At 34.6% G+C, this 72089-nt stretch overlaps 4 protein-coding genes across 6 annotated transcripts in view; 2 read left to right on the top strand and 2 right to left on the bottom strand.

Annotated features, from left to right (window-relative positions):
• MS3_00009143 (uncharacterized protein) overlaps window positions 1–3011 on the top strand; it is a 4191-nt gene extending 1180 nt beyond the window's left edge. The window contains exon 1 of the mRNA XM_051217474.1: window positions 1–3011. This exon is cut by the window's left edge and continues 1180 nt beyond it. Within this exon, the coding sequence (XP_051064886.1) occupies window positions 1–1282 (1282 nt within the window). The 3' untranslated portion in view covers window positions 1283–3011.
• A 533-nt stretch (window positions 3012–3544) lies between these two features.
• Window positions 3545–24953, bottom strand: MS3_00009142 (uncharacterized protein). The gene is made up of 9 exons (XM_051217473.1): window positions 24931–24953; window positions 22181–22364; window positions 21664–22147; window positions 18878–19361; window positions 17610–17754; window positions 14856–14962; window positions 10129–10502; window positions 9031–9438; window positions 3545–4448 (listed from the first exon to the last, which is right to left on the bottom strand). Exons 3-9 carry the CDS (start codon window positions 22046–22048, stop codon window positions 4384–4386), a joined length of 1968 nt encoding a protein of 655 aa, XP_051064885.1. The 5' UTR covers window positions 22049–22147; window positions 22181–22364; window positions 24931–24953; the 3' UTR covers window positions 3545–4383.
• Window positions 24954–31282: 6329 nt separating this feature from the next.
• XKR4 (XK- protein 4) lies at window positions 31283–52914 on the top strand (the record flags this gene model as incomplete). Its single annotated transcript, XM_012943760.3, has 6 exons — window positions 31283–31523; window positions 32846–32993; window positions 36903–37084; window positions 38546–38746; window positions 47970–48295; window positions 51820–52914. The coding sequence occupies 6 exons, from the start codon at window positions 31283–31285 to the stop codon at window positions 52912–52914; spliced, it is 2193 nt and encodes a 730-aa protein (XP_012799214.2).
• A 1164-nt stretch (window positions 52915–54078) lies between these two features.
• Window positions 54079–68544, bottom strand: MRPS35_1 (28S ribosomal protein S35, mitochondrial; the record flags this gene model as incomplete). Of its 3 annotated transcripts, XM_035730146.2 has the most annotated exons (7): window positions 54079–54658; window positions 61547–61708; window positions 65043–65246; window positions 67734–67873; window positions 67905–68025; window positions 68062–68181; window positions 68222–68386. In XM_035730146.2, the coding sequence occupies 7 exons, from the start codon at window positions 68384–68386 to the stop codon at window positions 54401–54403; spliced, it is 1170 nt and encodes a 389-aa protein (XP_035587966.1). In that variant the 3' UTR covers window positions 54079–54400. The 3 variants fall into 3 exon arrangements, with proteins under 3 accessions (XP_035587966.1, XP_051064884.1, XP_051064883.1); XM_051217472.1 differs by having other exon boundaries at window positions 67734–68025; window positions 68222–68399; XM_051217471.1 differs by lacking the exon at window positions 54079–54658 and having other exon boundaries at window positions 60113–61708; window positions 65043–68181; window positions 68222–68544.
• Window positions 68545–72089: the final 3545 nt, after the last annotated feature.

The raw sequence follows: 72089 nt of genomic DNA, 5'->3' as shown, positions 1-72089 counted from the left end.
TTGTTCTCCAGCCATATTTCAGGAAGTTATGAATAAAGTAGTTTGTGATCTTGAAGGTGTTGAAGTTTATCAAGATGATCTCATTGTTCATGGCTCTAATAAGGTAGTTCATGACCAGAGACTTATTGCTTTATTGCGTCGTTTAGCTGAGAAGAATATTACAGTGAATCCGAATAAGTGTTCATTTTGTGTATCTAGTTTTGAATGCCTTGGATACCTAGTTGATGGTAATGGTTTTAGACCAGATATGAAACGACTAGCTCCACTGACTAATGCACCGTCTCCGAAAAATCTTACAGAATTACGTTCACTAGTGGGTGCTCTTCAATACTATTTTTCTTGTCGTGCAAATTGTTTATTTAATATTTTAACATCCAATTCATTCAAATGGAGTGAGGAACAAGAGTCATGCTTACGAAGTCTACTGAAGTTTCTTCAAAGTGATGCTGTTCTTCGAACGTACTCCCCTAATGTACATTCTGTGCTTATTACTGATGCATCACCTGTGGGAATTGGTGCAGTTTTGGAACAGGAAGATAGACCAGTTATTTGTGTTTCACGCAAACTTACTGTTACTGAACAAGGTTATTCACAGACTCAGCGGGAAGCATTAGCTGTGTTTTGGGCTGTTAAAAGACTTCATAAATATTTATTCGGAAAGAAATTCACTATTGTTACTGATCATGAAGCTTTAAAGTTTATTTATCATCCCGAAAAATCCTTAGCACGTTCCTCAGCAGCTATGGTTCAGCGATGGAGTATTGCTTTGAGTGCATATGACCATACGGTTCAGCACAGAAGTGCCAAACAGATTCAACATGTTGATTACATTTCTCGACAGTCATTACAAGATAAACCTATTAATACTTCGGATTGTTTGTTAGTGCAACCTTTACCAGTGAGACGTTCAGATCTCATTAAAGAAACTCGTAGATATTTTGGATGTATACTCAGTGCTATAAGGAAAGGTTGGAATGCTAATTTGAAACGTAGATTTCCTATCTATTTTTCAAAGCGGGATGAGCTATCTACTACTCCTGATGGTATTCTGTGTTTAAGTGATCGTGTTGTCATTCCCCCTTCCTTGCGTATATCTGTTCTTGAAGATCTTCATAGTGGTCATTTAGGTGTTGAGAAAATGAAGTTCTTGGCAAGGCTCACATGCTGGTGGCCAGAGATAAATGCAGATATATGTCGTACGGCAAACAATTGTGAGAAATGTCATCTGTTGAAAAATCATCCTTTGAAGTGGGTGCCATGGCCAGTATCGTCTGAGGCCTGACAGAGGATTCATATTGACTATTGTGGACCATTTCTAGGTAAATACTACGCACTAGTAGTCATTGATTCTTTTTCAAAGTGGCCTGAGGCTTTTTTCACAACTTCACCAAACTCTGATTTCACAATACAAGCATTAAGAAAGGTGTTTAGTGGAGAAGGGGTTCGCATGGTGTTGGTGACTGATAATGGCTCATATTTTGCTGCAGATGCAGTCACTACCTGGTTGAACGGTATAGGGTGCAAACATCTATTTACTGCTCCCAGACATCCGTGTTCTAATGGTCAGGCAGAGAATTTTGTTAGGACATTAAAGACTGCTATTGATTCTATAGCCCCCTCAACATTTAATGAGCTGGAGAGGGGAGTAGATACCTTTCTATTGCAATATAGAAATGCCAAACATTCGGTGACGAAGGAGACTCCAGCGAAGCTGTTGAAAGGAAGAATTCTTCGGTGGAATATGAGATGTGTGGAGTCTGCAGAAGTTACATACTATCGAGGAAATGATATTCGACCATCTACGTGTATTGTTCTGAAGAATGTCGGAAAATCGACGGTGCGAATTCTAGACATCGATGACTTAAGTACACACAGTCGACATATAGATCAAATACAATTCCAGGAACGAGGTGAGTCAGTTCCAATTTCGATTGTTAATTCTAATGCTAATGAACATATTCTAGATAATACAGAATCCTTATCCATTACAATGTCAGACAGACTCAGGATGAATTTGAGAAGAAGACGTACGATTGATTACAAACACCTAGACTCCAATTTAAGCTGTGGCGGATGTGATGTTTGAATGAACCAATGATACCTTTGTACTTGTTGAATACTTGATTTAGAATTACAAATACAATACATTCGTTTGTGCTTGTGTCTCACTTCTTAATTCAATTGCGTTATTTCTGGGACTCTTAGTTCATACTACAATTCAAATAACTGAAATATTATAACAGTTCACTGATATTCGTCGAGATTAAGGTCAACCAACGTGCATCGATGAATGGGGTGCCATGGACTGGATCATGCAGAAGTGGTTGCACTCTGTTTCTTGCACTTACTCTTACAAATATATCACCGTAATAACGTCGTTTGTGTTGTATGATCACCAAATCAGCCATGATGCCTGAATACGACGGAAGAGTAATCCACGTTGGGTATTAACTGAGAGGTGTGACCCTGACGTTAACTCGTTGGTCACACAATTCCCGTCTGACTCGAGTACACTCTCAGTCATTCGACACCGATCATTCACGTTAGTGATATACACACCCATGTCAAAAAGGTGTAATATTCGTCTCTTTGTTAGTTGTCAAAGACTGCTCTTTTCTCCAGTAACTAACTCTTCGATTCTTGGATATTAAATAACACCAGAGTCTTAAATCTGACGTGATTTTTTCCATGGTTTGGTACAGATGAAGCTGTGTTGAGAGATACTATCACATTACAATGAATTTAATTCAACAAATTGTTTAATGATTGGGATCACACAGACATGGTGGAATGCATGAAATTGGATATTTAAATTTGTATTGGCAGACTGATAAGGATGAAATCACATCAGAAATCATTGTACGAATTTCAGTATCATGTATGAAAGAATCTTAAAAGTGACTTGTTTATAGATTTAATATTTTGTGATTCACAATCCTCATGAGAATGTATTCTCAGATGAGGTCTTGGATAAACACTGGAGACGTATTTGAATGATTCAAGTCAGGTTACCTCAAGCTTTGGAGAGAAACCTCTGAACACAAAATAATTTATTGTTTGTAAAGTGAGAATTGGGGATATGTAAAGACATCTGAGTTTGAAATTATTTTGATCTGGAATAAACGAAATCTTGCCATGCAAACTTTCTGGTTAGATGTAAAGAAAATAGGTATACCTATGCTATGACCTTTTATGTGAAACTGCAGAAACTTATTTTCAAGTCTAGGTTGTTTCTTCACATAATCTAACCAGCAATACAAACTAGGCTTTTCGTAACATCAGCAGACTTTGTAGACAAATGGGTCACATTTATTGAGGTACAAATAGTCGGGTTTTCAACCTTGAGTTTGTAATTTCTCAAATATCGGTTAAACCGAGACGCTAGGAGCCCAATCAAAAAGGAATGTTAATGAGAAATGAGATACATGGATATAAATTCTAGTTGTCTCTAGACCTTTTTCAATCCTAAGATCATGACACGTAGACCGGACCAAGTGGAGGTGGTATTCTTGTCAATATTTATTAAATACAAAGACAATGAATGAATAGAAAGCATAAACGTACGGAACTCTCCAACCATGATGAACCAACTGTGCAGTGAAATTGAAATGAGAACAACTTGCAATCTACCACCAAGTTAGATTAGTAACCAATTCGTCGTTCACTCGTACTTTGAGACATTGTTTCCAACATAGGACTTGGCAAAAGGTTGATTAAACGCTTCAAAAGGATCTAATGATCTTATATCAAGATTCTATTTAAGCTAATCTGATAGCAGTTAGAAATCATAACAATCAACATGGAATTAATGCCGATAATATTGTGTTTCTGTAGGGATTTATACGAATAAGCTTTTACATTCCGTGATTTCCCATGAAATTTCGGAGAACTTTAGGATCTGTGCAATAATTTGAAGCTATTTATGTACAACAGAAGCTAACAATCCTATTGAATTTATCTCCTATTAAACTACATTTCATCAGCTAATTTTACGGATAAGTGATCACCAAATAATTGCCCATTTAACACGTGTGGAAATACTAAACGACGCTCATTTACTCATGAGAGTAGCGTCCAATCTTAAAGTTAAGGTTACTTAGACAATAAATATCAGCGAGCATGAAGTCTATGTATAAAAGAAACCTTATCATCAAGTTAAAAGGTATCTGCAAGTTACGAATAGTTTAATAAAATATGAATTTGTTTAATTTATCACGTATTCATTTTAGATGATGCTTGCAAAGAAGGCCTGATGAGATATGATATTGACGAGACAGCCGATCTATTTCAGACGACGAAGTCTCCAAATTTTATTTGCTTATAATTGAGCGAATCAAATAATCTCAACGTATTTCATCACAGCCCATGTATTTGTGAGGCACTTTATATTTCAGGAATACCATTATCGTTCATCTGGATATTAGGAAATTCACTGGAGCTATTTATACCTGAAATGTAAACAAAATAGGTAAAATTAAAACTTAAGTTAGTTTGATATTTGCTTTATATTGATAGAAGAGTGGCCCACCAAAAAAGAGTCTATTTCAGTGACAATATATTTTGGATTAAAAACAAACATATCAGTCTATATACTAAAATAAATAAAAACCTGTCTTGAAGTTCAGTCTATTAACTAAATGGTAACTAATGACCATTTCATTCGGTTATGAAATCAGTGGTTATGCTCATTTACAACTGCACCATATTAGAACTGAGTCTGTACGTGTTGAAATTCATTCTTAATTCTATTCAGCTATATTTCCAGGTATTTTAGGACAATTTTAAGTAGACATGATAAAAGTAGTGTAGAAAGTGGCAGCATTCCTAAACACACCATTTTTCAATCGTTTAAAATCCTTTAGAATGTACTTTTTTGCTCATTTAGTGAATGTTTGTGGTTTATTTCAGATTGAATGTTTTGTTATCAATTTTCTACCATAGTAGAATATTATTAGTTTCTCATAACCTTTGATGATGGACTCAGTAAAAAGCGTTCACCTTTAATGTGTAAATAGTAAAATTTTGGCTAAAAGCTTAATATGATAAACGGATTTCTTACCTACAAATGTCAAATGGAGTAGCCAAATATGTCTGTTTGACGGTTGGAGGTAATTAGCAGGAATTTTTGGACCTAAGTTTTAGTTAAGTGACACTTGTAATTGGCGATAACCTGTTATCCAAGGGAAACTGAGGTCTTTCGTAACATTTGAATCAGATCCATTCAGTATTACTGTAGTGTCGGTTATTATGTTAAGCCCAAATACCTTATTCTAGCTTTCGGACAGGCCAATCTATTCATTCCAATTGAGTCACATTTTGACCTTGTTAATTATTCGCTTACCAATCTTGACTGTTTTTATATGAGCGCATATGTGTGTGCCCTTCTTATCCCATTCATCACATGTCTGTAGCTTAATTTTGTGTGACTATAAATATTGATTAACGCTTGGTTGAAGGAGATTTGGCTTCCCCGCCATCTCCACCGTGCGTCGTTTTGCTCCTCTCTATTCCATTCGCTTCATATACAAAATCTATGTATTCAAAAGTCCATTCTCGTAATTTGACTTATTTAATTCCGTTATTGACTAACGCGATTTAAGTTGATGATTATATACGAGGATAGGTGACATATATATTTCAATAACAATCATTCATTCGATCAAATTGGAGTCAGATCTCGGGCCACTAAAGTGATGAGCCCTTTCAACATCATCGTCTGATCTAAATGACGACAAAATAAAGGAGCCCACTAAATTAACACCAAGCTATTTTGTCAGCAATCAACATCACGTGAAATCAACTACTCAATAATCACTTAGTGCAAGCATCTCACTGCTGATTAAGAAGTTCAGCCATCATCAAGGTAGGAGATTCAGTTTGATAAAGAGTATCAGCTATCATAAAATTCAGGATCTGTTCGACAACCTAATTTTTAAAAATGCGTACCATTATGCACGATAATTGAAACAAGTAGATAAATTGCAACCTGATGAATGAAATTCTCTCAACACTAAGGAATAAACAATGCGACATCGAGGGTTATTTTAGTGGTCGATTAATATGAATGAAATCTATTGATTTCGCTTTCCTCCATGAGTAACTTAGGTGCATATTTACTGATGACTAAAGATTTCTCAGATTTGTTTGGGAAGAGCTAGACAAATATAATACGCAGCTCTATCTTTGCACATCTGGTTGACAGTGATCGTATAGTTATTGAAACCAAATCATTTCGAATGTTCTATCATATACATTATTCACTGTCCGATTGCGTCCAATTTCTTCCTCTACATATAGCAGCAGCCATAGGGATTCGAACCTATAATCCTAGTTCATATTTTCAGAAGAAATCCGTGACAATCCCGTCCCTTTATTGGCCGAATATGACGTAATAAACGATCTAATTGTTTTACATTCTATATCTACTTGTCGTTTCTCATCTTCTTCCGTTTATATACTTCACTATTTAATTGTTTGCATACTCCTTATTAAGTAATTTTAACAACGTTTTTTGGATTATTTTAAGTTCATTTTCAAAGCTGTACAGTTGCAAATATACACTTACTTTTCAAAATGATAATACTTACAGTAATAGTGATAATAAAATTATATTAAACATGGTAACAGTGAGTTAGAGTAAACAAAGGCATTTAGACGTTATTTTTTTTAGGAAAACTAATAACAGCTTCGAATAGTACGAAACGCGCGTCCTGGATTTCACTGCTAGCCACTATTCATCTTTGTTTATAATGCTTGTGAATTAAGGCAATATCGAGGCGATAAGCACAATATGCACATGTGCCAATAAGAGACTGATTAATTGTAGTCATAGACATCCATAGGAAGATTCAAGTAAACAATACCAAGTGAATTTAATAAGAGCATTTTTGTTAAGGCCTTGAATATTAATCATGAAGAGAGATAGGGAAATTATAATTGGGAAAAGGTGGTTTAGAACTATAAGATAAAATGTTGAAATTGAGACGAATGGTAATCAGAAGAATCACAGAAATAGAAGCAAATCAGTTGGGGGTAAAAGGTTTATAGAGAAGATAGAAGGGAAGCGGATAGCTATGAAAGGAGAAGTATGAAGAAAAAGAGCTATGAGAGATTAAGACTATGGTAGAAGAAGAGATTGTACCAGTTTATTATGGACACATAATTCTGGTTTTTATAGATACATAACTGTTGCTTCGGCAGTGTCAAGAAGATGGAATACAACTGCATTTGGCGCCCTTCTACTTACATTGTAGATGACTTTGAATTCAGAATCCACCCTGATTGAGTGACATAAGTTCACAAAGTGTTTGATTATCAAACTTCTTATTGAGTCATTCTTACCACTCTTCGGTTAAAACAGGTAATGTCCTTGAATTTCTTTGGGCAAACTACGCATTGAATGACCCATACATCTGGTTCCAAATAAATAGGTGGATTGACAAATGCACATAAAATTGGTCGAGTGAGATAATTTATCCTTCAGATTATTGTTGAATATTGATCGGCTGGAGGACACTTCGCAAAGTTGCAGTCAAAATTTCTCCTCTTCCGGACGTCTGTAACTATATCACGTTGTAGCCAACCTTTTTATGGCATACATAGAATCAAATATCTTCACCCACAACATCATACCACGATACATTTGTTGTTATAAAAAAGACTCATCTAAGATCTTTTTCTAAACGAATAAATACACTTTCATCACACATCAAATTCACCAATGAAAATGAAAATGTACATGGTGAGCTACCATTCTTGGATTGCTTAGTAAAAAGAAATCCAAATGGAAGTCTAAACTCATCCATTTACCGAAAACGTCGCACTCAAATCGTTATATTGACTTCCATTCAGCACATCCTTTCAGTGCTAAGATCTCGCTAGCCTTAAATCCTTTTAGAAGAACTAACAAGATCACATCAGAGGAAGACAAACAAAAAGAACAAATGAATGTAATTAGCATCTTACAATTTAATAATTTTCCTATGAAGATTATTAGAAGCATATTAAAACAAAACAGTTTATTACGTTATAATAATGATTCGAATGAAATGCCATGGATTGGTACTGCAGTTCTACCATACCGTCATGGCGCAACAGAAGAAATCCAAAGAATCTTAAAACATCACAGAATTAAAGTATATTACAAAACAACGAACACACTACGTAATACTTTAGTTCGCCTGAAAGAAAAAATCCCTCTCATGTCCACACAGAACTGCGTCTACAAATTAGGTTGTATCGATTGTGATGCCTATTATATTGGAGAGTCATCCCGCGAAATCTTGACTAGAGCCAAAGAACATATTAGGTACACAAAGAAACCTCCTAACAATCCTGTAGAATTGAACCAACTTCAAATTAAATCGGCAATAGCAGTTCATGCCATTTTCTACAACCACCAAATCGATTTTTAAAAAAATATCAAAATATTGCAAAAAGGCTTTTCCAACTACAAAGAAAGGAGGGTAGCTGAGGCGTTCCATATAATGCTTAATCCTACTTCTCTCAATAGAAAAGAAGGCCATAGCCATACATCCTACTTGGACCATCTATCCTAACCATTCAGTCTGATCGTATTTACAATTTCACACTATCATATTACAAATTTAAACTCTATCCTTTCTTACCATAAAGGTCACACAAGTTTTTATTCTTAAACAATGCACACATACATACATACACACAAATTTACATACATATCACCTATGAATCGCCTTGACAGAAATGAAATGACATCAACTTGTTCAGACCTGTTTTTTGATTGATCAAATATTATTCTTGCATTGTTCCGTTGTACTATTTAAACTTGGATTAATTTTAATTTGGTTATTTATTCTCTGAAGAAGTGACTTACACTAAGTCACGAAACGTCAGAAAATCTAATGTTTCTACTCATTGGGATATTACAAATATATTATTTATTCATTTATAACAATCAACCCAATGCTCAATTTATTCGAAATTATCAAATCAAACCATGGTAATGATACCTACAGTAATATATGTAATTCATTTATTCTTTTAACTTACCTAAATAGTCAAAAATTAATAAAAGTAATTGTTGAAATAATTCTTGTGTATCATCAATAGATAATGCTGCATCAAATAATCCAGGATTATCACGATGTATTTGTGGATATAATTGAGAAGTTCTATGAATATACCAATTTATCCATTTCTCTGAATTTTCTAATAATGTTTCTAATATATTATCATTATTACATAATAATCCAGATTGAGTATAATGAATTTGTGATAAATTAGCACGTAATCCTTTTTCATAATAATATAAATTACTTGGTAAACATAAAATAGATCGAGGTTTTAGTCCAGCTAAACGTAATCCATATAATAGTTCTAATTCACCAACAACAATACCGGCTAAACCACGACGTGCAATACTTTCTAGTATTTCCCATGATAATCCATATTGATATCCTAAATAAAATGTGCAGAAGAAATTACGATTTCGTTTTTAGTATCAGAACGGATTTTGTGGAGGTTGTAGTAATTTCAATAGTTGAAATCATGAGTCAATTGAAGTTAAACTATTATGGAAAACCTGGAAGTACTGGACGGCCGTTCCGTCCTAGTACAGGACTCCTTAGCGTGCTCATCTGCGATCTCATGATCTCAACTATTGAAATTACTACAATCTCCACAAAACTCCCTTCTGATAATAATCAACATATGCTCACTAGTGACTGGAGTTCTAGTGAGAAGCAGTGACCAGTGGAGTTCAACCGGGTCAGTTGTGAAATAATAAGTCACTGAATACAATGGTGGATGTGTCGCTCAATTTCGTGGATTAGTTGAAGTTAGACATTAACACCGTTGGATACCGGCCGGCTCAGTTGTCTAGAGGTTAAGCGCTCACGCGAGAGACCGATAAGTCGTGGGTTGGAATCTCGTGAGTCGGTGTCGTGAATGCGCACTTATGAGGAGTTCCACAAAAGGACGAAACGGCCGTCCAGTGCTTCCAGGTTTTCCATGGTGGTCCAGCTTCAATTGACTCATGATCTCAACTATTGAAATTACCACAAAACCCCTATTGATATATGAGTTTATTTAGTGCCTATTTATCAATTTTTAATTATGTCCAATTATTTTAAATTACACAATACTTACCCATTATTTTAGCAGTTTGAATAAATTCACCATCAATTCGTTTTTTATTAAACACTTCTGTATTCACAAAATAATAGTCGATACCATCAATTTCCGAATTAGAATCATATAACATTTTATTCTCTATTGAATTATTATTATTATTGTTTAATCGAGTTTGGGTGGTTGTTATATTATGAGATGAATCTTTTGATTGAACAGAATTGAATTGTTTTATTAGTTTATATTTAGGTAATCTATCTGTATGACATATAAGTGGTGCAAAATAATTATCTAATTTTTGACATAATAATTTTCTTAATTGACGTTTATGAATACCAACTGGTCCAATAATAGCAAGAATTGGATATGGTGTATCTAGACTTGGTAAAGTACTATTGATAGAAAAAAAAGGAATTGTGAAACATTTTAGTACGAACAAATAAAAATGAATAAACAAAGAAATAGATTAAAAGCATAACTGTTAGTAAATATTTTCAATAATGGTAAATCAGTTGATGAGATTGTAAATTTTCATTGACTGAAATGGTTAGGTGACGTGTTATTTATGCATATGAACATCGATTACCACGACGCGCAATGCTGACTAGTGTTGGAGACGAATGGGAGTAAGTTAGGGGCGGCCAAATCAAAATGTAGCATCAGTGCTTGAAGTCGCCAACTTCTGGTCTGAGCCATGTTGGTAGATGCAGGCTACTTGGTTGGGGTTCGCGTGACTACTGTAACCAATCGTTGAAGACTCTGAGGTGACATGGCTCAGAATCGATCACGATGGCGTAGGTGTACGTACTCTCTGTCTTCCTTTAAAGTATGAGATTAAAATTGCTTCATATCTTTCTTTCTACGAACTAATTCTTCCTTCCTGTACTTTGTCTTTATATGCAATCTTTCATTTATATATTACCACCACTGAATTAACTACTTCTATGAATTCGGTGTTCATCTTGTTGTGCTAATGAGGTGTGGCAAGTTGGACTGATGCATATATGTGCCTGGTCCTACTTTGTAGGTAACTGACTGACTGACTGATAAAACGATACAAAACGATGACTGAATATTGGTAGTGAGATAATTTATTCAAGTAGAACAAATATAGAACGGTTTTTTTTCCATAACAAGAATAGAATATTGGAATTCCCATGAATAATGAGATGAAATATTCAGTACCGATAGTCAAATAAAGATATTTCTTTGATAGGTTTCAAATCAAAGTACGAAACTTCAATTTTATTAGATGATACATTCTGAAGTAAAACTACTAAAAAATTTGTAAATAATCATATAGGTCGAAATTTCAATTACATGTTATTAAAATACAGACCCATCCCTTAACGACATACCATAAATTTCCATTCTAGGGTTGTACAGATTATTGAATTTCACTGAGGATTCCCATAACAGAATGAAATGGCTGTTCAGTGTTTTCCGATTTTCAGTGGTAACCTTGTTGGGGACGTTAGATCCCCAGAACTCACTTGAGGAGGCACCTAATTTTGTATTTCTATTTAGAAAATTTGAATTTCTTTGTTTTCGCACCAAAGGCGCTCTTGTCACCTTCATGTCGTATTTCCCACTGGATAGTATCTTAAATGCTATTGGTCCGTTGCGTCTTTTAGTATGCTATTTGGTAACTCTCCCCAAGGACGGTTTTTTACTGTACTGAATTGTGTTTGTTGTTATCGCTCGTTTTGGCTGTTTGCAGAATATACTTCCCCATTCCAAGCTTAGACTTCTCCCTCTAGTTAGCGGAGCTGGGACGCATCAAATAGCTAGCTTACTGGTCTTTGGTCACTGAGTCTTTGTTCTCGTTCGCAGATTAAGTGAACTCGTGATAGCGTCAACCCTAGCAGACCTAACACTGATCGGTTCATGATTTCAATAAAACACGTAATAAAGATAAATCTTTCTTTTCTTTTTGAAAGGAAACTACACTTTTAAGGGACAATTATTTTAAACTGTTTAAGATTAATTTTTGTTGGCAGACTGATCACAATAATTAAAGGTGATAACGTCAAAAAAATTGGATGTTAAAAATCACTGTTCCAGGGTACTACTAAATTACCTAATCAATTATCAATCTACTGTGTAACTTTACTGGGGCCAGTAAATGTCAATAACAATAGAAATAAGTAATGTTTGATTACATAAGTCAAATGAGCACATGAAAAAAGCCACTGATTAAAAAAATTATAATGATGATCACTTTTTCTGATTTTATGATATACTACTTTACAATATTCCCTAGAGTGAACATCAATTCTAGAATGTCAGTACATCCAGCTGACGAATCCGGAATAGGACGAAACGTGTATCATGGATTCCACTATCCGTATTACTGTCTAATATTAATTATACTTTTTTCATCAGAATGATATATTTCACTTTGTTGATTAGAATGTTTAATTAGTTTTGAAATGTTAACTAAAGATTACAGAAGTATTCAGTTACATTGTTTAAGTCATTACTTTTCTTATTTAGAATCTGAATCCAGCTTGAATGTTTATTGGTTAATTTAATATAATTAACACAAGATCTTTTAAACAATGATCAATCAATGGATTTGAAATGGACATAAGAGACTCATATATGTTGGGTAAATTGTACCGAGTGAAAACTTGACATTACTAAGATGAATTGGATTTTTTAGATGGTGATTCATAACTGTTATGTGTATTGTATCTCGATTTATATCAAAGATTTATTATCAATTCACTGGAATTCCACATCTAAAAATATTATGAAACTAGTCTGTCGAAAAATTTAAGAACCATTGATTTGATTCCATTTCAGATTCTGACTCCGTGGTCTAGAGGTTAAGCATTCACGCGCGAGATCGTTAGGTCCTGAATTCGAATCCCGCAGGGCGGGATAGTGGATGCACACTCCTGAGGAGTTCCGCGGTAGGACGAAATAGGCGTCCAGTGCTTCCAGGTTTTTCATGGTATAATATTCACAAAACCCCTTTCTCATTCCATTTTATTAAAGAAAACCTAACATGTGTATTAAACACACTGTAATACTGATTCACATAAGTTGTTATCTTAAATAAAGTCAGATAATTAATCATTCGTTTCAGACTAACAATTTTGATACATTTTAGCATAAATGTGAAATCCGATAAATATTCATATCAGTATATGGTTGTGGTGATTGTTGAGTTTGAATTGATCTTATGAATGGATGAACGTTAGACCACCATAGAAAACTTGGAAGCATTAGACGGCCGTTCCGTCCTATTGTGGGACTTCTCAGAAGTGCGCATCCACGATACTAGCTCACGAGACTCGAACCCAGGACCTATCGGTCTCACGCGTGAACGCTTAATCTCTAGACCACTAAGCAGGCCGGCATCCAACGGTGTTAATGTCCAACTTCAATTGATACTAAAAAGCTAAACATTAAGATTACATACACTCATTGTTACTCTGATTATGTCCGTGAATTTTCAGCTCATTTGTTTTTCAATGTTCCAAATCTATACGGTACCAAGCATTTATGAACATTTTACCAGTGACTGAGTGCTGCACATAAGAGAATAATTACGCTGACGATTTAATTTCAATCCCTAACTTTCACTTAATTGGCAAGTTGGGATGTGGTACAATGATGTGTTGATAATAAATACACATGGATAGATATAAATGATTGAAATGGATTCTTCAATGAAAATCACACTCTTATACTTAGTGTTTACTACTAGATGAACAAAAAAGATACTTGGTATACCACTTTTCTTAGTTATTGGAGAAGGAATGATTAGCTTCATACCTAATTATCAGGATACTTCTTACTTTTTGAAAAAAATTCCTTCGTAATCATTAACTTAATTGACAACGGTGCTTGTTGCAGTTTTAAATTTCTTATAATTGGTGTTTCAGTTCAAATTGAGGATTTTTGGTTCATTTATGGGTATCTTGAGCATATATTTTGTTGATGTCAATAGTTATTTCGTAAGTTGACAAGATTTATATACGATGTATTGCATAATTTGAATTGTATTTATAACTACAATTTAACACTTAACAATAGTGATAAATATAATTATTTGTCCTAAATTTTCTAATCCTTAGCAGTTCACATTTATGATCTCACAGGGGGTCGAACAAAGAACCTTTGATCTCGCAACGAGAACTTAACCTCCTGGCCATTGAGCAAGTAAACCACAGTAAATATATATATTATATATAACTTCAATCAGTTTTCGAGACTGCATGATTGTTGAAACAGAATCAGTAAATTGTGTTCACCACAAAAATTCAACAATCTCCATAAATTTTCTAAACTTATAATAATTAATATCAGATGGGTTTTGTGGATATTATAGTAATTTCAATGGTTAAGATCATGAGTCAGTTGAAGCTAGACCACCATGGAAAACCCGGAGGCACTGGATGGCCATTTTGTCTTATTGTGGGACTCCTTGGCAGTAACTCACTGGAGACAATGGTGGACGTGTCGCCCAATTTCCTGAATTAGTTGAAGTCAGACATTAACACCATTGGATGCCGGCTCAGTGGTCCAGTGGTTAAGTGCTCGCGCGCGAAGCCGGTAGATCCTTGATTCGAAGCTCGCAGAGGGCGAGGTCGTGGATGCGCGCTGCTGAGGAGTCCCACAATAGGACGAGATGGCCGTCCAGTGCTTCTAGGTTATCCATGGTGGTCTAGCTTCAACTGACTTATGATCTTAACCATTGGAATTATTATAATAATTAATTAAGATGAATTTACCAATCTCTTAATCGTTGCGGTTTTGTAAATTGATGCAGTAAATTAATTCGATGATCTTCTCTGGCTACTTGTTCTAATGTAGGTTCATAGTAGAGATTTGAGCGTACCTAGGAAAATAGCAATAGAGACAAGACATTAAAAAAAACTCAACATAAATCGATGGACATTGTTAGAGATCAGAAGTTAGTTCAAACAAAAGTGTGATGATGCACTTAAATAGTTGAGACGATTTATATCACTACACAGTATGTGGAGTTGTGTTATCTAATGTACTGAACTATAAAGATCTAGAAGTCATAGTAAGTAGTAATCTCAAAACTATGAGTAACTACAAGGCTGCCAAAGACTTTATGATCTTCTGGATTATTGTTAGGTCTTTTCAGTACTTGGGCGAGGAAATGTTTAGGGTATTATGTCGGACGCTCATGAGCCCGCATTTGGAATATAGTATTCAAGCAGTTAGTCCTTGTTTCAAGTATGAGGTGAATATGCTAGGACAAGTTCAACGGTGAGAGACCAAAATGGTAAAAAGACTCTCTGGACCATCTTATGAAAACAGACTGAGATACATCGACATATTTCCGTTATCGTACATCAGGTAACGGTTTGATCTAACATTGATTTATGATATAATGAACGATGATCTTCGTATTGATATGTCTTATCTTTTCCTTCCATCTAGGACTAATTATCTAAGAAGACATTCTAAAAAAGTTCAGAAACCGAGATCCAATCTTTTACGTCTGAAGTTCCGTTTCTCGCGAAGGGTAGTGAATTAGTGGAATTCGCTAGCAGAACATGTAATAGCGACACCTTTGTTGATACATTGAAAGCTTGTTAGTGTTATCAATTGCAAGGATTAATATCAGTTCGTTAAACCTCCGATCCTTACTTCTTGAGACTGAATACAAATGAATTTTCACTTAATATGACAGCGGGAAACTGGCACTCAACAAATGGAATCTATAATTGCTACAAAAATAATGAAGAAGAAAAAATCGATTATAATTCAAATGATTTTATTTATATCTCAAAAGGAGAAATGAAGATCAAAGTAACTAAATATACTTATTTACATATCGATCTTTTTGAAATTCCTATCACAATGGCTTAGAATGTTGATCCCTATTTCAGCTGCTTCTTAGAAGACATTCAACAAATGACGTTTATCAGCCGGTCTTGTTATAATATTGAAATTTTTATTGTTATTATTACTGTGGAGTATAATTTATAGATCATATCAAGTCCCACTTATCTGACACTTTTCTAGGTGTAACTGTTTTAAGCTACTTATTAATATTCAGTAACCAGTTTCGATTCAACAAACTTTCAAGCAACTAGGATGTCATGCATGTTGTTATACATTAACAGTAATTTATAATATTTAGTTTTTTATTATTTCAATTTCATTGTTACTGTTCCCGATTCTAGTTTTTTGATTTAAAAAATTGTTTTTCATTGTTTATGTCTCCATTTTTAGTATTTAATAGTCCGAATTTTCGACTATTGTCTACACAGTTATAAGCTGTCAGTCATATAGTTTACCGGAGTACCCTTTCTTTGCTTATAATTTTATAGTAATTACAATATGCACTTCACAGATCAAGGTTTGGAACTTAATCCATACATATTTTTGTAATAATACTATCATATTACGACAAACTTTGCATTTTTAATCTGTAGTTTTTAAAAGTTACTCAATCATGTAGTCATAGTGTGATGTGGGTTACTTATATCCACATAAGTAGTACATAACGGTGGTCAGGCATAGAATGTATTTCAGTCGAAGATCGAGAAAGAAAGAATGGGAACAGAACGCAATTTGTATGAAAATGAATGAACAATGAAATCTGAGATAATGGACTGATATTTACGAAGGGACAGTCAAATTTGGTACGATGGATTGATATTTTTCAAATTAACTATTTGCTATATGGTTATCAGATTTTATTGAGATGCTCTGTAATTTCGTGTCAAATACACTCGATTGTCCCCACTCGTGTTATTGTTTACTACATTTAGTGTCGCTGCTAACCAGGAGAGGAAGGGTGCTGTTTTGTGGACGCCGTTGCAGGCTATTAACAAAATGACTACGGAGTAAGTTATAAATGAACAGGGAACTAGTAAAGCTATACTCACATATCAGCTTATTTAACTAACTCATTGTTATAAACTGTAGCATTTTAAATTGCTGTAGAAAGTTAGTGGCCCAAAATCTGACTCCATTTTAATCGTATGAATGTTTACTGTCGAAATATATATGTCACCAATCCTCGTAGATAATAATCAACTTAATCCGCTTTAATGAATAACGGAATTAAATAAGTGAAATATGAGAATAGACGTTTGAATACGTATATTTCATACAATCGTTGATCGAAACAAAAGATTAGAGAAACAAAAAGCAGAGAACGAAGTGAAACGAAAGGATGCGCAGTGGAGAAGGTATGTAAACCAACTCCATTTAATCAAGCGTTGGTCGATATTTATAGTCACACAAGAATAAGCTACAGATATATGATGAGTAGGATACGATGTACACACATATACGCTCGTATAAAAACAGTCAAGGTTGATAAGTGAATGATTACAAAAGACAAAATATGACTTAAAAAGAATTGATAAATTGGCCTGTCCAGAGGCTAGAATAAGTTATGTGAGCTTGACATAGTACCCGACACTACACTCTGATAGAATGGAAGCCGGTTCAATTGTGAACATCCTCACCACAATAATAATATAGTAATCACTTACTTTATCGATTATTGACACTCGACGATCATCCAAGACTTTCAAATACTTCAATTGAAAAATTATTCTTTCAAAATAATTATTCTGATCACAAATTGGATTATTTTTTAAATTTAAATTTTGTAAAGATGTTAATGATTTAAGTGGCCTTGAATCAATTAACAAAAACAAAAGAAGAAAAAAAAGTATAAATAGATTAAAATAAAAAGAAATATTGAATAAATAAAAAAAAGAAAATGAAGAATATTTGGCGGAACAATTGTTTTTGAATAACTTCATCATTAGGCTCTACAGTTACAAGTCCATAATGATTGTGATATTATACAAAGGTCAAAATAAGACATGTATTGATGAGTTTGACAATGTTATATGTTAGAAATGATGAATGTTTGCATCTGTTACGACATATACACTTCAAAATGATGCCATTTACAAATTAGAAAGGTCATTCAATAAAGGTCCGAATGATTTGGAGTAAAGTGTCCAGTTACAATTAGTGGAATAGTATTATAGCAAAAATGAAAATGCCAGAAAAAAAATTGTGTAAATAAAATGCATAGTAGGCGAATTTCATCATATCATCTTCTTTATCTTACGCCTGTTACTCCTAATGGAGCAAAGGCCACCGACCAGCATTCTCCAACCCACTCTGTATTGGGCCTTCCTTTTCAGTTCTATCCAATTTTTGTTCATTTTTCTCATATCTGTTGCCATATCACGCCGTAATGTGTTCTTTGTTCTTCCTCTTTTCCCTTTGCCTTAAGGATTTCAAGTGAGGGCTGGTCTTGTGACGCAGTTAGGTGCTTTCCTCATTGTGTGTCTTATCCACTTCCAGAGCTTCTTCCTAATTTCTTCCTCTGCTTGAATCTGGTTTGTTCTCTCCCATAGTAGGTTGTTGCTCATAGTATCTGGCCAAAGGATCAGAAGTATTTTGCGTAGACAGCTATTAAGAAACACTTGTATCTTCTGCATGATGGCTTTTGTAGTTCTCCATGGTGGTACATATTCATGAACACGCAAGGATAAAGCCCTCTGAGTATGACCTATATAATTAGCTCCACAGAAGCATTCATTAATACATGCCTTATTTTGGGCCTTTGTAAAATATCACAATAATTAAGGACTTATAACTGTAGAGCCTGATGATGAAGTTATTGGAAACAATTACTCGCTCAAATATTCTATGGGGATTTTTAGACTGCAAACAAAAAAAAGAAAAAAGAAAGAAAAAATTTTTTTTAAAAAAAGAAAAGAAAAAAAAGAAAACTTACATTAAAGCTTGATCATCTATAATTTGATTTTGACTTAAATTAAGTGTATGTAAACGTTTCATCAATGTTAAACCATTAATGAAATGTATATTACATTTTTGTAAATTTAAATATTCAATATTAGTTGGTAATAAACCATAACCACTAGGATCATTCTTAGATGGATTATATAATGAATCCTTATTATATAAATTCGTTTGTATAGAACACCATTCATTTCTATTGAATTGATAATTTAAAATATGAAAAATTTGCGGATTATCACTTAAATTTAATAAACGTAAATTAGGGATACCTAATAATGTTGGTTGTAATTTATCGAAAAGATTCTTTTCTTTTAAATAAAACAATAAAGTATTCGTTGTTTCTAAGGGATTAATAGCACCAAGTTGAATTTCATTATGATTTAATCCTGTTAATATAGATGAAGTTAAATGACATGAGGTCATATCTAAATATCTCAGATTCATACATCCCCATAAACCTATTTTTTTGTAAAGAAAGAAAGAAAGAAACAAAAAAAGATAGATGACAAGATAAAAGTTACTTACTTATTCATAAATACTTTTTAAAAAGAAATAGAACGAAGATGATCATTTTGTTCCATAGAAATTATATCTTGTCAAAGATCATAACTATTACTATTTATTAAAAGGAGGTACTATTGGGATAGTAACTAAATTCCTGAAGGACTGAGACATTTAAAATTTGTTGATCAATGAGTAGTAATCTATGATGAACCATTTAGACTAGATGACACATCGAGACCTGATCGATACAATTCTATCAATTTGGATAGTAACTAACTTCCTGAAGGACTGAGACATTCAAAATTTGTTGATCAATGAGTAGTAATCTATGATGAACCATTTAGACTAGTAGACATATCGAGACCTGATCGACACAGTTCTATCAGTATTAAAAAACGACACGGATATCACAATTATCATTAATCAAAATGATCGGTCAATTATACATTTTCATAGGAGCTGAATACTGCCCTACATTGTATGTTGTTAAACAAAGTGAAATTCGTAAAAAAAAGAATGAGAATTAAATGCATTTCATGTTGTATAAGGAATTGTAGGCTGTTAAAAAGTACCAAACTCTGATAGTACTTAAGTGTATTTTACATTCTAAAACATTGGTCTTCATTAATGCCAATAGAAGGTTGTTAACTGCTTTCCTCTCGGTAGTTTGTTTCATTATGTCGTAATTTAAACCAATACAATAACACTCATGTTACGTATATATATATATATATATATATATATATATATATATATATATATATATATATATATATAGGGAGAGAGAGAGAGAGGACACAATGAATTATAACTGAAAAGTTACATTCATAGAAAACTTTTGCTTTAAAAAGATAAATTGTTATCAGGTATAATTTGCTTTATTTCAACAAATCAATTAATAACAGGATCGGGGGTTTGTGGAGATTGTAGTAATTTAATAGTTAAATTCATGAGTCGATCAAATCTAGACCACCGTAGAAAACCTGGAAGCACTGGACGGCCGTTTCGTCGTGGTATGGGACTCTTCGGCAATGCACATCTACGATCCCGCAGACTGCACTCAATCTCGCGAACGATTAACCTCTAGACCACTGAGCCGGCCAGCATTCAGCGATGTTGATGTCTAGCTTCAAATGATCCATGGAATTGCGCCACCGTCCACTCTTGTCTTCAATGAGATACTACCTCACTGTGAATTGGCTGAAGTTAGACATTAACATCGTTGGATGCCGGTTCAGTTGTTCAGAGGTTAAGTGCTCGCGCACAAGACCAAACGTCCTGGGATTGGAATTGTGGATGAGCACTGCTGAGGACTTCCATACTAGGACGAGTTGGCTGTCTTTTGCTTCCAGGTTTTCCATGGTGGTCTAGCATTAACTGACTCATGAACTATTACTATTTGCTTTGATTCTTAAAGTTGTTCATTTGATAAAAACAACCAATTAAAATGAATATCTCATTTATTTGGTATTTATTTAAGCCTAGAAGTTGAATGTATTGTTCTTATTGATATAATAGGTTTGTGAATATTATTAATTATCAGAGAGATTATGAACCCATATATATTAAAAAATAAATAAGGAAGACAAGGATTATCAGAACTATCTATCGACTAGACTAGTCTAGTTAACCTTTTACTTCTATATATAAATGTTCTTAACAAGTATGTGTGTTATCAGATTTTTCGAACTGTATCGCGGTAATATGTCACATAGTTCTGGTAATCTTAGTCTTCTTATTGCACTATCAAGATTTATCAGGGGAACTAATAGCTTGATATGAGTTAACTGCCAGACACCAATATGCCACAAATAAGAAATTAAAGTTTAAACACAACTAAGTCGCAGGAAAAAAGCAAGTGTTGAATTCCAGATCTTGAATGCTGATCTCATTCAGATCGGCTTATGATTTCAATGCAATTCAACGATCTCCAAAACTGTATGCTTACAATTACATTTTGCGAACAGGTTTCAAATTTACTGATGGTAACCCTCATCATTTAACAGGATTATACTTCAAGTCCTAGATAAAGATGAAGAATTTCGTTATTAAATTAGCAAATACATCTTTTAGCCACATGTTTTGTCTATAAAAATGTTTCGGTTTTCATTACAATAAATTTCAATAAATGAGTCAAATATGCAGTTTATTTCACAGTTTCTTAAATTTATTGTAACATTATTAATATTATAGGTTAATGTGACCGTTAGTATAATCATTTTCTGAAAAAATTAAATACAGGTAACATCAACTTACCGGAAATACTTGCTAATGGATTGTGGGATGCATTTAATTTTTCTAAAAATGACAACCTGTTTAGTTCTGGTAGTTCATGTATATCATTCTTTGAGATATCCAAACTAATTAGACTTTTGCAACCGATTACTGAAGAGACGTTATTTAAGAAGTTATTCGACAGATTCAAAATCTCTAATTTATCAGCATAAGTTAAAAGTGTAATATCACGCAGTTTGTTTGATGATAGATCTAATGACGTTAAATTTGTCCATTGGATTTGGTCAAGCGAATTGATTATATCATTTGAATTAGATAAATTTCCTTCAGAGAAGTGAAATGATTGATCATTTGAGCACTTTCGTAAATTTTTTAGACAATGATTTTCTTCAGTTGAGGCAGACATTTCAACAATAACATACGTAACTTAACTAATTGGTTATGTTGAAAACCTTATGAATTCTTTCATCCAGACAGCGAGCAGAATTATCATATTTTTGAAAATCTATAGGAATGAAATATTATGAAATTCAATCACTTGGATATATTTGACAGAAACATTGTTAACTATTGCCCAATAAATTTGCGGTAAATACTGAGTTACGTTAGGTAACTCTCAGCGGTTTATCGGTTCAAACTACCAAACTTCATTATGACATAAGCATGAACAGTGGTGTAACAACCTTTAATATGATAAGTTGAATTCAAGAGGATTCTCATAACTAAAATAAAAGGTATGAATGCATTTAGCGATTTAATTTGTAATAAATTAACTAACGTTTAAAACCATTTTTAACTATCATTTCGTAATCTATAGTCAAACAGTTCAACCTTGAATATTAGCATCTATTTGCACTTCTCATTTCAGTCAGTCAGTCAGTAACAACGTAGAACTTCGTACGTACGTACATCAGTTCGAGTTGCCACACCACATTAGCACAGAGATACAGTGGTCGATTCAAATCCCATAGTGGTAGACGTAATAAGAGTATAAGCAGTAATCGGGAAGATTAGGGTTTGGAGATGTTATTTAAAGAGTATAATCCAGTGAAATAAATTTGGAAAGAGGAAAAAAAGGGACATGAAGAATTCAGAAGATTAGAATTTGGGAGAACACAGAGAGTGGATGCACCTGCGCCATTGCAAACGATTTTGAGCCATGTCAATCAAGGTCTCTAACCATCGGTTGCTATCATCTCGCGGTCCCCAACCAGGTAGTCTACACCTACCAACATGACTCAGTCCACTTGTCAGTGACTTCATGGACTTGTGCCATGTTTTGGTTTGGCCGCCCCTAGCTTTCTTCCAACCTACTCCTATACCACTGAACATCGCACGTCGAGGCAGTCGGTCGTTGGGCATACGTAACTCATTTAATAGGTTGTGCCTCATTTTATGATACTTCAAGCATACGAAGAACCATGTTAGTCTAAAAATGTAATTATTTAGTTCCACTTGGTCCCTTAATATATTGTTACCGACTTGTTTGCAGTTCTGGATTGCTAAGAAAAAGCTACCAGTAAAAAGTACCAAATTTATACTATTTGGTCTATAGTACAGAAGATAATCAACAACTAAGGTAAAGAAAATCTGTTTTCTATAGTATTCCTTTATTTTAAGAAGAATATTATTCTCTTGGAGCGTAATCAAGGAAGAGCAACTTAAATATGAGAGCCCCTTAGTCCACCTACAGGCTTTTAAGTTCCAGCTTGTGCAGTGCAGAACTGAATACCATGACTTATCATATCACTCGTACCAGTCTTCATCACAATAAACCACCAATACGTTTCAGTATTAAACCGCACTTAAGAATATATATGATCGTAATAGAAGAAAGGGCTCACATAAAAATTCATCTCCACTTCTTAATATACAGAATCAATATATTGGGGAACTCTCCACCAAAATTATTGGCAACAGCACTCTCTGCGAATCGTTCAAAACAAGACTTCATATTTACCTTAGTTCTTTAGGAATTCTTTGACAATCCTAATTATTACAGACTAATTTGTTTTGCTCTTTGGTCTCAAAAATATCAAAACGAAGGTCAAACCTTACCATAACTAAGAACGCTGTCTAACTATCAAGATGCAGATTATAGGTAATGAATAGTTTGTTGATTTTGACCAGTAAACCTCAAGGTATAAAATTCGAAATATAGATATTTTGGAAGAACTAAAATATTACTTTAGTTGAGAGATATCAGGTCATAAAGATAAATTGACTCGTAATGAAAATACGATTTTTCTAACTAACATCAAATACTTGAAGCATAGTCCCATGGTAATGCACCATGATCCTATGATACGACAACCTTGAGACATTAATCAGATACATTCTGGCGCACATAATCAGCTCAGAATTGTCAATTAATTTCACGTTACTTGATACGGAAAACAAAAGGAGCCTCAATAAACTTTTATTCTACAAATGTAGGAGAAGGAAGAGCAAGTTATTGTGACAATTGTTGAGTAGGTTCAATAAAATAAAAAATCGCATCAACAACTGTCACAGAAAAACAGCTTTTTAAAGCTATAGACAGCACAAATCAAGGTTTCGAATATCAAATAAGGGACAGATTGAACAAGGGTTATCAAAGAAGTGAGAATAATGTAAATATTAACATTCACCAACAAGCCTTTCCCTTACGTTTTTCAGATACAACGGGAGAGTTTGGAGACTTTCCACCTCATATTAGATATTTCGGTGAAACGTCCAATCATTTCCTTATCCTAGACAAGAAGTGAATTTTTTACGATGTCATCTTTATTGGCATTAGCGTTGCTTGGGTAATGTTGTCTAAATTTTATCAAGATTTGTCCTTTTTATTTATTTTTGTAGGCTTGGGATGCCATACATGATATTAGGTACGCCATTGAATAATAACATAAATTTTATTAAAATTGCTACAAAAAATATGCGAAAACTTCGAATTTTCATGCTATGTGAATTATTTCATGAATCAGTTCACTATAGTGAAGTGAGAAGGTTCACTGTCGTAAATTAGAAATTCATTCCTATTAGAAGTCGCCCACTCTTCAAAGTTCCTGGAATTTGAGGGAAATCCCTGAAGACAAGTAACCTTCACCAAAATTAAGGAGAAATTTTAGGGGCTTTGGTACCGTTTCCTCATGTGTACACTATATTAGAAAATACTGGTGGCACATATTTTAATACATGGTAATTTTAAACATGTGTAAGTTGCCAACAAAGCAATCAAATATAAATAGATAAGAATTTGATTCACCGAAACAAAGCAATAAAGAAATTAACAATGGGTGAAACTACAATATTCAAAAATGTTGAAATGCTGTTGGCATAACGTCTAACCTCAAACTTCAATGTACAATAACCAATATGCAATGTATTTACACTTTCTATGGAAATGATTGAATTTTTCGCCATTGTTTTTGTTACTTTACGGCTTTAGGACTTCGGTGATGCCTAATGGGCGGTAGTCTGGACATCCTACTACATAAATTCAGTCTGATTGACAGTTGTTCGTTCCTACACTTTGCAATGTTAATCAATGCAGTTGTCGCAGATCAATACGGTTTCCGGATGCCAGAAGCTATCGCATTGCCAATCATGAGGTTGGTTAGTGGCATTGACAGAAGTAGCGAGGCAAATATTCAAATATTAAGAGACCACTGTTTCCGAAAGTATAACTAATCCTAGCGGGAGATGGTAATCAATGTGTGTGTGTTTATCAAATCTCTGGAGCCTATCCTCTCAATGGGCTGCAAAAGTGGTGGGCTCAACGTGATGATGATATTATATTTATTATAATCACGATGGAATGATCCATCAAGCAGATCATCTCGAAGAGTTGATACGATGACAAAGTTCCAAAGAATTAAAACTATATCAGCATGTCCATGTCCTTGCTGTACTGGCTTCATTTGGTGCATTGAATCAGATATTGAGTAGTTTGAGATGCTCGTTAACTGAGTCAGCTACTTAGTTCATTTATCGGATGTCTATCGTTTGCGCAGTTTTTCTAGCTAAGTTCAATTCAAAGTTGGTCTTTCCTTCGTTAGACTCAGCTTCTCTGACTCCAATTTATTTATACGAAGATGCTATGAAAACAAAACGTCAATCTAAGCGGGAATATGACCTAGGCTAACGTTATTTATGTGACGATGGTAATAAGAATCTAAATATGATCGCGTTGGATGAATTAATTTCAAGCACTGCTTTATGCAGACAGGCATCCAGAAGCAGGATTGAGAAGCTGAACGGAGAACACGAAAGAGCAAACGCATTTCAATGAGTCATGGCTCGTTATTCACTGTGTGGCGCGATTACTTGTTATGGCTCGACAAGAATAATGAATGGTAACTTTTGAGATCCATTTATGGAAGAATACTAAACGTATATTTCTATTGTATAATTATTAAGTAACTAATCCATGCATATTCATATTCCTCTTATTATAAGCTTGATTTTGACCCATAGTCTATTATTACAAGTCTTACTATTCTTGAGTTATACTCAGTTTACTAATTACTACTTCCATCATTCACAGCCAAATCTGTCTAATTCTTGTACAAATGTTGTTTCATACTTTATTGGTACGTTGCGATCTGTTTGATTGGTATATAAACTCAGTATGTTTGAAATATAATAGTTGATATTTCAGAGGCTGAGATTGATGTTCCGGACTTAACTGGCTAGGCCAGGCGGAAAAGCAGGACCAGTAAGGACTCTAGGCTGGTCGCACGTGTTTACGGGTCCATTGATCCGATCGATAAGTCACCGCTCTCTGATCAGCAAGCACAAGATATAACATTACTGAAATATGATTGAGGACATGTTCTTACAGAAACTTCATTTCACACATAAAACAGTAGGTTCATATTTCATTTACTGTAATAAAATACAAATATTACCAACTCGAATGGAATCGAAAAGACTAACAAAATTTACAACTAAAGGAATCAATAGGAACAACTGCAAGTGTATACATGGTGGGACCCTACATACATTATGTCAAGAATTACTGTTTCCAAATATTACCTAGGCATAAAAATATATATTGCTTTCTTTTAAAGTGTTATTCAGCATATAACACTTAGGGAAGTTCAGAACTGACGGACGCATTAAAAATTGATCGGGATCGCATAATTCAACACTGAAAGTGTGCTCATTCTGTATAACTCTTACCTTTTTACATCAAACGTACATTATTTTATCTCCAGACGAATTGTGTATTTCATAATTACTAAACATCATATTGCCAGTTGTTATGATGGCGAAAGTCAGTACGGATATTTTACGACTTCCATTTCAACAAACCAAAAGAATCAGTCCATTCAAGGCCTGCAGGATAATAAAGAGCTCGATAAGAATCGATGTTTCTTTTTTCAGAAGTTACAAGCGCGGATGGAACATTTTTACAGTCTGATTGGCCCTAAGTTTTGATCGATTCTATACTAAACAAATTTTCCGCGTTTTAGTCTGATAGGAGTGATGAAAAAACGTTATTACATTTACCAATTTTGTATAGATTTTGTTTGCATACGCGAGTTTTACAAAATGGTGACCGCTAGAATATGCAACGGAAGTTACAGTTAAAAACCTAAGGATTACAAAAAACGATATATAAATGTCTCGATGTAGTTTATGAACAATAGCTGTCTGAGCTATTTCGATTTCTCAGCTGCTTCCAGACTATCTGTACAGTTTATTTGATTAAAACATTATTGACTTTCAGACTACTAAGTGAAATCGCGTCCTTGACGACTTATATTTATGAAAAACAACTGCATTAAAAAACCGTCTCTTATGTGAGGTTTTATGTAGATGGATGATATACCAGTAATTCCTGGCTTCGACGTTTAGTGATAACTAGCAACAATGAACATTGAAAGATAACCTCAGTGCAACTTGGTCGATAGCATTCGATCTGCACTAAGAAAGACTTGACACATACGACATCGATCACCAGCCAGTGATCAATCAATTAGGAGGACTCCTGATAATAAATATCCTGCTAGCCTAAGTGACCCACAAAGAAATATTACTTGTTTAATAAACGTAATGAAGTTCTATCAGTCGTTCAAGGTTGCGAAATTTACCAATGTTCAAGCAACATATGCAGTAACTTTTACTCTTCTCTTTATCGGCGGGCAACGCAGCGTTATTTTACGTGTAATTGACCAGTGGACGCCATGTTTAAAAGCACTAACTACTGTATAACAGCTATAAGCGAAGAGCTGGAAATATTTCTGTTTTATAGGAATGAAAAAAGAAATATATTCAAGACATGACATTAGTTATTACTTTGTGAGGCATACATTATATAGACAAAATATATATGATAGATTTGCCTATAAACAATGAGTTTAAGAATTCCAGTCTAGATATTTAATGCGAGCGTTATTGCATAATCTTAGGAACCTACTGGTTTCAGCTGATATTTCCTACGTATCATCGTTTGATTTCAAAAACGCTGATTACTCCGTTAATCCGCTACATATTATATTTGGTCACCTTTAGGTTCCAGATTTCTAACAAGGACTTAACATGTGTGCGGCCGGCAGAGAGTGGAGTAAATTATTGGCTAACAAGACACATTATATACACATATGTATATTTATGAAGTCAAAGAACCCCAGAGAACGATAACATGAGCATCCAACTTATATAGTAAGAGAAGTGATGCTAAAAAATGATAAAATAGGATTTTTAATAGTTCAAATTCAATAGATGGCTTTATTTATACTTCTTTATAGGAATTTATTTTCAAAGTGACTTGTTTGTATGTGCAAATAGTCATATGTCTGTTGTAAATGTAAGCCCCGCAAGATACGGATTTCGGTTTTCCTTATAGTCAATTTTTGTGAGGAACATTTAATTACTGTTCATATGTTCAATATACTGACGTTTTTTGAAGTTTCTCACGTGTTCGGGGACTAAATATTTTAAAAATTACGATTACTGCTGAAATTCAAATTACTTGAAAGTTTAAATATTTGGAGCGAATGCCCAAAAACATTATTAAAATGTCGCATTGTTTACATTTTCAATTTATTTGTGAGCACGCATTCTGGATGCGGTTTTTCATACTCATAATTGGGATGTTTGTAATAGTTTGTAGATTATAAAAATCCTTATGCAATATATAATGTGCTATTATATTGTGGATTTATGTCGACGTTTATTCTCCCAATATTCTCAAAGTTTGAAATGACGAACAAGATATGCTCAGCACTTGGCACTCTCTGTTAATCAATGAGCCCGGGGTTTCTGAAGGCTTTTTCTGTTCTCTTTACGAAACTTGTTTTAAATTAGTACGTCTTCTTTTTCCGCAACGAAAGGCCAAAACTTTCAATAATAAGTTAGAGGTTAAAGCAAAATCTGAATTCCACTACACATACGTACACGAAGGCTATTCGATCTTCTGTCATTTGTGGGGAATGAGTCTGTATAAAATCTAGTCATTTCCCGAAGTAAATTTAACTTCCTACGTCCTACTTACAAAAAAGTACTTAAGCAAAGATCCATATATTTATTATTAACTAATACTAAAAACCAAACACCTTAGCTACTTGCTAACTACAGTGATAGGATATATATATTCTATCACTGACTTGGAAGGAAAAACCCAGTATTTTAAAATGCGGTTAAGTTGTGTGTTAAGTTATGGATTGGTAAAATGTTTCACAATTAGCACTTTACTATTAATTTTGGCCGCCGAAGTTATTATGATTTTAGGCTGCGTGATTTGATTGCAAAAACCAACCATTTTGTGGTTTGCTAGTGTAGATCACCAACGTAGATGATCTATGTCGATCTATAAGCAGAGGAAAACCAACAACTCAGGTAACTGACTTAACAATCGAAAGTATCGACCCTAAATATTGCCAAAATATTTTGGTTGTAACAAATCAGCCCGTAGTTTAAGGGTTATTAGATCGGTAAACATTTACATACTTGATAACTGATATTTCTTGAAGTTTAATGATATAATAATCTATTACGACTAAATGTCCTTATTGTCTTTTTTATTTAGTTAATAAAGCTATGAACTATTAGATTGATAATAATATCTTTAATGGATGTATCTTTTATGGCATTGCATGTTGTAATAGTTTTTTATCAACTTCAAAGTGAAAATCATTAAAATTTCATTAGAGTTTCTTAAAATAAACCCTATACAGTTCTTAGCTAAACAGAATGTCTTTTGTGATTGGGTTGCCGAGATTTTAGATATTCATTCAGGCAATTTGTATTTACGTAAGATATTTCGTCACACGTGAAAGTTCCTATTGCTTAATTAGCCAATATTTTATTTCTTATGTAACGATTTCATGTGTTTTATCAAATCTAAAGGAATTCATGTTCAGACCAAAAACCTTTGTTGCGAAATATTTTATTAAAACTTGATAATTCTGAGCTTGCCTTATTTTTATAAACTTATTCAGCCAAGGTTTGGGATCCTGAACTATTCAGGAACTACTTTTAAGACCACTGAACAAATTTGGTCAAGACTTTATAATATACTGGTGTTCTCCATAACGTTATTCCATTATTTCAGGAAATTTAAATTTAAGTTTATAAAATTGGATGATTGAAGCTTCAAAAGAACCACTTGTTTCTCGTTTGAAATCTGTAAGTCAGTTCTACCTAAAATTACTAAATATTTGGGTTGTACCGTACTTTTTAAGCTGAGTGATTTAAATTTCAGGCCTTCGTCATAGTTGGATGGCATAATGAGTGGAAAATCTACATAGGGATGAACTGTTTAGTTATTCCACAAAAATTTAATCAGTTGGTTTTGGTGACTTTATATGTATCTAGTCGCCTTATGCATTTCGGTTTATTTCATTTGTCCTTGTATTTTCTGACTCCCTTATTTTCCGAACTCTAGCTATTTTGCTGGTCAGCTTTCTCACTACTTATTGGTATACAGGGCCAGTAACTATATAACTGTTAAATATATTGGGTTGAATGATAAGTTTTCGCAGAACGTTTGGTGCTCTCTAATTTTTCCGGTTACAAAGCTTGGACCTTTTCCCAGTTTCTGTGCGCATTGATATGATAAATAAAACGTCGCTTATTTTACAACTAGTCTGTATTTTTATACGCGGTCAGTTTTATTTATTTCATAGATGCTACACTCGTTTTTTTCGCCTTTGTGTCTTACTGCCTACATCGGATGAGACAAAAGGATTGTGCTGGCTTATGTAGTATTTTCATTTAGAAATCCTTTGAACACCATACTAAAGTTCTTGGGACTTTTTTAGTACATTAGGAATATTGATTTTCTATTTACTGAGGATAATTTTGCTACAACCTGTTAGTTTGTCGGCTATCTTTCTATAGTATCGGAAAAATAGCCACTTCTACTAGGACAGGTGAGAAATAAGTTTCTTCAACTTTTCCTTCGGCAGGAGTCCTGAAGTGTGTTTCAGCCCTCCTGTTGGTTTTTCATCGCTGTAATTTAATACTAGGTTCACATGTCTTAGATTACTGTGTACTCGTATTTGTGTATTTCATGTATTTGTACCATTCTTGATTTTGTAAATGTTGTTTAATTCAGATGTTTTTTTTAGAAATACGCCCGACAGTTTGTTGAAATGTGAAAATTCAAAGTAAACAAATATAGAACACAAACAGACGTCTAAAACAACTCATGTCATCTTATCAATCATATAATGGTGTCGCTTATACAAATCTAAGTTCAGCAGCAAGTTTCTCTGCTGATCTGATTGCACATCGTGGTATTTGGCGTAAAATCATATCCATAATTGTGTTTATGGGATTTTTGATTACATCATGGGCTACTATTGTACTACATGTGATTAACTTTACAAATGAAAGTATTTTAGAGTTATCTGTTTCAGTTTCGGTATTAATAGCTGGACAATATATAAGTGAGTAAACAAATTCACTTATTGATAAATATTAATGAAAAAGCCAGATATCTCACGTATTATTATTTTAAAGACTACCGAAAAATTTATATATTGTTATATGCAAATTACTAACTGATGAAAATAAATACATAATGTCAACGTTAATCTGAATCCGTGCTATCAGAACACTGTATAGTGTTCTGTTTGCAAAGAATTAAAGTTTCTTAAACCGAAGGTAATTGTGAATCACTTCAGAATTATTCGATGAGACTATAATTTATGGATGGCCTTTGAGCGACGCTGAAGTGAACTTAAGAGTGTACACCTAATAACTAAGACAAAATGAGGGTTATAAATCAGCGTGAGGAATTGGAGTTATGAATTACGGTTGACGGTTAGGGTCAGGAATTATATTTAGGGTTTTCATCACAAACTAACATAAGCTATAATGCCAAAACTCTATTTAACCCAATCGATGAGTGAATTTCGCGCCAAAATCCGAGAGCTGTTATCTTATACCTGATTGGTTCGTTCATAAATTATAGTCTCTCCAATTATTCTTCTTTATTCTATTTGTAAGTGTTTGGATCTTACTGATTTCGCTCTTCAAGAATAGAGTTTATCAGTCTCTTTTGATATATTTGGATCGGAAGAAAATTATCATATTTTATATAATTATTCACAAGCATTTTTAAGTAAGTTTGTATAGTGGTTAGCAGTGGAATCTACGATTTGTCGGCTGAGTGTGCTTTGAATGTCAGCGTTGGTTTTCACTTGGAAATTATAAAAAAACTGTCACAGGACCCATTTATCCCATAAGAGACCGATCGTTCTCAGACTTTAACAAAAACAACAATGGAAAGATTTTAACACTTATAAATGAAGCAAAATATATTCGAACTACATAATCCAGTGGCCACATGAACTCAGTAGATAAGTGGACAACATATTAGGCGTTTTGAAAGAAAGCCATTAGGTTCACGTTTTTGTGTGGATACCAATATTTGGATCTATATGCATTCGGCTGGTGAGTCACTAATAGGATAAAATGAAAGTCTTTTGTTCTACTGATATGTACAATCCCTCCGTCCAGTCTACCTGTTTCGGTTTGGGTACCCGAGCAATATCCTAGCTCTCACACAAATCGAATGATTTATGTAGCGCATATCTATTTGATATCTTCTTGTACCTATTTTTATGTGTTTAAGTAAATAAATAGATCTATTCAATCTGCTTAAATATTGAGCAATTAGTGGTCTATGCATTCATGGTACTTCATAAAATACCTAAGATAAAAATACAATTTTTCTCTGTCAATTTTTTCTTGTTTTTAATAAAAGTAACGGGTATTGTGGATGGTATCATTTATTGGAGACGTTGGAATGCATCAGGTCAACGTCAACGTACGAAAATACAAGAACAAAATAAAGAAGCATGGGTAGTTATGCGAATTACATTAACAATTTTAGGAATGGCTCCAATTGCAAGGTAAACTAATAACATTCATTTCTAAAGTTTATAATTTAACTTAAATTTAAATGTTTTATTGTTGACTTGTACCCAACTATACCACAGAGAACTTAAAATTAGTCCTTTCTTTTCACTGTCGCAGGTTTTAAATCGACAATTTCGCCAAACATTCTATTGACCTAATCTATTTTTTACTAATGTAGAATGACAATGTGTATCTATGCACAATTTTGTTAGATCCTAGATTACTTATAACTGATTTACTTTTCAATGTAACCGTCTGTTTGAATGATTAGAAAAGTCATTAATAGAGCATACAAATAAAATGTATTTGAAATTTTGTGTGACCTAGTGTTGTAGTGGACGAAAACACAAATGGAGACAATCGAATGTATTTGAGCAGATAATTATAGAATCACTTAGTAAAATCGGAGAGCAATACAGTATATACTTCATTCGCAAAATATCAGTCCATCGTCTCAGACTTGATTGTTCCTTTGTTTCCACAACAATTATTTTTTGTTCTCGTTCTCTTTTCTTTGATCTTCTTAACCTTCTGCCTCCAGGTATTTCGCTTTCGATTGATGAGACATACTACTTATATTTGTCGACATCGGTAGCACACATCACAGTGTAATTTAAAAATGGACAGATTTTAAGCAACAATATACCTTTATTGAATAATTATGATCAAGATTAAAAGTTATTAACTTCATTAGAACAAAACTGTGATGTAAACTATTTTCAGAATTCTATTCAATACTGAAAATTTTGAAAATGTTTCTACACATTTATGATATAGAATTCAAGTAAACCGAACTAGAAATAATACACATATACACATATTTATTGTTACTATACAAATGAATGTTCATGTTACCAACATGTTCTTTTCTTTTCTATATAATCATATGTTTATAATCAGAGAGGGGTTTTGTGGATATTATAGTAATTTAATGGTTGAATTCATGAGTTGATTGAGGTTAGATATTGGATGCAGGCTCAGTGGTCTGAAGGTTAAGAGTTCGCGGGTGAGATCAGTAGGTCCTGGGTTCGAATCTCGCGGGGTGGAATTGTGAATACGCACTGCTGAGGAGTCCCATACTTGTTTTTCATAGTGGTCTAGCTTCAATTAACTCACGAATTCAACTATTAAATCATATGTTTATGTCAGTTCTAATTAGCACTATTCAACTCTTATGTAACAAAGTTAAACAATTCAAAAGTATCTTCTCATATATTGAACATATTTCCATAAATCATCTAATCGATCTGTTGCTAACTGATATTTAACCATATATATACATTGTTATGTAACTTGGTTCATTCTTAAGAGTTTATTCAAGCCTGAATAGAGAAAAAAATCCATTTAGGTCATAAAATAGTCTGATTAATTATTCATAACTATAAACTTCTATTTGATTTTGTTTCACATAAAGAAAATATGTTTCAAAAGAAATTGAATAGATTATGAAATTTTAAGGAGTTTATTTCACAATGCACTGGTTACTCAATAAGCAAGTATTGAATATAAGTTAAATTCGATTGTTCAAAACATGTCCACATAAATACAATCGACTGGTGATTACTAATTATTAGGTAATGTTGTGCGTGTGTATAGTTCCTTGGTACTAAATGAATTCTGACAATTGATTTGCACTATGGTCATTTAACATAACGTGCACTGTGTTGTGAGATGTAAGATTTGACTGTTACTGATTAATGTAGAAACTTGAAGACTCTATACTTATTGTCAACATTTTTATAAATAAGAAATCTAAAACATATTTACCTGTAATCAGTGTAATCTATTAAGATACAATATGAATCCATGATAAGACAATAGGGGGATGGCTTAAACATTCACTTTTCAACTAGTGAATATCGTGTTCTAAATCCAACTTCACCTATTTTGGTTTGGATAGATGGGTGGTATTTGGATTATGTTTCAAAACAGGTATGAGTTGTTTTTATATGCAAGTCGGATTGTTAACTCTCAAAAATAACGCTTAAACATTTGATACTACAAGGTAACTCGTTTTTTATATCGTTAGTTGATTTGAAGCCGATCTGTCGTTTAGTAGAATCCAACTTGTAATGAAGTGATTTACAGTCTTATTTAGGATTTATATCTATTTTAAAGACAGTAGATATTTTAGTAGACCGTGCATTGTGGTTAGCAGTGAAATCTTAGTTGCTCATTTTATTGTATTCATGACTTGTCAGCTGGATTTACCTGAATCCAAAGTCAGTATTTACAGAGGGGCTCGAACTTAATACCACTAAATATGCACATATCTCAGTAGATAGTGATCAAATACAGTCTTTCATCTCGAAATAAATAGGAAAGCTCAAGCTATGATAGATGTATAAAATGTAAAGATGGCGGTCAATCACTAAAAACAAAGTATTGATACAGTTGTATTCGACTAAGCTTGAAAAATTATTTGAATTGGCTTTAATTGGGACAATAAAAAAGTATAGATCATTTTTTACCGCATTATGAAACCAAAATAATTATAAATTTCATTAACGTTATAGTTAGATCTTATTGATAAATGCTAATAAGCGTACTTTTCAATTGAGCAACTTTCTATTGACTCATTCAGAAATCAACAATAGAATATTGAATCTAATTAGATTAGTCTACATGTAAAAAATTAGCATGTTGAGATTGCCATCGTTTCACTAGTGCTAGTGTCGTGTGCTCTACTGATGTCGACAGATATAAGTAGTATGTATCACCAGTCGAAAGTGAAATGCCTAGTGGCAGAAGATTGAGAAAATCGAAAAGAGAACGAGAATAGAGAGTGATTGAACAACAAAGTCTGAAAAAATTGATGGATATTTTGCGAATGAAGTATTTACTGCATGGTTTTCAGATTTTACCAAAATATTATGTAATGTGTTCTCGTTCACTACAGTAGTAGTAATCATGGTATTATATACTGACTCGAATCTTTCAGTAAGATTCTTCGAAATTAATCTAACTGTAAAAGTTGAATACCAACATGTTAAAAAAAGTGAATACCTCTTTAATTTAGTCGAAAGAAGTACATAATGAACGAACACTCAGGTGAGGACAACCAATTTATTATTTCATACCAAATTACAGAATATCTTCGTAAAATATGATAGCCATACATTGAATACTTCATTTTCAAATTTCCATTATTTGTTCTTCATATTCTATATGATTCCTCTAATTCACTAATACTTTCTATTCTATTCAACTCGATCTTCTTAACCTTCTGCTGCCAAATTTTTCACTTTTGATTGGTGTTAGATACCACTTATTTCACTGGTTGAAATCATGAGTCAATTGAAGCTACACCACCATGAAAAACCTGGAAGCACCGGACGGCCGTTTCGTCCTAGTATGGGAATGACTTCAAGAGATACTCCTGGAGTTCTAGTGAGAAGCCTATACCCGTGGACTTCAACCAGGTTGGTTGTGAGATATCAACTCACTGAAGACAATGGTGTACGGTGGCGCAACTTTGTGGATTGGATGAAGTTAGACCTAAGTAGCATACGCCACAAATACACTGATTCCATCTTTATATTATTCATAACTCTTTTACACTTTTCTGAAATCTTTCAATGTCATTTGAAGATAAACATTTGTTTGAACAAAGATGGATAGTGGTTAGCAGTAGAATCCACGACGCGCGTTTCGTCTTATTCGGGACTTGTTATCTGGATGTAACTGCATCCCAGAATTGATGTTCACTCAGGGATTTAAATCCAGTACTGTTCGCTTCAAACGCCATCTCATTATTCACTTAGTTACAACAATGGAAAGATACAAGCAAACAACTCCAAGTGAATTTGTTTGAATAATTTGAATTTCTCATCAATCTTATATAATCATTTTAAGAAATTATTAAAATGTTTACATTTTACATATTTTTTTATTATTTCAAGATATATTGAATCTTTGGTCGTAGTAAGAAGAATGGTTAGTTTAGAAAAACAATACATGTCTGAAACAATAGCCTTAGTAAAAGAAGTTCAACAACCATCTAATCTACCAAGTGGATCATTAATTAGTGTACCAATAACAAATACTCAATTATCACAACAAAGGAAAACACCTGATATTACTAGTAAGTAATTTATGACAGGTTACCATAAAATTTAAAATGTTTAATTAATTTTATTGGATTTTTACTATGGCATTTTAAAGATCCATTTACGGTGTTGACAATTGCGATGTGGTGACCACACTTATACATATAACAGCACGTAAGATCACCTGACTGACTATCTAATGGTAACCATCTCCACAACTTCATACTGATAATTACTATGTGCTCACTAGTAACGAGTTTCATGAGGGCAGTAAAGCTAATCCGTGTCAGGTAGACACAGGTATCTACCTCAGACAGTAAAAGATGGTTGAAGATATTAACACCAATGGATTTCGGCCCGGTGGTTTGGAGCTTAGGCATTCACTCACGGGACTGAAGTTCCTGAGTTCGAGTCCCGAGTGAGAGATCGTAAATTCTCACTGCTGAAGAATCCCATACCACGACGAAATGGCCGTCCAGTACTTCCAGGTTTTTTAAGGTGGTCTAGATTTAATCGACTCATGAATTCAACTATTAAATTACTACAATCTCTACAAACCCACGATTCTGTTATTAACTGATTTGCTACAGTAAAGCAAATTATACCTGATAACAATTTATCTTTTTAAAGCAAAAGTTTTCTATGAATGTAACTTTTCACTTATAAGTCATTGTGTTCACTCTCCCTCTCTCTCTATATATATATATATATATATATATATATATATATATATATATATATCAAGCACTTGGCACTCTTTCTTGATCTTTCAAATACATTGAACTTTGGGTAGAGAGTTAATCGTAAATATTTTTTCTGTTATATCCTAATGAGTGAAGAAAGTTATATTTCTGAAGTTTCGCGACTTAATATAAGCCACTTCTTGTGAATATTCTGAAGATATTGATCTTCGTTTAGGTATTGAGTTTTAAAAGCAAAATATGTTAAGTAGTTGATATACCTGATAAGCAAAGATGGATATCGGCTAGCAGTGGAATCCAGGAGGATTGTTTCGTCCTATTTGGGACTTGTTATCTAGATGTACCTGCATCTCAGAGTTGATGTTCACTCCAGGATTCGGATTCAGGACCGTTCGCTTCAAACGCCATCGCATTATCCATTTAGCTACTGAGTCCTGATAGCCACTTGCTTGTGCGATGGCGTGAATTAAGGCTATATTGAGGCAATACTCACAGTATTCACATATACCAATAAGAGACTGATCAATTTCAGTCCTAAATATCAATGGGAAGATTCAAGTAAATAATACCAAGTGGATATATCTTATAGTTTATCTACTAGCGTATGTTAATAGGGTTGTTCATTCGGTATTTAAAACTTTACCATATCATCAACTCTAGTGTTCCATCATTATTAATGACTATTAATTGATTAATCAACACAAAAAAACTGACACTGAACAACGACTGTTTTTTTTATTTTCCAAAATTGTAACAAAACTTTGTATTTTATTTCTTCTCTATTCAAAATTTTAGATAATCCAGCAAAAATGAAACAGTTAGATACTGGTCTTCAATATGTACGTCGTGTAAGACGTCAATTTTGTCGTACAGAACATGATGCAGCTATCATAGCTTTAACTAGTGGTGTAATTGGTGCTGGACCATATGCAATAGCTCAAGGTATATTGTTTTATAGAAGAGAAACAATGCTGTTTTTTATGACACTTGATACAAGTAAGTAAACAGTATTTTCTATAATTTTGATAGGTTGTTTTGTTTTATAGAATGTTTGTTGAATTACAGTTCAATAATTTGAATATTACAGAATGAATTTCATTAGAAAATCATTGAGAATCAAAAAGCATTGGTTAGATGTTTTATTCTAGCGCGTGATTTTTCACTAGTGGAAGTTTATTTCCTCACTGAGGATCGGATCCAGGACCTTCAGATTTCGTATTAGTCACTTTATCATCAAACCACTATATTGGCATCCAAATGTTCACATGTTAAAATTCAATCGATTCACGATATTGCACAACCTTATCCCTTTTTTGTAATAGATGAGAAAGTACTTCACACCCAATAGGATTGTACCCCGTTAGTAACGGCTTTACGCTACAACTACAGGAATCACTTCTTGTGGACATATTATTATTACCATAGACGTTTGAAGTTAATAGCTTACATCATGGATTCCTCAACATTATCCTCAATAATCAAAGTGAATTAATATTGGATGTTTGAAGATAGTCTCCAAGACACAGTTAATATTGATTATTCACAACGAATATTTTCAATTGTTACTAGTTAAGCTTAAACAAATGTACTTTAGAATTAAAAAGATTATCATCTATTGAATCATGAATTAAATAAACATCTTGACGATTAGTGTCAGCTTTTAGGCTTTATCTGATATTTAATGAATACGATCAACCTGATAAGCTACATTCTAATAACACACTGGAAACATGAATTTATTGGTGATTTGTTTGAAACTCATTATTCAAGTATTAATCTTACAAGTAAATATCACAAAGAGCATACTATTTCCACATTTAGAATATACTTAAACCTACTAACTGTAATGAGTCACTCTGGATTTCATTGAAACTCATGACATAAAATAAATCTAAATGTCTAGTCATTTTACTGTACTCACGAATTGAATGTTCTGACTGACAGTTGTAAACTATTGATTAAAGCCTCAACACACCAAAATGAATATCATCCATATTCTCTTCTCCCTAAAAGAGTACAAATGATAAAGAAAAATACACAGCAATATAGTATAAAGAAATTGAAAGAAAGATATGTGTCAAGGAGTACTGAGTCTTAGAGCCAAGCAAAAGAAAATCGGTGAAGGTATCTGCTTCATTATAAGTGATACTGAACAATTTCACCCAATATCTTTTACCACTGATTGCAGGCCTCAACCGTGTGGTCTGGATCTACAAATGTGATTCAGACCAGCAGACATTTACTGTATGAAGTAATATCACATTTTGGTTGGTGCCTCAAGCTCTCCGCCAACTTACCTTCATACTAACATCACCCTTTGAGGCTATGTGTAATCCTATATGTCATGATGACCCTGTCATTCCTGATTATATCATGTCATTCAGGTTGTATGAAAAGCAGTAAAACTGAAAGCAAAAGTCGTACTACTAGGACGTGAGTGCAGTTAGGTGCTTTCTTCAGATAACCAGTGTCTGCAGTGGTGCATCCTTTTTACAAAGAAAGGGGAAGGTTAGAAAAAACTAGCTCTAAAAATAAACACTTCACCTCGCTCCTTGGATTTTCGTCGCTAATAGGAAGACCATAAAATTACTGAGATAACTCACCTGAAAATACTGACAAAAAGGATATATGCGATCGGCCTCCTGTGGTTGTCCTTTAGACATTGCGGTCAAGCTCCCGGGTTGTTAAGATCTCCTCCAACCAAGTTCCATTTTCAGGTCCAACAAGAAATGGTATCCTTCCAAGTTGTGGGCAGTCGAGAAATGACAACTACTCACATACCTTTGAAACGACCTATACTGATTCATAACTGCTATCAAATACGTATCCGATGGTTTTCTAGCTTAATCTATCCAAAGGTTAGACAAGTAACTAACCAAGCTTAGAATATAAAAAAACACAGATTATAAGATGATTCTTTCCACAATGGAAAGTGTCTAATAGTTATTCGTTTGAAATTCTACTCCTATTTATTGGTATTGTATTTGTTACCATGCGTTTCATGAATTATACTTATGCTCAAAATACTTTCCACTTGAAAACCTTACGTATCACATATTTCCTAGAGTTGAAAACAATCATGCATCTTTTGTTCGACAATGAAAATTTACGTAGTTGGATTATAGTCAATATGTTTAGTCATGATTGTGTTTTCTTCATGTTTTCACTTCAAAATTCGTTTAGCTTATATATTTCTAATTTACTATGCTAATTATATGTAAATTCAACGAATCAAGGCTTTAATGTTACGTATGTTATCAATAGTTTTATGAGGTTTGGTTATTGCCGATTGATTAGTATCAGGTAGTTTAAATGTTTATAGTTTAACATGGTTTGATTTAGAGAATTTATACCTTTGATGGATTATTCCAATGTTGTTACATTCCTTAAGCTTGATATTTCTGGATAATGCATATTGCAGAAAATAAAACAAGAAAATTGTTATGTTCTTATGGTCCGTCAATATTATGAAACTGAATCGCCAATTAGAACACTGACCTATATGACCTTGACACTAAGCCAAACCAATAGTGTGTTCACCAGTTCGAGTAGCCCAGAGTCAATTCTGAGTTCTTATTGGTCTTCTGACATAATAGTCTCTTGCCTAACCCACCCTGTTCAGTTCAGAACGCTAATATCATATATTTAAGGTATGCTTAGTTTATATTCAAGCAAATCGTACTGCATCATACCATAAAATAGAAAATAACAATTATACAAGATCAAGTCAGAAGTGGATATGAATGTAAGATACTGTAACTAATAGCTTGGGGATAACTTAAGAATAGTAAATCGTATAGTCGTAGTCTATAGTAATTTAATAGTTGAATTCATGAGTCAATTGAAGCCAGACCACTATGGAAAACCTGTAAGCACTGGACGTATGTTTTGTCCTAGTATGAGACTCCTCAACCATGCACATCCAGTGCTTCCAGGTTTGCATTAATGGTCTAGCATAGATCGACTAATGAATTCAACTATTAAAGTTACTACAATCTTCAAATACCCCCATTCTGATTTTGAAATTATCAAGAAAATTCAAGTGATGGTTTCCTTTCTATTTTCTGACAACTTTGCTGGTTTTATACTCGTTATCCCTAAATATAATTCCAACAGTGATTACGTACATTCAAAATCAGTTTTAAAAATTTGTCGATGAGACTATATTTCATAGATGACCTTTGAACAACTCTAAAGTGACTTTGAAAATGTCCATATGCTTACTGGAGCTAAATGAGAGTTATAAACCTGTGTGAACTGATGGTTAGGGTTAAGAATTAGATTTAGGGTTTTCATCACAAACTAACTTCAGCTAAAATGCCAAAACACTATGGATGAATAAATTTTGCGCCAAAATCTACGACCTGTTCTCTTATATCTGATTGATTCGTGCATAAATGATAATAGTCTCGCCAAATTGTCATTTAAGCGTGATTTTATAAAGTTAAGCAAACTCCTTGCTTCATATAGTGACTTGTTGTATGAATATATTATCCATAGTTCAAATACAATAAAAAATGGTAAATGTAAAGTTAGATAAGTCTATATAATTTATAAGCTGACCGATAATCTCTAAGACACTTCGAATATTTTAATATAGTTCACTAGTCAAATTTCTATTATTCATATCTGTATTCTTTAATTTTCAAAGTTTGAGGATCCCCATATAAACTAAGATCAAGAATCTAGTTCTTACAGGTTTTGAAAAATGTCTTCGTTATTATTATTATTATTATTATTGTCACTGTGTATTATAACTGTGTACATGAATTCACACAATAACTATATCTATGAATAACATTTACTGATGGTCATTGAAATGAGACATCCTTATCGAAAAGTTACACATTAACTTTGCTAAAAAGTCGGATTCTTTTTCGAAGTTCATCCCTATATCAGACAGATAGGCTTCAGTTTAAATACCGATCAACAATCATGGGATATCAACACAAGCGTTTTATTCAAGTTCAACTCTTTTAGTAGCCATATATCTGACTCCAGTTGAATAGTTTCTGATTGCTATTGAAATATACATACCTCAAATCCTCGTATATAATGATTGACTTAGTCTGCGTTATTTAATAACAAAATGAAATAAGCCAAATAAGAGAATGAATTTTCGAATGTGTATGTTTGTACACTTATTGATCTGGACAGACAATCAGAGAGACGAAGCGAAGAAAGCGAATCGAAATGACGCGCAGTGGAGAAGGTATGTGAGTCAACTCGATGTAATCAATCATTAACCTATATTTGTAGCTGAACAAAAATAAGTTACAGATATGTGATGAATAGGATAAGAAGTTAATACACCTACTTTCATATAAAAACAGTCAAGGTTGATAAGTGAGTAATTGACAAGGTCAAAATGTGACTCAAGAAGAATAAATAAATCGCCCTGTTCGGAGGGTATAAAACGCTATGTGGGCTTGATATAGCGACCAACACTACAGACTCTTTAATAGCACATACTCTTGGCTCCACTCTGGATCCAACTTAAAACCTGTAGATATGACAAATCGGACACCCAAAAGCACCTGAATTAAGATCTATGATTCACATTTCCAACCGGTTATATTGTACAATATTCATCACATGTTATACTGGTTCCATTCCCGACATGGTTGAACTACAATTTTCACTGGAATTTTAGAAATCTATTCAAAAACATACTAACGAGTTAATTTGTAGAAAAAAAACTATAAGTAAAATGTAAGTTATTAAATCGTGTCGACTAACTGCCGAATTAAATCAGCATATGAAGTGATAGATATTAGTGAAACTACTATTCTCTTCATAAAACAACTTTGTACATATAATCTGTAGATTAGTTCACTTGTGAAATAATAAATGTCTGAATGATTTTGTTATAATAGTTATTTGCTAAACTGAATAAGTCAGACAGAAAGTGATTGACCAATATGTCAAGGTCATCCAGTGGGTGTACCTGCAAAACTACTATGAATATGGCCACTTAGTAAATACTTACAATGGCTAGTGAATTGATTACTACCTTTTTTGAATGGGGGGGGGGTTGGAATAAATATTAGTCAACCTGTTATTGGATCTATTCATTTTATCCAATATCTCCTCATCACTACATGGCGATAATTTATATTGGGAACGTGTTAACTCCATAGAGACCAATCCAACTTTCGTACCATTTTACTACAAGTCCACTGACCAGTGTTTTTTCTCTTGAGTTACGCTCCAACATATTCTAACAAGATTTGGTTTCTTCTGTAACGTGGTCTTTTTGAATTCTAATCTCTTCTTAATATTTAAATATCAGGTGATATTCCTGTGGCGCAATGAGATATAATGTATTGAGAAGTTATTGAATCTTCTTGTTATTGTTTCAAGTTCTTCAGTGTAGTCCACACACACCATATTCCTATCTTCTGATTCTCATACGATCTATAAATATCACAGTTTAATTTACAAATGATTCAGTCTATTGTTTTATCATTACTAATAAACACATGATTAAAGCTATTCTGATTCAGTTTAATAGTTCATCATGATCGATTTGTTGTAGATGAATGGTCTCATTATTAAACATAATAGTACACCTTTCTTTTTAAAGAAAAAAACATTTCACATACTTGGATCAAGAAAACTAATAATCATCATTTTACTTCATGACCCTATCAGTTCAGAACTGGTTAAGGACAAGTATCTATCTTGATCAATATTGAATTTCTTTTGTGAAAGCTGGGTTTTTCTTTTTGTTGAAATTGTCATCTTTTTTTTCAGTTATATACTAATAAGTTAATTAGTTTCACAAATACTTTTATTGAATGTAATAATCTGTACTTATAGTAAATAAACTTAACTAGTACTATACGGCTGAATAGACTTTTATTAATATTAGAGTTGAGTTAGTAATCAAGACGCTATGATTAAGAAGTTGATCACTTCAACTAATGAGATACACAACTAGAAATTCACTAAATGTTATCAGTCATTGTCAGTTCAGAGTTTTGACACAAATATCTAATGGCTTAAGATAGCATACCACAGTAGAATGATGAAATGAAACAATTTAGTAGCAATAATAAAACAGGTTAATCGTTGAGAATATGATTAGAAAGGACATAAAGGCAAGGTATGTATGAACGAACTCTGGATCTCAAGTTGTGGAGAAAGATAGACAGTAAACGTATATGTTAGATGGCAACTGACTTTAAACCATTTCAGTAGATTTTCATCGACCACTGATCACTGTTATCGCATGAATTTCAATCAAATAGTGTGCATCTACCGATAGGGCTCCTTTCTCCCTGTATCATATCCTTATATGAAATCTTTTCTTACTACCACTGAGGTAATTGCTTCTATGAATCTGGTGTTTATCTTGTTGCGCTAATGAGGTATGATAACTTTGACCGATGCATATATGTGCCTGATTCTCCGTTGTAGCTGACTGACTGAACAGATCTCAGTCCCATAAGAGATTAATTATAAATCTATTATGTAAATAGTTGTATCTATGCTTTCGACACTATGTGACACGATTTTAGATTACATAGTAAACAGTAGTTCTGTAGTGAACAGAACACGGATGGGGACAATCGAATGTATTGAACACAAAATTACAGGAGTTGTTAATAAAATCTAACAATCATTAAGTAAATGTTTAATTTGCAACATGCCCACTAATTGTCTCAAGATGACTCAGACTTCATTGTTCTTGCATTTTCATACAAATTGCATCCTGTTTCGATTCTTTACTGTTCGATCCTCTTGTCTCTCTGTTGCCAGACCTTCTGTTCACGACTAACATCATCTACTACTTATGTCAATATAAGTAGCACACACCGCAGTTCCTTTAAAATTAGCGATACATCTTAATGATGAATATTATTTTAACATCAATATTATTCATAAAATTAAATAATAAAATCTTTTCAAAATGTTTCTATTTGTAATAATAAAACGAATGGGGATTAACCAATCAGAAAACACTGTTGTCATTCGTCATGGTAACCATAGTATCTATAGGACTATTTAAAATATTTTATCCTTTAATAAATGATACTTTATTCCATTTTGTCAGGAATATTTGTTGTTTTCTTTTCATATTTTTTTTGTAATATGGAGTTTTGAATTTATGAAAGTGTGATCAATGTTCCAATTCAGTGTGTATATTTTGTCATAGTGACTTAACTATTGTATCTATTTGAATCTTATTATTCTTTATTAGTTTAAATAGAAAAAAGGAATCAAATAAATAACTATTCTAAATTCACTTGGTATTGTTTGTTTGAATCTTTCTATTGATGTTTAGGATTGCAATTGATAGGACGAAACTTGCGTGTTGTATTCAACTACTAACCACTATCCATCTTTACAATATAATACTTGTGAATTAAGGCTATATCGAGACAATATACACATATGCCAATAAGAGACTGATCCATTGCAATCCTAAACATCAATGGGAAGATTCACGTAAACAATAGCTAGTGGATTTAAACTTCACCCTATCACACAACCAAGTGGCTGTCAGGACTCAGTAGGTAAGTGGATAACGCGATGGCGTTTGAGGCGAATGGTACTGAGTTCGAGTCCCAGAGTGAACATCAACTCAGAGATGCATGTATGTCCAGCTGACGGGTCCACAATAGAACGAAACACGCGTCCTGCATTCCACTATCCATTTCTACATGAAATAACTATTCTGTTAGGATTATTATTCTGGATATTTATGTGTTGTTACTTATATGTATTAATAGTAAGAAACATTAGTGTCCAGTGTAAGATAGTACTCTGTTTAATCACATGAACAAGCATAATTTCTTGTAAATATAATTCTAACGGTTAATCAAGATATCTGAATTAAAATAACTAGAGTGAGTTTGAAACGTATGAATAAATTATCAGTATTTAAGGGATTTGTCAAGATTGTTTTTGATAACTTACATAAGGAATTGATGTTAATTAGATATCCATTGAAAATCAAGATGTGTTAAAATGTCGTTGTACTCATTCATGACTCTATCAATGGGGATGGAACCCATGATACTCAGATATCATTAAAAGCTCTTAAACTTTAAATTTATGTGTTGGCACTTATTGGATGTACAAATTTTGATATAAATTATTTCGCGCCATTGTACAATCGTAATTCAATGCTATTAGTAGGTACCTAGCTCAGCCTAGTATAACTGAATTAAACTGATTACAATTACTCACTAGAATTAATGAAATTAACTCTCGAAATAAATCACTAGTGAGCATATAAGCAAATGCCTAAAAAAGAAACGAATAATAACAATAATAACTAAGGATACATTTCGAGAAAAGAGCACAGAAAATTACAGGTAGTTAGTGTGAGGACAGTCCACGGGTGAACTCAAGGAAGTTCTAGGAAACTCAGAAAAAGCCGAAGATATTCCATCCAATCACCTTCTGGAAGAATATTCCAGAATTTCTACATGTAACTTCCCTATTAATACAGATATTGAAAACTCCTGCATGTGGGTGTATGTATTAAAAATCATATAAATATAAAATATTTTCCTCTGTATGTTGTACAAAATGATTATTAGAAAATGCTCTTATGAATTGTGACTCAAAAATTAAAGAAAGTTCGTCAAAGAGATTGTAGTATGAAGTCGAGTCGCGGTTGACTATGAATACCACTACAAGAAGAGCGCGTACCAGAAAATCAGAAGACAGATGAAAGCTGTAACAAGATTTATTCGTTGGCGATCTCATGGTATCGAAAGTATACCGAGATTGTGCCAAAGGAAATACAAACGGAATCAATAGGCAAACGTGCGAGCGTACAAGGCCACAGTCAACGGAAGAATAATGGATGTCTTTAGTACAGTTAAACAAACAAGTACAGCAAAACAATCACTGGTACAACTTGTTTCCATAAAACCAATCGCGTTCTCTTGGTAAAAGTAGGTCACTACAAGATTATGTCATTCAAGTATAACTATGTTTACGTTTACATATAATTAATCTATCATGAAATATAGAAGAGTGTTGCATCATTATGAATATAAAGACGATCAAATGAACAAATGGATCATTTGACATTGACAATTGAAGTTTTAAAAACATAGTAGAATATGAAATGGAACATAGTGTCCGTTGTTATGTTAGACCCATGTAACTTATGAATTTATCTATTCTATTCTTGAATCATATTTTGACCTTGTTAATTAAGTCACTTATCACTTGTTTCTTTTTTTTTGTTCTTTAGAAATTATACTACTGATATGCACAATATTTTGTATGTTATGGATAAGTACAAGTTTTACACATTTTTATCCAGTACAATATCAACAAAATGAATTAGAATTTGAACGTGGTATTAAACAAGTTCATATTGGTGGTTTAATATTATTATTTATTATACATTTAATACATATTACATTACGTTGTATTTCAATTGCATTATTTACTGGACGATTTAATTTAATGATATTAATTATATTAATTGGACATTTTTTAATTGTTTTAATAACAATTATCATTGCTAGAAAATATACTACTCATTTAGATCATTTAAATCAAGGAACTAATACAGTAAGTTTTAATTTGAATTATATATGTAATGCCATTTGTAAATGTTTAGTTGGTTGAAAGTAATTGGCAAAGGAGCGATGATATTAAGTTATATGTTACTTGATATTTAACAAGTCTTACGGATTAAACGCTATATTCGTTTCCTAAGCTATTCTCGTAACCCCCAAGCTAGAACTTTACAGCGACCTGAACACAAGAGAGAGAAGACGCAAAGTATGCGAGAAGTAGTTTACTCGAAGGTTTATTTTAATACAGAAAAATACAGGGTTTTTATAATATTTTAAATGTCCTTGGGTTGCTAGAAGATTCTGGAATGCTACTAAACATAGTAGCAGTGTAGCAATCAGCCAATCAGACCCTCTGTATGTGATGTTTCGCTTCCTTGATATTTTTGGCTAAGACTTCAAGTGAACGCTGATTGGATGAAACGCTTCTTAGTGTTTCCTGATGCTTGCTTGTCTTTTGTAAACCAAGATTACAGGTACACCTTGCTGACGAGTGCCAAGTAGCACGAAACCCGGGTCCAGGGTTTCCTGTCGACTACCTCCAACCACCCTCTAATCTCAATATATAGTGCATGCAGTGTCGAGTCACCTAGACTGGTGGCCACATTGCAACATGATCGATAGCATTTGATCTGCACTAATAAGGACTAGACAAACATGACATTGATCACCACCCAGTGATCAATCAATTGTGACTATCCATTTATAAAATCTATTTACCGATTTGTTAAGAATTAAATGGAAATTTGTCGTGATTGTTTTAAATCCATCCCCTTTCAACTATAGTTTTATCTAGAAAATGACATTAAATCATTGAATTTAATTATATCATTGTTTATATTTCAAATTATGAAGGTAGTATTGGGAATCAAAGCATTGCTGAGACTAATTTAACTACATTTATACTACGTTTTAAAACTAACCGTTGAATGGAGTTGTGTGCACACAAGATTCCTTAGTTTTGCGCTAAAATTTATTTCCTTTATTAGTTTAAAGGCTAATCGGCAGAGATGGGATGAAGGTATATCCATCTGACGAGTCCCATATAGGATGAAACGCACATCCTAGATTTCACTGCTAGCTACCAACCATCTATATCAATTAAAGTTGCACTATTTACCCCAAACTAAGTAATATCTTGATAAACGTCAGGACAGTGTTTCAATATAATATTGAAATAATCCAATAGAAATATGATATCTTTTAGTTTTGATAACGTTGAAACATGAACATTTGTATATAACTAAAATGATATTGGTTATAAGTGTGAGAAAGTTTCAGTGATTACAGCATAAATGAAATCACTTTAAAAGTCGTATGAAGCACATATCAAAGGATGTAGATTTTTCTTTAAATTTACGATATCATTTAGTATTTAATGACTACTGAAACCATTCACCTTCAACAATTAAACCACAGGGTCAAGCCTAGGTTTAAGTGTTTTAGATTAAAGAGTAGAGCAATATTACTAACTCTACTTTTCAGTCGGTGAATCAAAAGTGAGTGCATAAAATGGTACTTCATCAACGAGTTACACTTATTCGTTTTACATGTTACTAACTTCTGAAACATTTAATTTAATTTTCATATTAATTCATAATTGATGTTTTGAGAGTGTGAATATAGCGGTCGACTAATCGGTCGATTTGTTCTCCTATAAACCATAATATGGATGGTTAAAATCAGTTTGTTAACAGGCAATTTAAATACCTAAATAATCAATAGATTCGATTCAATTTATTCACATTAGGTAACCGAGCGTTAATACGACTATTCTGTCATGTAATCAGGATTATCTAGAATTTAGTGAGTAATATGTTATATATATATATATCACCAAATACATATTTATATATTTGGTTTTATGATGAACTGTACTTTTAAATTTCATATAATAGATAGACTTTGGCTAGTAGTGGAACTCACGACATGAATTTAGTTCTATTTGGTGGTTGTCAGATGGATGTACCTTGATCTTAGTGTAATTGTTCACATTAAAACTTGAACCAAGTATCTTTCACTTCGAACATCAACATGTCTTCCACTGAGCTACTGAGTTCAAGCAATCATTAACTTATTCAACGGATATGTTTATCTCATAACTATGATGGGCTAGAAATTTTTATAAACACTGGTGTCATGTTGGTCATTGTTGTGTTTGAGAGATTAATCGATATCACCTTCTGAACTTGCCAGACAGAATTCCGAACGTAATTTTTCAACTCTCCATCCCCTATTCCATGTACAGGCAAACGTTCTTAGCCTCAATCAGTGATATGGTCTGACCGACACACAATTTTTCTTGAGTTAACATAACCTTCACTCTCATTAGTCTGTCAGTAGACACACTTTCTTCTTTTCAAATAAGACTATAGCTAAATTTCTATTACTACATTCCAACCAACCAGCCCAGAGTATGTCTTCAACGCACGTTCACTTGTATGTATGGCATTAACTATATCATACCATAAAATAGAACTAGATGATATACAAAATCGGACCAAAAAGTAGCAATAAGATGAGGCAAGCTGTAACTAACTGATTGACAATAAATTGAGAATATTAAGACGTATAGTAATAGTTAATAGATCATAAGGAAGCTTACAATAAGCAGAAAATAGATATACAATAATAAATTTATTTACTAACTATACAATGAATATATATAAACAATAATAATCAGATATAAATTAGTTACAAGAGTTACAATTTCTTTGTCATTCGCTCCGACACAACAGCTAAAATGCAAGTACATTCAGCTGATGTGCTTAAAGAGTGACAAAACACTTATTCTACACTTCATTGTTAGTCCCGATCCATCTATACTAAATAACTTGTGATCAATTAAGTTTATCGAGATAATCTACAAGAACTATTCAAAATTCAATTTGAAGAAAATATATACATAACGAGATAATCTAGTCCCTTAATTATTATGATATGTTTCTACGTAAGCGAATATTATACTATTCAATTAAAACACACACTAATCAAAATTTTAATCTAACTAAACAGATATATAATACAACATATATTTATTCATTTAATAGTTGAATTCATGAATCAATAGAAGCTAGACCACCATGGAGAACCTGGAAGCACTAAACGGGTATGAGACTCCTCGGCAGCGCGCATCCATGATCCCACCCTGCGCGATTTGAACCAAGGACCTACCAGTCTCGCGCGCGTACAATGGTAGACGGTGGCACAACTTCGTGAACTGGTTGAAATTAGAGATTAACACCATTGGATGCTGGCTCAATGATTTAGAGGTAAGGCGTTCACACGCAAAACCGAAGTTCCTATGTTCGAGTCTCGCGAGGCGGGATCGTAGATGTACACTGTTAAAGAGTCCTATACTAAGACAAGTTGGCCATCCAATACTTTCAAGTTTTCCATAGTGGTCTAGCTTCTATTGGTTCATGAATTCAACTATTAAATTAATAAAATCTCCACTCAAAAAAACCTCTTCTGATAATATATTTATTCTTTATTACTTTTTCTTTTGTATTCTAACAGCATGGTGATATCTGTGGAAATTTCTTCATTGATCTACTTCATTCTTATATTAGTTTATATGAATTTTTCAATGCTGGTATAAAGTATACACGTACAAGATATTTAATTTATTATTTATTTTATTATATAGAAAATTCTATAATGATTGGTCTATGGTATGATTATTATCAATATCCTGAATCATGGTATTATTTACCATGTTTATTAGTTGTTATATTAGTACAATTATTAGGTTTTATTCTATTACAAATATATCTTTATGTTTATTCAAAATCACGACGTAAAACAACATTATGTGGTTTATGTTTTATGCATAAATCTACTGAAATCGCACGAGGACAACAAAAATCTTTAACAGGTCTAAGAGGCGATGAATCTCTCTATCATGTTAATCATCATAATAATTCATCGGTAAAAACTGATTTGAATATACCACAATCATTAATAAATCTAAATCGACAACAATCAAATACATTATTAAACAGTTATCCATCTATAGACAATATGAATTATACAAAATCATTACCTCCTAAACGTGTACACAATGATAGTGGTATATATGATCCAATATTTGGTGAACAAATAATACAATCTGCTGTACCAATTCAATTACGTAATCATAGAAATAAACATCAACAATTTATAGAAATGAATAAATCTAAACAAAAATCATTATCTGAATTAACTACTTCTAATAATTATGATATACAATCAAGAATAAGTAAACAATTCAATGGTGGAACACATCATCATAAACAATTGGATTCATTTGAGAATCATATAAATTTAAGAAAGAAACCATTATCATCTAGTGAAAGATTAATTTCACATAGAAATCAATCAACAAATAAACGATTATTACAATCAAAAGAAATACCATCATCCATAGTAACTAATAATAATGTACAATATTCATCTGATAATATGATACAATCAACATTGACAAATAATAATTCAAGGAAATTAAATAAAAATGTTAATCATCATCAACATCACCGCAAACAACATTATCAAGGTATTAGAACATCACATCATAATAGTCATACAGTAAGTAGTCGGACTATAGATAGACAATACACTATTCATAAAGAATAAAATCAATATATTGTATTTGTGCGGATTGATTCTTATTACTATTAACATACATGATTTCACTTGAATACTAGTCTTCCAAATTATCATGAAACTAAATTGTATTAATGTTGTGAACGAGAACATATGTGAGAGACAACTACAAAATTACGAAGTCCTTTGGTAAAATGTGTAAACTATACTTCATTATACAAATCCTCCATCAATTGTCTTAAATTTCATCGTTCCCTTATTGGTATAATCATTACTCACTCTATTCCCTTTCTCTTCGATTAGATCTTCCCTACTTTGTGTTGATAAGCATTCCTTTTCCGATTGGTGTTATATACTACTTATGTTGAAATAAATAGCACATACCACTACAGTATTTATACTAGATATTTTTTTAAAAATAAATGTTCAATGTACTGTGACTTCACATACTTTCTCCTAGTAGTAGAAAAACTCGGTCTGTCATAGATCTGTTCCTACATGATAATGTTAATGAATTTTTTAATTCATGTAATGCTAACTGTATATATTTACGTAAATTTCAATTAAGACGAAGTATCAATCTACCCATATCAAACAGGTCGATTGTAAAAATGATTTTAAACGATGACAATTCAATCTTTTTCTATGATCGCATTGAATATTATTTATGGTGTATGAAGTGAAACACGCAGACATATTGTACAACATTAATTAGCCAACAGTAGTCGAAATGAACAACACTATATTAGGTGTCCCATAATTTACCTGTTTATTGTATAATTTGATAAACGGGGTTGGGGTTATTAGAACGAGTAAAACCCAATATTGATAGATAGGTGAAATGGAGTGATACGTTGACTGAGTGATGGCTACTCACGAGACGGAACAATTCATTCAAGCCCTTAAGTGAACTGACACCAAAGACAATACCGATGGCGAAAAGGTCCAGTTGTTTTTCAACAAAATAGCACGCTTACGTAGGAAGCATCAGACACAGTTTAACAAATAGATGATTGAAAAACATGATAACTAAAGATCATCATCTTTTTTCAATGGTATTGACGCCTAACGATCAGGTTTAATTATTTCCCCATCATATCAAAAATACAGATATTCTACAGACCGAAAGGTATTTATGCTTTTTGATGTGTCATTAGTTAAGCACAGCAACAGGGTCATAGAAGCAAGTGTTTTGAATAGCGATTTTGTCACGTGATATTTGGACGATACGACATATTAAAAAATATGGAGTTAACACATTCAAAACAACTCATAAAAGGGTCTTCTATGACCGACCTAAAGTGTTTGTTCTCTGGGCTTCGTAGTAACCTCAAGAAACATCTTTCCACAATATGAGCGGCCGAAAAGGGACAACCGCTTCCATAATTCTAATAGCACTCGAATAAAGCATTGTACGCATCGATTTTAAAGTGTTCAGGAAAAGAATGATTAAATGTCTAAACGCATAAATGTACAAATAATTTGATCAAAGATGAATTATTTTTAAAATATCTATCTACAAATTTGACTGTTGTATTTCAGTATCTAATCCAAATAGATTTCGTGTTGCTGAAGCGTATTCTTCCAAATTATTTTTTTCATCTGCACCCGGTACCGTTACGAATGGTATATTTCGAATAGGTCGAAGACGACCATGTCGGTATTTAGGTGGATCAGGTCGTTTAACCCATTGATCACCATTGAGTATATCGTTTCCAGACCATATAGATTTTAATGCTTTTCGATACTGTACAATTGCAGGATTAGATTCAAGCTAAACGTAATCATATGTAAAGATATGAAATGAAAGTGATTTGAAAATTGATTTTTACAATAACATTTAACGTTAATATATATTCTAATCTGTTGTGAATTTTGTTCTGTACACTGAACGTAGACAAAAAAAATGAGTGAAAATTGAGGTAAACGGTAAAATACAGAACTATATATTTTATCAAGTGTGCAGAATCAAACTTAGAAAACGACTTACAATATATTCTCTTACGATGAAAATAAAGTCCAGTTGGCCGAAATTTCTTTGGCATCAATTCATTGACATAAAATCAATCAACACCAACCACACAGTAGATGAAGAATTAACAAATTACATTCTAATTCCATAATTCATTCATATATTTCTTAAATGTGAATAGATTCTAATCATTTAACTGTCATACAAATTGAGTTTTCGATGAAAAACTAATTTCCGAAAATCTTAAACGAACGTAACAAAATCTTTTTACTTCAATTATTATGATCTAGTAAGCAAAACTAGTCGGTCAGTTACAACGTAGGACCAGACACATACATGCATCGGTCCAAGTTGCCACACCTCAATAGCGCAACAAGATGAACACCAAATTCATAGAAGTAGTCACTTCAATGGTAGTGATATATAAAAGAAAGATTTTGTATAAGGAAGAAAGAAAAAATTCGTAGAAAAAAAAGATAAAAACTAATTTTATTCCCATAGTTTAAGGGAAGACAGAGAGTATATACACTGACACTATTGTGATCGATTCTGAGCCATGTCACCAAAAGTCTCCAACCACTGGTTACGATAGTCACGATGACCCCAACCAAGTAGTCTGTATCTACCAACATGGCTAAGACTAGAAGTTAGTGACTTCAAGCACTGATGCCAATCTCGGTTTGGCCGCCCCTAACTTTCTTCTAACCACCCCCAACACTAGTCAGCATTACGCGTCGTGGTAATCGGTGTTCAGGCATACGTAACACGTGACTCAACCACCATTTTAGTCGATGAAGATTCATAACCTCATCAAATGATTTACTATCATTCCCTAATACCCTGCATCTGACCTCACTATTACTATTACCCGGTGATCCCAGCAGACGCCAGCAATATTTCTAAGACATCTGTGATTAAATAATAGTAGCTTACGAGTATATTCTACTCTTAATGGCCATGTTTCGCAGCCGTAAAGTAGAACAGGACGAACTGCTGTGCAATATACTAGTCCCTTAATTGATAGACGGATATCTCGCCTTCGCCACAGGTGACGTAAGTTGGCAAAAGCCAAACGACCTTTTCGAATCTGTACTGAGATTTCGTCAGACACCAACCCATTAGGGCTGATCAGACTTCCAAGATAAGTGAAGTTGTCAACACACTCGACTACTTCACTCTCTTAGTTCAGGTGTTAACTCAGGCCATCCATCTGGACCAGCTGCCCTTCCTCGTTTCAGAATAGCTATAGCCTTTTGAATTCCACCTACAGTCCGGGAACCTTTTTCAATGTTCAATTTAGGTTGTTTAGGAATGGTGGGTAGTTGTAGAGTAGCTGAAGGACAGCCGAACTGCTCCTTAAAGTCTTTCGCCCATCGTTCTAAACGTTTGGAGTGAGAGCAAATAAGTTTCGTCTGTTCCCGAGGTCGTATCACTTACACTTGACTTCTTAATTCCAGTTTTTTATTAGTCCGAAAAGCTATCTGTTGTTACCTGCAGTCACTGCCTTTTCCATCTCATTTGCTTTCGTTACTCAGTATTGATCACTGTTGTTTCTTAGACTTTTGGTTACTATAGATCTGATTTGTTTTGGATCTTCATCGTGTTCAGAGCCCGATGGAATGAGTTTATTAAAATCTATCAGTGCAATAAACTTAGCAGAAATCCACTGGTTTTTTGTAACCCTTTGGTTCAAATAACTAATAGATGTCACTGCTGTTTCCACAGCTGTTCGTATATCTTTCCAAGTAACATCGGGATCAACCTCGTTTTCTGAACTAAGTATGACCTGAGTTGGTTTTGGTTTTCTCGTCACTGAGTTCAACTCTAATGGGTCTTCTTAATGTGGTTTTTCTGCGTCCAGTGAGGCGCAAGCAAATGCATACTCGTGTTAGAGCATGGTCGGAGTCCAAGCAGGTATTTCAGAACGAACGACAATCTTCTATAGACTCTCTCCAACGATGGAAATATAGTCTATTTGAGTCTACGTTGGTTTGGTGTATGGTGTCGTCATGTTGGACAATGTCTCTCCTTATGCTTAAAATTAGTGCCTGCTAAAAATAAACGGTCGTCCGGGCATGGTTTCAGAAGACGATCACCATTAACTGTTCGCTGAGTTGGGATATTAAAATACCCACTTAAATGTCTTTCTGCTTCGTTTAAGCTACCCACTTGGGAGTTAAAGTCACCTACTACGAGTACTATGTCTAGGCGTTCAGCTTTCTGTAAAAGTCATCTTTCACTTCATCCGGGCTGCAGTCAGTGGGCACGTAGGCAGAAACGACGAGAAGGTGACGACGTGTGTCCCAATCCTTCCGAGTTCTTACGGAGCCGTTTAGCCGAACAGCACATAGGTGACTGTTAACGGGGATCCACTCTAATAGTGCTTGTTCTGCCCTTGTACTTAGTGCTATACCTACACCTGCCAGAAATAGCCACCGGGTCGCCAGATACACGAAGGGTGTATCTTGTCGGTTCTCCGTTTTGGAGAGGTGTGTTCAAGTGAATAGTCACACTAGGATCCTGTATGTGTGTTTCGGAGACACAGCATACATCGATGGTACAAGATTCTAGGGTTTTCGCCGAGGAGGCCTGCTAGTCGATTTGACATAGGGTGAGTACGTTGAAGGCTCCAATTTGTAGTTTGGAGGGAGGTTTCAGTAAACTTGTGACAGTATTTCGCGCAATAGAATCGTTGGCTATGGTGTCGTTTGAGGAGAAAGTCAAAAGAGGGAGTTTATAGCTGAAAGTCAAGGTAAGAGTAATAATAGGAATTGAAGAGGGAGATTGATTATGAATACAATGATCTTGAGTGTTGTTAGAGGTATGAGGGCAGTTTTTACTTCCCGGTTGCTCACACCATGGAAGAGTCCTTCTGGAGGTACCTGAAAAGGAAATTGGGTTAGAGGTGCTCTTAGTGACCTGAGAGCGTGTCCACAGTGCCCAAGGGGTAAGTGATTGAGGTTGGTCACACAGGAACTTTTTGCGAGTAATTTTCATGTTAGTTCCGTACTTGTTGAGACCTTACCGCCGGAGACGGAAATCCAATTAATTAACGTATAGGTAATGACTAAATTACTAATAGCGATTTCATTCATTAGTGTATTTTTCGAAAGAAAAAAACCTATAGAAATCTACAACCTGTTACAACGAGTTTTAATACTTTTGTGCAGGATAACTCCAACTAAATGATGTTATAAATGCCCTCATGAATGACTGTATCCATTTACCTACATCTATATTACCAGTATAGTGGTTGTGGAGATTAATTTTTTAATTGAGATCATGAACCGATTGGTGTTAGACCACCTTTGGAAACCTGGAAGCATTGGACAGCCGTTTCGTCCTATTAAGGGACTCCTCAGCCGTGGGCATCCACGATCCTGCTTGCAGAATTCGAACCAAGGGCCTTCAGTCTCGCGCGCGGACGCTTAACCTACTGGACCACTGAGCCGGCATCCAATGGTGTTAGTGTCTAACATTCATATTGTAAAATAGTGTTACAGAACTGGAGAACATTTACCCATAAACTTGATCATGAGGAAAATAACTATAACTGAATGTATTTATCAGTTCGCTTAACTGAACACTAATGTAATAATAAGACGAATATTATCAGAACTATGTGATATATTAGCGCAATACATTTCGAACAATCTGATCACACATATACTTGTTAAGAACATTTATATATAAAAATAAAAGGTCAACTAGACTGGAAATGGGGTAAGAGGAGACAATAACATAATAATAATAATAATAATAATAATAATAATAATAATAATAATAAAAAATGAACATAGTTTGAAACCTAATCGCAGCCCGCACACAAATATGATGAAATGTCGATATTTATGGAAAATACTTATCTTGCTTCGATTAACAATCAAACGATTCACATTATTATTACTATTGCCATTATTATTATTATTATTATTATTATTATTGACGTCATTTGTTGACTCTCTTTTATGCCCACTCTGTGTATCCTTATTTTTCGACTTATACAGCAGCTCGCCTATGGTGGAAACTCGGTTCTATCTAAACGTTCTCGAGTCACTAACTGGTTGAAAATTGTGTGCTACCACCAAATATGAATACTGAAGCAGTTTTTCTGAAACCACGTGCACCATTCAAACTGGCTGCCTTCAACGTTCGCACATTAATGAAGATCGGACAACAGATAGGGCTGGCTAGTTTTCGTTCCAGTCGATGATGTATTGATCATATCTTCACCCTCCGCCAAATGTTAGAACATCGTCATACTTATCAAAGGCCAACAATCGTAGTGTTTATTGACATCAGGGCTGCCTTCGATTAGTTGGACAGGACTGTTCTCTGGGATTGTCTATTGAAGGAGGGTGTGCCTGAGAAGTTTATTAACATCCTAAAGGCCCTATATACAAACACTTCAGGCAGAGTGAAGGCATACAACCACCTCTCTCCATTGTTCCATTCGAACAGTGGGGTTAGGCAGAGTTGCCCAATCTCACCATTCCTCTTCAACTTTGCCATCGATGACATTCTGGAAACAGCTCTGATGGATGTAAGTAATGGCGGTGCGGATCTGTTGCCTGGAGAAAGACTTCTCAACCTTGAGTATGCGGATGATATTGTCTTACTGTGCGATAATGCCCAAGGCATGCAATCCGCACTTAATCAGTTGACAATCAATGTCCGTAGGTATGGTATGTGCTTTGCACCTTCGATGAGCGGAGTACTTCCACAAGACTGGTAGGATTCTAATCCTGTATTCACCCTGGATGGTGGGCAGATAGAAGTAGTCGAGAAGTTCGTGTATCTAGGTAGCTGTATAAGTGCTGGTGGGGATGTGAGTGATGAGATCAATGAACGTATAGTGAACGCCAGAGCGGCTTATGCCAATCTGGGCCATCTTTGGCGCCTTCGTGATGTTAGTCTGACCTTAAAAGGTCGGATCTACAATGCGTCGATGAGAGCAGTTTTGCTCTATGCTTGTGAAACCTGGCCTCTCCGAGTTGAGGACGTTAGATGACTCTGTGTTTGATCATCGTTGTCTCCGAAGGATTGCTGACATCCAGTGGCAACACCATGTTAGTAATGCAGAGGTTCGGGCGCAGAGACGATAATCTAATTGGTTTCACCATCTTGAAACATCGACTTCAGTGGCTTGGACATGTTCTGCGAATGTCGTCCCAGAGAATTCCATGTCGAGCATTATTTGTCGACTCTGGGACTGGTTGGAAAAAGCGGAGAGGTGGTCAGTATATGATATGGTGTCGTGGCATGAAAGAAAGCTGCAAAGGGCTGGCTTGGGTCGGTCCTTCACGACTCCCTGGTTGGGGTCCGAGAGATGGTGCTACACAGTGGCTAGAAACGTTATCAGATATGGCTCAGAATAGAAGCCAGTGGCGATCCTGCTGTAACCTTCTTTTACTTTCTTCATAAAAAACGGATGTTTCTTCCTTAACTGAAAGATTTATTCTGATTGTACCTTTCCGTTTCCCCCATTATTACTATTATTATTTTTTTTATTACTATTACACTACCTTACACTAATCTGTTCGTTATTGTACTTTTTTAACGCTCCTTACTTTCTTTTTTTCTCTTCGAGTTCTCATTGCTTTGTGTGGCGCATATATATTTGGTGCCCTCTTGTACCAATATTTATTTGTTCAAATAAATAATAAATAATTAAGCTGAGAACAAACTGTTTCTGAATACACAAAGGGGGTTTGAATTTTCGTATGGCTAATGCTTCAACAAACCTTAGTACACGCCCTTTTACACTTTTATACAACACCACGAAAGCAGAGTTAAGATCAATCTTATGGCCTGTTTCAATTATATGTTTAGCAATAGAGGATGATGGATGTTTATCCTCTGCTCTTATTGGGTCACTTGATCAGATTTCGATCATTTCACTTGACTCTCCGAATGATATCTGGATACATATTCAGTAGACGATATTTAGTTCATAAAATGCCATTGATTGAGGTGATTGAAAAACATCAGATACATAAGCTGAAACCGAATATATTGTAGTAGCAAGATCAAGGGACGAGAAATAGAATGATCCTCAGAATTCACAGACAGAAACAATGAAGTGTGTGACTGTTTGTCTTAATTCGTTTTCTGTAGGATTTACTCTAATGGTTACGAGTATGGGGGCTGGTGTCACTTCCCGGCGAGATGATAGCAACCGATGGTTAGAGACCCTGAATGACATGGCCCCAAATCGTTTGCAATGGCGCAGGTGCATCCACTCTTTGTGTTCTCCCAAATTTTGATCTCCTTATTCCTCCTTGTCTCTTTTTTTTCGCTTCCCAAATTTATTTCACTGTATTATACTCTTTAAATAACATCTCCAAACACTAATTTTCCTGATTACTGCTTATACTCTTATTACCTCCACCACTACGGGATTTGAATCGACCACTGCATCTGTGCTAATGTGGTGTGGCAACTCGAACTGATGTACGTACGTACGAAGTTCTACATTGTTACTGACTGACTGACTACTCTAATGGTCAACTGTTATTCGCATAATGTTTTGTTTATTTGGCTATATGAGTCTGGTTACTTCTACATTACGACTTGGATGTTTGTTGAGTCATCCGGTTCACAGAATAAATAAACCATTCTTACTTGAGAAAAAAAATTATTTTTGGTAATTTTACAAAAAAAGTTGTTCACAGAAACATTTTCACATACTTCGGCTGTGAAATCCCTTTCTTTTATTTGATTCTTTTTGATAACTTGTTCACTATCGCACAATGAAAGTAAGTTGAAAAGACGACGGCGTGTTTCACTTTTATCCCAATCAAATTGTACCCAATCATATTCCGGATTATCTATTTCCCATTTTTCAGTTTTCTGAAATACAAACGAACGAGGGGTAGCAGGTTTATTGGGCGTAAACAATAAAAAAAATTATGAAGTTTATTCTCCCCTAGCATGTAGTGGTAATAGTAGTAGTAGTCAGGGGTAATTCTGTCTGAGTTACAGCCTTCGAAAGAGACATAGGTGGTTGCTAGCATTTAAGTTTAGCTTTGAAACATTTCTCGCACATTATGAGACTACATAGTAATCCCGAAGACGTTAGGCGTACGATACTAAATATAAATGGTAGATCACTTTGATGTGGCTATGGATCTTTATTGACCAGAACCGGCTTGTTTTACTCATCCGTAGGCAGAACCTAATCAGAAGTGAAGTACTTTCTAACATAAGAACAGGTAATAAAAAGTTTAACGGAAGTTGTTAATAGAAATGGGATGAGTTCACGAAATCACTGATTGTTATTTTGCGTTGTATTGTAAGATGTAGATTCTTGAACGACTAGAGACATTAAGTGGCTTAATTCAGAATCAGTCCAACTGACCAGGTTCTTTCATTATCTCTACATCATTAATAGTGACTGTGATTCCAGACATTTCATGTTTGGAGTGATCTACTATCATTAGTAGACATCTACTCTAACTCTTAGCACAACTAACTACAAAATTCACGGTTACTAACCAAAACTGTGAAAAATCCATCTTTAAATAAGCAATTGGGTAAACCTTGGAGTTAGCTGTGAAATTTGACGACAGACTTCTCCAACCATACGCTGTACCTAACAAAGGCTATCTGACTTTGCCTCCTATTGCGGAGAATATTACATTTCGTGTACAAGACAAATTCATCATCTGATTTCCGAGCATCGTCCATTATGGTTGAAAAAAATAGAAAATGTAGAACGATAAACAATCCCACGCTAGTACACCAGGTTGACAATGAAATAATTCACAGATGAACCATCTTTTCATGTTAAACTATTATTTCTTACCTTATTGCTCAGATAAATAAAGTTAACGAGAAACTACTTGGTACATTTTAATTCTTATTGTTTTCTACAAAAAGTCTCCAATTTATTGAGAAGTAATTGTGGAGAAATATTTTTTCGCCTCTTGTACTTTGTTAAGACTGGAGTTTGCGTAAGGACCAAGAAACATGGTGGTCGGAGCTCGCTAACGAGTTGGAAGCAAGAGCTGCATCTGGTAACTGCAGGAAACTAGACCAAGCCATTGGCAGCAAAACGTCTGCTGTGAGTGAAACAGTATCAGGCTGGTGGGATGCTGACCAATAACACTTACCGACGTCTCGGACAATGGACAGTTTTTTGAGGAACAGTTCACCTGGTCTGCTGTCTCGGCAACATCGATCAGACTGTCCCGTCCTCCATGGCTGATGAAGACTGACTTACCTAATGAGGCGGAAGTCCGCAAAAAACTCCAACTCTTGAAGTGCCACAAATCACTAGGCCCAGGTGAACTACCTCTAGCCCTTTTTGAAGATGGTGGCGACCTCTTGGTTAAAGAAGTGACTGTTGTTTACGAACGTCTGGTAATTAGTGTCGCAGCATCATGGAATGGGTCAAAAGTTGTTCATATCTTAAAAAAGATTCACGTTACCTATGCAACAAATATCAAGGGATAGGTCTACTACCGATCGCTTTCAAATTATTGCCTTCTGTCATACTTTGACTCGCGAGGAGCAGATTGATTTTCGTTCTTATCGAGGATATTATGACCATATTTTCACCCTTAGCTAAATGTTAAAACATCGCCATACTTATTGCAGGCCAAAAGTCGTTGTGCTTCTCGACAATCGGGCCCACCATCGACTTCTTGAATATGACTATTCTCTGGAATTGTTTATTGAAGAGTGTGTCTGGGAAATTTACCAACATATTGAAAGCCTTATATACAAACAGCTCACACAAAGTGAGAGTATACGACCACCTCACTCTATTATTTTATTCAGACAGTGAGATTAAGGAAGGTTGTCTAACCTCATCACTCCTCAACTTTTCCATCAATGGTGTCCTGGGAACAGCTGACAGATGAGGGTAATGGTGGAGTATCTGGGTTCCTGAGTTAGAGCTAGTGGTGGGGTGAATGATGAGATTAATTCACGTATAATGGAAGCTAGATCGGCTTATGCTAATTTGATGAGTCTTTAGAGCTTTCGTGGTGATACACCGGATGTAAAAAGTCGAATCTACAATGCATCAATGACAGCAGTTTTTCTCTACGCCTGTGAAACTTGGCCTCTCCAAGTTGAGGATGTTAAGCGAATCTGTGTTTGACAATCGTTGTCTCTGAAGGATGACTGATATTCAGTGGCAACATCATGTTAGTAATACAGAAGTTCAACAACGTGTGTTCGGACACAGTGATGACAATCCAATTGTTGTCACCATCCTGAAACACCGAATTCAGTGGTTTGGATCTGTACTGTGAATGTCATTTTAACAAATTCAACATCTTGCATTTTTTCCGACTCTGGGGCTGGTTGGAAAAAGCTTAATAACATCTCAAGTCACTCTGTTGCACCGTCTAAGACCTTAACTAGGGAGTCATGAACGACAGTCCTGTATAGCTTTCTTTCATCCCATAGCGCCGACTCATCATCTCCCCGCTCTTAACAATCAAACTGAGCAAAAAATAATATAAAATGTTGAGTTCATTGGGACGACATTCACATTATATATCCAAGCCACAGAACTCTGTGTTTCAGGATCGTAACAACAATTAGATTATTGTAACTGTGCCCGAATAATTCTTTCTCCCTGTATTATATCCTTATATGCAATCTTTTTTTACATATTACTACCAATGAAGTAACTGGTTTAATGAATTTGACGTTCATCTTGTTGTGCTAATGAGGCATGGCAACTTGGACCGATGCATATATGTGGTCTTACGTTGTAGATGATTGACTATGCCCGAACACACGTTGTCGAATTTCTGTATTACTAACATGGTGTTGCCACTGAATATCAGTAATCCTTCGGAGACAACGATGATCAAATACAGTTACCATCTCCAACACATAAAATCGAAGCAAAATTGATTCACAACAATCTTGAACAACCGTAGTTTCTCACAAATATTTTGGTTTATGTTGAAAGTTACCTTTGGAAACTAATCAAATCTAGTATCACAAATAAAAAATATGATAGATAGCAAGAGTATGTACTAATGTAAACCTTTTTATTCATTTATAGGCTTTTTAAAATTGCAATTCATTACAGCTAAAATACTACTCATTAAGTAAATTATTGTCTCTTCTTAAACAAAATCCCTAAAGGTATGTATTTTCAGTGATAGAAATATTACACTAAACAAGCCAGAAGTTTAATATAAAACCAAAGCGAGCTTACTTTTGATTCCATAGTAAGAACTGTCAATAAGTATATTAAAAAGTCGGAGTTCTGCTTTGATGTTGGACACCTCGCTGAGGTTAACTCTAAGATATCTGTATTCCAGTCATATGTTGCAATATTGCGACCTGGACCAGGACCTATCGCAAGCCGTAAAAGCTTTCTTCTAGCATGTTCGTCCAACGAAAGGTTAGAAAGGCGTATCTAGAACGTAAACCGACAGTTATTTCAAAGAAAAATCCGGACTGTATAAGTTAAGTATTCTAACTTGATAGTTTCCCAAGTCAAATCAAACATAGCATGTCACGTAAACTAGAATATTAATAGTTGGTATTTGATTCATCCTTGTGGTATACTCATTGCAACAAGATCTATAGAAAATTAAAGCCAAATAATGTATTGGTGGTTGTATCTATTGACAAAAAGCTCTGGACCTAGGCTTCGTCAGATTTGGCGCTCGTCAGCGAGGCCTACACGCAATTTTGAAGGAACTGGTGCTCCAAAGGGGATATGATCCTGTCACCTAACTCTACAGTGGAAGACGTTGCCACTGAACTATTTAAACCGCGAATGTTCTGGAATCAAATATCTCAAACCATTATCTTACATCTTAACATAGTTCACACGATATTAAGTGACCTACACTGGTGGCTAAATATCAACTTGATCAACAGAGTTCGATCAGCACTAAGAAGTACTTGACATATACGATAGTAGTCACTATTCAGCGACCAATCAATTATGAAATTAAATGTATTTGACCGTTAGGATGAGTGTTGAGAATTAAATAATTCACCTAAGGTGTTTGAGTTGTGTACCTCCCACAGTACTTAAATGAAAGTTTCATGAGTAACTACCAAAGGAATAGAGTCGATAACTGTACAGACACCAATATTCATATGCAATCTATTTTTGTGCATTCATTATCCTTAACTATAATTTTGTCAAGCATACTTTTTACTAGGAACTTTTACGTTTTAAGTAACTACGTAATACGATGAATTGGACGTGGCGAGAATATCAATAAGTAAACATAAGCGAGTTTAAAAAAACAAAATGATGTTTGTAAACAACAGTCTTGGGTGCTGATTCAATTTTCGGAATTAGGATTTGTGTAAACACTACCTGGATAATATAAACACCAACGTAAACTAAAAGGGGCTACTATTTGACTCGAAAAAGTATGTTAGCATAGAAGACTTCACTCATAAGCAACTACCCCCAAATGCCCTGGTATGGCCGAGAGTGGGTTGGGCCCGCCCCCTCTCGAAAAGCTCTCACGTGGCCACGCGTATACAGCCTCTCCCAGGGAAGTCCTTCTCACTGCCTTCTCGTGGCGGGGGTGCTGTTTACAAAAATGAGAGGACGAAAAGCCAATGTCCGGCGCTTTAACCGAATTCTAAACCAATGGTGCACATGGGCTCCAGGAACCTGAAACAACAAATGGCGTATGAACCAATCGTTGGTCACCGGCTGCCATGGGAATGCATCTCGTCACGATGCTCCACTGCCTTGTGGGTTAGACCATTAGGTCAAAGGCTCGGGGTGTGGCCCCCTAAGAAAACCACCTGCTTCGGTTTGGGCACCCGGGCAGTATCACAGCTCACACACAAATATGATGAAATGTTGATATTTATGGAAAATACTTGTCTTGCTTCGACTAACAATCAGACGATTCACATTATTATTACCATTACTATTATTATTATTATTATCATTTACGTCATTTATTCACTCTATTGTACGAATATTTATGTGTTCAAATAAAAGGTAAAATAAGATGAGCAACTTAGAACCTGGATAATAGAGACATGGTATTACTGATAGCTTCTGGAGAAAACTCTGACTGGATGTTTTTTGTCCTAGAACATGTAATTCAACTCCGGCTAGAAACACATGGACCATACAAAATAGTCACATCCGTATTTGAGTAAACAAAATATCCGTGACCAGTCACGCAAATAATGCGACATTGTATATCAAATCCACTAAGATAAAAGCTAAGATGAAAACTAGGGACCCACTGCTGAAACTAAAACAATTACGATGAGTTCTGTCAAAACGATTGGCGAAAAGGGACATGTAGTGAATTATGGTCACTAGTTTCGAATAAAATAATCGGTAAAGCCTTACAAAACTAAGTGATTAGGCCACTTCTTCAGAGTAAATAACCAAAATAAACTAACACAAGTTAAAATAAAACTTTGGTTATTTATGTACTTTGAAGAAGTGGTTTACATTGCCACGAAACACCGGAAATACAAGTTCTCCGCTCATTGGGATAAAACAAAAAGACATATTTATTATTAACTTTCTACCGAATGCTCAATTTATTTGAAACAATCAAGTCCAACCTTGGCATTCATACCTATTAAGTTATTAAGGTTTAAATGTTCGGGAAGAAAAAACCTCTTATTTTCGTGATTTTTAGTGCCATTTATTTGGCGAATCTAATAGAAACCTAGTCCATCTGCTTCAGCTTCAGTGGTCGTGCAATACTACTAGTCTTTGGACAATGCACACAAACTTGTATTTGAACAAGGTCTTGCAAGTTGAAGAAAAACCGAGTCCCACCGACGCTGTATACCCCAGAATAATATGATATATCTGGACATAAAATTTTATTGGCACATTATATATAAGTTGAGATCAACGAGTATGGAAGTAAATTCAGACTCTTTGTAGGCTTACCTGAAGAGTTACAAAACGGGAACGAGGGTCACGTATATTTGAAGAGGCAAATACGTAGGAGCGGTTAACTATTACAACAGGGTAATGTTTTTCAACTGTTTCATTCGAATTCAAACCAGAAGGCCATAAGGTGCAAAATTCTTTTACAAAAATGAATACTTTTACTCTTACTTTTTAACGCATCACAATGCTTTTTAATGTGTGGCGGAGTGAGATGTAAAAAGTTGGGGATTTTCATTAGTTCAGCATTTGCGTACTTTCCAGGGGGAAAACCTTCGTTTTCTGACAAATTCTGTCAGCCTTAAAGTTAAATTTTATGTACACTAACTTTACAAGAGCCTTGACGAACTCGAAAAGGAACAAGAGAGTGGTGGAATGTAGCAGCAGCTGGCCAGATATTTGTCCAATCGATAAAATCGCGGAATCTTTCGTGCAAAGTAACTGGTTTCTGAATTATTGTTATTTTGAATAGTAAAGAATAAACCAACTTCTTTGGAGAATATATGTCTGTTGTCTCTAGGCTTAAGGTCATTCAACCCCCGAATTTCCAGTGGAAGAAACTTTTGATGACAATCGAGACTTTTAGATTCATTGCGTCTTCCTGTGGTGGCCAGTAAACTCCCACGGAAAACAACCGATGTTCTAAGACGCATACTATAGCGTTATAATTGTATGTTGCGCACCACTGCTCAAACTTGTGAAGATATGACTGAAAAGTTTATTTTGTGAATAGTTTTTAATATTATTTGTATTTATCTTGTCAACCTTTCACTGTATGTATATCTATCATTGTATGACTGTACGTGTTGTTTAAGTGAATGACCTTGACAGCGTGACATACTGCGGCTTGTTAACAAATACAATGCTACGCACATATCCCTCGTTCTATTTTCGTTTGTGATTGAGTTAACTGAAATCTAAATCAAATATTACCTACATTTATAGACTGTGAGTGGGAATATACCATACCTTACGTAGGATTACACTACTGGAGAGTTCGTCAACCCTATTAGAATTACCAAGCATTTATAATTGTGGATTTACTGTACCAGACTAAAGCTGAACACGCATCAATTTGGTGAACTTAAGTAAAGTCCCAATTTTTTATTGTATTTGTAACAATTAACTGGTATATATTAATATTAATATTGATCTTTAATAACTTTGTTGATACTTTTCACGTTTATACATTGTCTGGTCCACCACAATTATTTGGTGAGCCTCGAATTCATTATAGACGTTCACTGTTTATATATATTATTATTATTATTATTATTACTTGGCACGCTAGTCCATTTTTGTTTTCCCCACTATGAACTCTCCTGGTAAACTCATTGATATAGATAGTTCACCGACCAACCCCCTAAACTCTTCACAACAAGAAGATAATGCTCTAAGCTCGATCAACACTATTTCAGAGTTAAGATTACCAACGTACGGTGTTAATAATCCTAAAATCTGGTTTGCACAGGTTAAGGCATTATTTTTGGCGAGAGGTATACGCTCGCAAGCGACAAAATATGCACACGTTGTTGGAGCATTGCCGATAGAAATGGCAACAGAAGTCGGGGACCTGATCGGTAATGTACCAGAAACGGACCCCTATGATAAAATAAAAGCCGCAGTAATCCACCGTACATCGCAGTCTGATGAAGAACGCTTACAGCAACTGCTCACCGCATGCGAGTTAGGGGATAAAAAACCTTCACAGTTGCTCAGATATATGAGACAGCTAGCAGGCTCATACAAGTTAGACGAAGCATTACTTAAGCAGATGTGGTTACAAAGGTTACCACATAACGTCAGACAAATTCTCAGTATATCAGGAGCCTCTGTCAGCCTTGACGATTTATCAGACATGGCCGATAAGATGATAGAAATATATCCCGATAGTCGCGGCGTTAACGCGTTACAATCCTCAAGTAGAGAAGACATGAACGACACATTCAACATCCAGCAACAAATAACACAGTTAACACAGCAGTTAGCATCGCTGAAGGCGACTATTGTCACCATTCATTCTCGACCTGCCAGATCTACGTCTAGAAAGAGATCAGTATGCAGACATCGTCTCAAGTCACCCAAACGGGCAGCCGGAATTTGTTGGTATCACTCGAACTATGGAGAGAAAGCACGTCGTTGCACAAAACCGTGCAACTTCACGACAAGCAAGCCAGACCATCAGGGAAACGAAGTGGCCAGACAGTAATAGCGGCAGCTGTTACTGGCCAACACGTTAGCCGCCTCTTTCATATCAGGGATCGTATTTCTGGCTCGGACTTTTTAGTCGATACTGGAGCAGAAATCGGCATCATCCCGCCCTATCTCTCCTGCAGACAACAGACAACAAGCACTAAACTGTCCCTAATAGCGGCTAACGAATCAATTATCAAAACGTACAGTGAACAATCACATATATTAGACCTCGGACTCCACAGAAGATTTACATGGGTTTTCATAGTTGCTCATGTCAAACGACCCACCCTTGTTAGTAGATATGACTAAGAAGAGATTAATCGATGCAAATACACTTTTACAAGTAGACGGTACACCCTCCAATGACTATGAAATCCATGGTGTACGAATAATGAAGCCTGTGAACAACGTTTTCAACGACAGACTGACAGAACACGAACGCATTACGAAAATAGACTATCAAAAAGAATGCGACCCACATCATGTGCAACATCACATTACCACCACAGGTCCTCCAATACGCGCCAGGCCAAGAAGACTGCCCCCACATAAACTAACAGTTGCTAAGCGAGAATTCGAGCACATAATACAACCAGGCATCATCAGGCAGTCTAGCAGCCCATGATCTTCCCCACTACATATGGTCCCGAAAAAGGATCAAGATTGGCGCCCTGTGTAGACTACCGCCGTTTAAACAACCTGACTATTCCGGATCGATACCCCATTCCTCACTTACACGACTTTTGTTTGAACCTACATGGAAAACGGATCTTTTCGAAGTTAGATCTAGTACGGGCATATTATCAAATACCGATGGCACCTGAGGATATTGAAAAACAGCCGTAATCACACCTTTTTGCTTGTTCGAATTCTTGAGGATGCCTTTCGAGCTAAAAAATGCCGCTCAAACCTTTTAGAGATATACGGACGGAGTAATCAGGGGTTTGGTTTTTGTATTTGTCTATGTCGACGATGTTTTAATCGCTCGTTCTTCCACTGAAGAGCATGTTCAGCACTTACACACTTTTCGAACGTTTCAAAAGTTACGATGTTGTAATCAACCTTTCGAAGCGTATATTCGGGGCCTCAACTCTGGAATTCCTGGGACATCACACTGATTCCCAAGGAATCACACCGCTTGAAGAAAAAGTCGAAGTCATAGTCAATTTTCCCGAGCCCAAGTCGATAAAGGCATTACGTTGGTTCCTGGGGATGTGCAACTTCTACCGACGCTTTCTCCCCAACTGTGCGACCACCTTACAACATTTGACAGATCTGCTGAAGACGAATAAAGCTACAGCTCAGACGAAAAAGGAGAATACCTTCGTTTTAACCTCTGAAGCAAGAGAGGCCTTCGGTAAAGCGAAATCAATGATATCCAATGCTACAATGCTACATCTAAATACTGACCCCACAACCCACTTGATTCTGTGCAGGGATGCATCTCAAAAAGCCGTCAGGGCAGTACTGCAACAACAAGTAAACAACGTGACTACACCTATAGCGTTTTTCTCCAAAAGACTGTCAGCAGCTCAGGAACGCTATAGCACCTTCGGCCGGGAGTTACTAGCCATGTATTTAGCCGTTAAACACTTCACCTTCTTACTACAAGGGAGAACCTTCACCATAATCACTGACCACAAACCTTTGTGTTACTCGTTCAATACTTCATACGACCGAAATTCACCGCGCGAAGTACGACACTTAGATTACATCTCCCAATCTACAACAGATATCCAATACATCAAAGGACACACTAATGTCGCAGCTGACACATTATCACGAATGGATGTAAATACCCCGGTACGTAAGGAGGATATCGATTTGGAAACAATCGCAAAATTGCAAGTAGACGACGCAGAAATAAAAAGCTGCCAAGTGACGTCTAACTTGATACTTAAACGCGTACCGATTCCTTTCTCAGACTCATTTATCATCTGTGACACCTCAATAGGCAACAATCGTCCGTTTGTCCCACACGCTTGTCGACGAAAAATATTTCAGATTTGCACGGTCCTTCACACCCAGGCATCAAAGCAACAACAAAGCTCATTACCGAACGTTTTGTGTGGCCAAAAATCAACTCGGATGTTAAGCGTTGGACACGTAACTGTCTCCATTGCCAACGCAGTAAGACGCAGAAACACACCTCCAGTCCAA

Source organism: Schistosoma haematobium, chromosome 5 (genome assembly GCF_000699445.3).
Source record: "Schistosoma haematobium chromosome 5, whole genome shotgun sequence".
NCBI lineage: Eukaryota > Metazoa > Platyhelminthes > Trematoda > Strigeidida > Schistosomatidae > Schistosoma > Schistosoma haematobium.
This window is presented reverse-complemented; position numbering and strand designations above follow the sequence as displayed.

What these genes read in the sequence shown, in the direction of transcription:
- MS3_00009142 (XM_051217473.1), bottom strand. Translation starts at nt 22,048, where the DNA reads ATGTCTGCCTCAACTGAAGAAAATCATTGTCTAAAAAATTTACGAAAG. An exon ending in TCAAACTGCTAAAATAATGG is followed by an intron (nt 9,439 to 10,128) that starts GTAAGTATTGTG and finishes CATTTTATTTAG; the next exon opens with GATATCAATATGGATTATCA. An exon ending in ATTAATTTTTGACTATTTAG is followed by an intron (nt 4,449 to 9,030) that starts GTAAGTTAAAAG and finishes TTTACATTTCAG; the next exon opens with GTATAAATAGCTCCAGTGAA.